Source organism: Triticum aestivum, chromosome 7A (genome assembly GCF_018294505.1).
Source record: "Triticum aestivum cultivar Chinese Spring chromosome 7A, IWGSC CS RefSeq v2.1, whole genome shotgun sequence".
NCBI classification, from domain to species: Eukaryota; Viridiplantae; Streptophyta; class Magnoliopsida; order Poales; family Poaceae; genus Triticum; species Triticum aestivum.
Window position 1 is genome coordinate 194,047,870 of NC_057812.1, and position 72,089 is coordinate 194,119,958.

Genomic DNA, 72,089 nt, shown 5'->3' on the forward strand with positions numbered 1-72,089 from the left:
TGAAGCTAGGTGGTATGAATTTAGCAACAATGTAATTAGCATAATCAGCATACCAAGGAGTACTATGAGAAGTACTTATGACATTTAATTGTTCATCAGGAAAGCTATCATCAATAGGTAGTGGGTCATCAAGAACATCCTCTAACCTAGATAAGTTGTCTGCAACGGGGTTCTCAGCTCCTTTTCTATCAAAAATATGAAAATCAAATTCTTGTAGCAAGAGAACCCATCTAATAAGTCTAGGCTTAGCATCTTTCTTCTCCATAAGATATTTAATAGCAGCATGATCAGTGTGGATAGTTACTTTAGAATCAACAATATAAGATCTGAACTTATCACAAGCAAATACAACTACTAAAAGTTCTTTTTCAGTAGTAGCATAATTTCTTTGAGAATTGTCTAGAGTCTTACTAGCATAATGGATAACATTTAATTTCTTATCAACTCTTTGCCCTAGAACAGCGCCTACAGCATAATCGCTAGCATCACACATAATTTCAAAGGATAAATTCCAATCAGGAGGCTGAACAACAGGTGCAGAGACTAATGCTTTCTTAAGTATTTCAAATGCTTCTACACAATCATCATCAAAGACAAATGGTATATCTTTTTGTAATAAATTAGTTAGGGGCCGAGAAATTTTTGAGAAGTACTTAATGAACCTCCTATAAAATCCGGCGTGACCAAGGAAACTTCTTATACCTTTAATGTCCTTGGGACATGGCATCTTTTCAATAGCATCAACCTTGGCTTTATCAACTTCAATACCTCTTTCAGAAACTTTATGCCCCAAGACAATACCTTCATTAACCATAAAAGTGGCACTTTTCCCAATTCAAGACAAGATTAGTTTCTTCACATCTCTGCAAAACTCGATCAAGATTTCTCAAGCAATCATCAAAAGAAGATCCGTAGACGGAAAAGTCGTCCATGAAAACGTCACAAATCTTTTCACAAAAGTCAGAGAATATAGCCATCATGCATCTTTGAAAGGTAGCAGGTGTATTACATTAACCAAAAGGCATATGTCTATAAGCAAAAGTACCAAAAGGGCATGTAAAAGTAGTCTTTGATTGATCTTTAGCCGACACATGTATTTGAGAGAAACCAGAATAACCATCTAGAAAGCAATAATGTGTATGTTTGCATAATCTTTCTAGCATTTGATCGATAAAAGGTAAAGGGTAATGATCTTTCTTAGTAGCCTTATTTAATTTGCAGAAATCGATTACCATCCTATAACCTGTAATAATTCTTTGTGGATTCAATTCATCTTTATCATTAGGAATAACAGTAATACCTCCCTTCTTAGGGACACAATGAACAGGACTTACCCACTGACTATCAGCAATGGGATAAATTATACCTGCCTCCAGAAGCTTTAGTATTTCTTTTCTTACCACTTCTTTCATTTTAGGATTCAGACGTCGTTGAGGATCATGAACTGGTTTGGCATCTGCTTCCAAATTTATTTTATCTTGACATAGAGTGGGACTAATGCCCTTAAGATCATCAAGAGTATATCCAATAGCATCATGGTGCTTCTTCAGAGTTTTCAATAATCTTTCTTCTTCATGCTCTGAAAGGTTAGCACTAATAATAACAGGATATATCCTTTTTTTCATCAAGATAAGCATATTTAAGATTATCAGGCAATGGTTTAAGCTCAAACACGGGATCACCCTTAGGCGGAGGGGGATCCCCTAGGATTTCAACAAGCAAATTGTGTTTCAGAATAGGTTCTTGTTTAAAGAATACTTCATATATTTCCCTTCTTTCATTCATAAACATATCATTCTCATGGTCTAGTAAATATTGTTCTAAAGGATCACTAGGAGGTACAACAATAGAAGCAAGACCAATAATTTCATCCTTACTAGGCAATTCTTCTTCACGGTGTTGTTTACTAAATTTAGAGAAATTAAACTCATGAGTCATATCATCTAAGACGACAGTAACAACATCCCTTGTGCAATCTATGGTAGCACTAACAGTATTCAAGAAGGGTCTACCAAATATAATGGGACAACAGCTATCTTGTGGGGAACCAAGAACAAGAAAATCAGCAGGATATTTAGTTTTCCCACACAATACTTCAATATCTCTAACAATTCCCATTGGTGATATAGTATCTCTATTAGCAAGTTTAATAGTGACATCAATTTCTTCTAACTCAACAGGTGCAATGTCATGCATAATTTCTTTGTATAAGTCAATAGGTATTGCACTAGCACTAGCACCCATATCACATAAGCCATGATAACAATGGTCTCCTATTTTAACAGAAATAATAGGCATGCCTACCATAGGTCTAGGTTTATCTGTATCACGGGGTTTAGCAATTCTAGCAGTTTCATTACAGAAGTAAATAACATGCCCATCTATATTATCGGACAAGAGATCTTTAACAATAGCAATATTAGGTTCAACTTTAACTTGATCAGGAGGTGTATATGTTTTAATATTGCTTTTATGAACCACACTTGAAGCTTTAGCATGATCCTTTATCCTAACAGGGAAAGGTGGTTTCTCAACATAACAAGTAGGAACAATAGGATCATTATAAGTGACAATCTTTTCTTCAACTTTAATAGGTGCAGCTACTTTTACTTCTATGGGAGGATGATATTTAAACCACTTCTCCTTAGGGAGATCAACATAAGTAGCGAGGGATTCACAGAAAGAGGTTACTATCTCAAAATCAAGTCCATATTTAGTGCTAAACTTACGGAAAATATCGGTATCCATAAAAGATTTAACACAATCAAAACTAGGTGTCATACCTGACTCCTTACCATTGTCGAGGTCCCAATCTTCAGAGTTGCGTTTAATTCTTTCCAATAAATCCCATTTGAATTCAATAGTCTTCATCATAAAAGAGCCAGCACAAGAAGTATCAAGCATGGTGCGATTATTACCAAAAAGCCGAGCATAAATTTTTTGAATAATCATTTCTCTTGAGAGCTCATGATTGGGGCATGAATATAACATTGACTTAAGCCTCCCCCAAGCTTGAGCGATTCTTTCTCCTTCGCGAGGCCAAAAATTATATATATAATTGTGATCACGATGAACAAGATGCATAGGATAAAACTTCGGATGAAATTCCAATTTCAATCGTTTGTAATTCCAAGACCTCATATCATCACATAGCCTATACCATGTCGATGCATCTCCCCTCAAAGATAAGGGGAAGACCTTCTTCTTAACAACATCTCCGGATACACCTGCAAGCTTAAATAAGCCACAAACTTCATCCACATATATTAGATGTTCATCAGGATGTTTTGTTCCATCTCCTAAAAAAGGATTAGCTAGCAGTCTTTCTATTATACCCGAAGGAACTTCAAAGCAAGTATTTTCATTTTCATTTTCATTTCCAGTAGGTTCAGTAGGTTGAGGAGCAACTCTTTGCTCTACTGGTTGGGGTGAAGATACCCCGAACAAGTCCCTCAAAGGATTACTTTCCATAGTAACAAGTGACAGTAAATTTCAGCACACTATATAAATTTTTCCTTACCAAATTCCACCTACCAAAGGCGCTTCACTCCCTGGCAACGGTGCTAGAAAAGAGTCTTGATGACCCACAAGTATAGGGGATCTATCGTAGTCCTTTCGATAAGTAAGAGTGTCGAACCCAACGAGGAGCAAAAGGAAATGATAAGCGGTTTTCAACAAGGTATTCTCTGCAAGTACTGAAATAAGAGGTAACAGATAGTTTTGTGATAAGATAATTTGTAACAAGCAACAAGTAGCAAAAGTAAATAAAGTGCAGCAAGGTGGCCCAATCCTTTTTGTAGCAAAGGACAAGCCTGGACAAACTCTTATATAAGGAAAAGCGCTCCCGAGGACACATGGGAATATCGTCAAGCTAGTTTTCATCACGTTCATATGATTCGCGTTCGGTACTTTGATAATTTGATATGTGAGTGGACCGGTGCTTGGGTGTTGTTCTTACTTGAACAAGCATCCCACTTATGATTAATCTCTATTGCAAGCATCCACAACTACAACAAAAGTATTAAGGTAAACCTAACCATAGCATGAAACATATGGATCCAAATCAGCCCCTTACGAAGCAACGCATAAACTAGGGTTTAAGCTTCTGTCACTCTAGCAACCCATCATCTACTTATTACTTCCCAATGCCTTCCTCTAGGCCCAAATAATGGTGAAGTGTTATGTAGTCGACGTTCACATAACACCACTAGAGGCTAGGCAACATACATCTCATCAAAATATCGAACGAATACCAAATTCACATGACTACTAATAGCAAGACTTCTCCCTTGTCCTCAGGAACAAACGTAACTACTCACAAAGCATAAACATGTTCATAATCAGAGGGGTATTAATATGCATATAGGATCTGAACATATGATCTTCCACCAAATAAACTAACTAGCATCAACTACAAGGAGTAATCAACACTACTAGCAACCTACTAGCACCAATCCCGGACTTGGAGACAAGAATTGGATACAAGAGATGAACTAGGGTTTGGAGATGAGATGGTGCTGGTGAAGATGTTGATGGAGATTACCCTCTCCCGATGAGAGGAGCGTTGGTGATGACGATGGCGATGATTTCCCCCTCCGGGAGGGAAGTTTCCCAGGCAGAACAGCTCTGTCGGAGCTCTAAATTGGATCCGCCAAGGTTCCGCCTCGTGGCGGCGGAGTTTCGTCCCAAAAGGTTGCTTCCTTTTTTTCTCGATGAAAGACTTCATATAGGAGAAGATGGTCATCGGAGAGCCACCAGGGGGCCCACGAGGTAGGGGGCGCGCCCCCCACCCTCGTGAGCAGGGTGTGGGCCCCCTGGTCTTCATCTTTGGCGAGGATTTTTCATTATTTATTATAAGGTGTTCCGTAGAGTTTCAGGACTTTTAGAGTTGTGCAGAATAGGTCTCTAATATTTGCTCCTTTTCTAGCCCAGAATTCTAGCTGCCGGCATTCTCCCTCCTTATGTAAACCTTGTAAAATAAGAGAGAATAGCCATAAGTATTGTGACATAATGTGAAATAACAACCCATAATGCAATAAATATCGATATAAAAGCATGATGCAAAATGGACGTATCAACCGGCGAGAGAGGCCCTGCCGAGAAACCCGAAGGGCCCGCCGAAGGAGGAGGCGGGCGCGGCGCGACGAGGGAAGCGCAAGGGATCCTTGAGGCCACCGGGTGGGAGCGTCCGAGGACGGGGCTGCCTTCGGCGAAACCTGCTGAAAGGGAAAAATAACTTCTTCAAAGTAAACATGCCGCGAGGCGAGCACACGACGAGAGACCGGGTCGAAGCAGCGAAAGCCTTTGGTGTTGGGTTGATATCCAAGAAAGACACACACGAGAGAGCGTGGTGCAAGTTTGTGTGGCGCTGTAGCGGTGATATTGGGATAACACAAGTAACCAAAGACGTGAAGATCGTCATAGGATGGAGGAGACCCGAACAGAAGATGATGAGGGGTATAGTTCCAGCGTGGTATGCAAGGCCAGATGTTGAGAAGGAGAGTGGCGGTGGCGAGAGCATCGGGCCAAAAGCGAGGCGGCATGTGTGCATGAAAGAGCAAAGCACAGACACTCTCATTGAGGGTGCAAAGAACACGTTCGGCACATCCGTTTTGTTGTGATGTGTATGGACAGGTTAAGCGAAATATGGTGCCATGAGTGGAAAGAAGATGTCGAATGGCGAGGTTATCAAATTCTTTTCTGTTATCGGTTTGAAGATGAGCAATAGTGCGATGAAAGTGGGTGTTGGCATAGGCATAAAAGGAGTGGAGAGTGGAGGCGACGTCGGATTTTTGGCGTAACGGAAAAGTCCAAGTGAAGTGAGAAAAATCATCTAAAATCACAAGGTAATATGATAAATCCGAATTGCTAGGCACCGGAGATGTCCAAACATCACAATGAATAATATCAAAGGGAAAAGTAGCAATTGATGAAGAGGAAGAAAACGGTAGATGAACGTGTTTTCCTATGCGGCAAGCATGACAAGTGTGAGCCGCTGATTTATTACATGAAAAGGGAAAAGTGCTCAAAATTTCATGAAGAGCATCGGCGCCGGTATGACCGAGACGAGCATGCCAAAGCGAAACATCGGCATGAAGTGCAACCGGGCCACCGAGTGTAGAAGGACCGCATGAGTAGAGATCATCGGGAGAGTCACATCGGTGCAGAACCCTCCGTGAGCGAGCATCCTTAACAAAAAACCGAGAGCGTCAAACTCAACAGTGACAGGATTTTCATGAGTAAGAGTACGAACAGAACAGAGGTTTTTAATTAAGGATGGTGAAATGAGCACATTATCGAGAGTTAAAGAAGAAGAGGGTAACGGAAGGGAGGATGAACCATGATGAGTGATGGGAAGAGAGCTCCCATCACCAACCATGATGCGTGAGGAGAAGGGATAGGGCGAGGCACGAGATAAGATACCAGGGTTAGAGGCCATGTGAGCAGCAGCTCCAGTGTCCATGTACCAATCGCCGCCTCTGTTGTAGGTGCTCGGTGAGGGTGCATCATGGAGAGCGGGGAGGAGCGCCGGGTCGTAGACCGGAGGAGCGCCACCATATGCACCATAGCCTAGAGGGCCGCCATATGCCGAGGGACCACCGTAGGCCGATGGGCCACCATAGGTCGCAGCAGTGCCGTACGCGGCGGGAACCGGCATGGTCAGCACCGCTTGAGGAGGAGTCGACCGTGGTCCGAGAATACCCGGAGCCGGTGGGCGGGGAACGGGCATAGAGTAGGCATGCACGACACCCATCCATGGGTTATACCCCGAGAGCCAAGGCGGGGGAGGAACAGCCGCCGCGGGTGCGGGAGGGCGTGGCGTCGTGTTGGAGTTGCGGCCCCGGCCTCCGTGACCCTTCTTCTTGCGGCCGCCGGAGGGCGCAGGCGCGAGTGGCGGGGCAGGAGCGAACGCGCGCAGCCATGGCTGAGTTGGGGAAGCACCATGGCCGGCGACGAGGCCAACATGAAGAGCAGCGTGGGTGGCCTGCCGGGCGGAGTGGCGGAGGCGCTTCTCCTCCATACGAAGGTACGTGACCGCCTTCGCGTACGTCGGCGTGACGAGGGAGAGGTTGGCGGCGGACTGGCCGAGGTCGGGGTGGTGGCCCCAAAGAAGGTTGGTGAGGAGGACGGAGTCGTCGATGTTCATGCCGACGTCGCGCAGCTCGTCAGCGAGAACCTTCAGCCGCGTGCAGTACTCATCGATCGAAAGATCATTTTGCTGCATAGTGAAGAATTCACCTTGGAGGAAGACACGGTGTTGGAGCTGATTGTCGAGTAAGAGATCGCACAGCCGTGTCCACATGGCGTACGCCGAGGGGTCACGAGAGTTCACCATGTTGAAGAGGCCTGGAGAGATGGTGAGCAAGAGCCACTTGACGATGCAGGCGTCCACGGCAAGCCACTCGTCGTCGTCCTTCATGTCATGGAAGTCGACGCTCCCATCAACATGCTCAATGAGACGGAGGGAGTGGAACAAAAGCGCGAAGTAGGTGCGCCATGCGTTGTAGGACGGCGAGTCGAGGTCGAGATGACAGGCACATGATCCTTGATGTGGAGCTCATTGTGATGATCCAAGATGAACATGGCACCGGCAAAGGAGCCGGCGTCAGAGGGGTCGGCCTTGGAGCGAGACATGGTGGGGTTAGGATTTTGGGAGGTGGTGGAGGGAAAAGATGGCAGCGGCGGAAGGCAGTGGTTGCGTGGGAGGGGAAGGGAGGGTGGCGGCTGCGAGGAGAGGCAGCGGCGGGTTTAGGGTTTGGGAGGGGAAGGGAGGGTGACGGCTGCGAGGAGAGGCAGCGGCGAGTTTAGGGTTTGCAAGGGGTGCGGTGGCTGCTACGGGAGAGAAGCGGTGGCGGCGGGGTTGGGTGAGTTGCGGTGGCGGCGGCTGCGGGAGATTGCTACCTCTTGAGCACTGCGTTGGTTTTCCCTTGAAGAGGAAAGGGTGATGCAGTAAAGTAGCGTAAGTATTTCCCTCAGTTTTTGAGAACCAAGGTATCAATCCAGTAGGAGATCACGCTCAAGTCCCACGCACCTACACAAACAAATAAGAACCTCGCAACCAACGCGATAAAAGGGTTGTCAATCCCTTCACGGTCACTTACGAGAGTGAGATCTGATAGATATGATAAGATAAATTTTTTGGTATTTTTATGATAAAGATAAATAAAGATGCAAAGTAAAATAAACGGCAATAGAAATAACTAAGTATTGGAAGATTAATATGATAAAAGATAGACCCGGGGGCCATAGGTTTCACTAGTGGCTTCTGTCAAGAGCATAAGTATTACGGTGGGTGAACGAATTACTGTCGAGCAATTGATAGAATTGAGCATAGTTATGAGAATATCTAGGTATGATCATGTATATAGGCATCACGTCCGAGACAAGTAGACCGAAACGATTCTGCATCTACTACTATTACTCCACACACCGACCGCTATCCAACATGCATCTAGAGTATTAAGTTCATAAGAACAGAGTAATGCTTTAAGTAAGATGACATGATGTAGAGAGATAAACTCATGTAATATGATACAAACCTAATCTTTCTATCCTTGATGGCAACAATAGAATACGTGTCGGTTCCCTTTCTGTCACTGGGATCCAGCACCGCAAGATTGAACCCAAAGCTAAGCACTTCTCCCATTGCAAGAAAGATCAATCTAGTAGGCCAAACCAAACTGATAATTCGAAGAGACTTGCAAAGATAAACCAATCATACATAAAAGAATTCAGAGGAGAATCAAATATTGTTCATAGATAATCTGGATCATAAACCCACAATTCATCAGATCTCGACAAACACACCGCAAAAGAAGATTACATCGAATAGATCTCCAAGAAGATCGAGGAGAACTTTGTATTGAGATCCAAAGAGAGAGAAGAATCCATCTAGCTAATAACTATGGACCCGTAGGTCTGAAATAAACTACTCACACATCACCGGAGAGGCCATGGAGTTGATGTAGAGGCCCTCCATGACCGATGCCCCTCCGGCGGAGCTCCGGAAAAGGCCCCAAGATGGGATCTCTCGGGTACAGAAGGTTGCGGTGGTGGAATTAGGTTTTCGTGGTGCTCCTGGATGTTTGGGGGTACGTGGATATATATAGGAGGAAGAAGTACGTCGGTGGAGCAACGGAGGGCCCACGAGGGTGGAGGGTATGCCCAGGAGGGTAGGCGCGCCCCCTGCCTCGTGGCTTCCTCCGTTGTTTCTTGATGCACACTCCAAGTCTCCTGGATCACATTCGTTGAGAAAATCACATTCCCGAAGGTTTCGTTCCGTTTGGACTCCATTTGATATTCCTTTTCTTCGAAACCCTAAAATAGGCAAAAAAAACAGCAATTTGGGCTGGGCCTCCGATTAGTAGGTTAGTCCCAAAAATGATATAAAAGTGTACAATAAAGCCCATTGACATCCAAAATAGATAATATAATAGCATGGAGTAATCAAAAATTATAGATACGTTGGAGACGTATCAAGCATCCCCAAGCTTAATTCCTACTCGTCCTCGAGTAGGTAAATGATAAAAAAGAATTTTTGATGTGGAATGCTTCCTAACATATTTCTCAATGTAATTTTTCTTTAATGTGGCATGAATGTTCAGATCTGAAAGATTCAAGATAAAAGTTTAATATTGACATAAAAATAACAATACTTCAAGCATACTAACTAAGCAATTATGTCTTTTTAAAATAACATGGCCAAAGAAAGTTATCCCTACAAAATCATATAGTCTGGCTATGCTCTATCTTCACCACACAAAATATTTAAATCATGCACAACCCCGATGACAAGCCAAGCAATTGTTTCATACTTTTGATGTTCTCAAACTTTTTCAATCTTCACGCAATATATGAGCGTGAGCCATGGATATAGCACTATATGGTGGAATAGAATGGTGGTTGTGGAGAAGACAAAAAAGGAGAAGATAATCTCACATCAACTAGGCGTATCAACGGGCTATGGAGATGCCCATCAATATACATCGATGTGAGTGAGTAGGGATTGCCATGCAACGGATGCACTAGAGCCATAAGTATATGAAAGCTCAACAAAAGAAACTAAGTGAGTGTGCATCCAACTTGCTTGCTCATGAAGACCTAGGGCAATTTGAGGAAGCCCATCACTGGAATATACAAGCCAAGTTCTATAATGAAAAATTCCCACTAGTATATGAAAGTGATATCATAGGAGACTCTCTATCATGAAGATCATGATGCTACTTTGAAGCACAAGTGTGGAAAAATGATAGTAGCATTGTCCCTTCTCTCTCTTTCTCTCATTTTATTATTTTTCTTCTTTGGGCCTTCTTTCTTCTTTTTTGGCCTCTTTTCTCTTTTTTTTTCTTCGTCCGGAGTCTCATCCCGACTTGTGGGGGAATCATAGTCTCCATCATCCTTTCCTCACTGGAACAATTGTGACGCCCAAATAATTAAGCTACGCTAATCACCCACTAATGATGACATGTCATCGTAATTAATTTGCTAAACGTCACTTTGATCCTAACCGAGTTCAAATTCAAAATTTAAAGACAAGTCAAGTTATTATTTTCCTCAAACTATAAAACTAAAATGTTCGGATTTTGATATAAATCCCCCTGACCGATTGTCATGTTGAAACCAACATCATTTGACTCACCGGGTAATCCCTAGTAAAATATAAAGTTGTCCAACAGCAAATAAAATAGCCATTTCATTTTCCACAAATAATTATACAATACCAATTGAGTTGAACTTTGTTGGGCCTCTTCAAAAAAAATTCTTGATTTATGTGACCAGTTTTGTTTTCAACAAAACTCAATTGGTATTTATTAAAAAAACATGGGGAAAATACAAGTCAGAGAATAAATAAAAAGAAAATTAAAATTAGAATTAAAACAAGGGGGACACCGGCCACTGTGCAGTGGGCCAAGTGCACAGTTCCTGGCCCAATTAGTCCAGCCCACCACCACCACTGTTGTCTCCCTCCTCTGTTCACAGAGGGGAGGTGGACGCCGAGCAGCCGCCCGTGGCCGTGATGGCCACGTGCCGGCCATCCGCCGCGTCCCCGACGTCTACTTGGTCGCTCTCGAGGCCCTCGATGAAACCCTAGCTCCCCAATTCCCCCTCATCGCCTCAATCTCTTCTTCCTCGCGCAAGCCGAACGAGTCCCTCGCCATGGCTCCGCCGCCTGCGTAGCCACCGAGCCCTCCTCGCCTCGCTGATATGCCCGGGAGATCCGCCGTCTTCTGCTTCGTCTTCCTCGCCCACGAGCTCAAGCCCGGAGCCACCACATCGTCCGGATCGACACCATCTTCTTCCTCGGTCGTCGTCGCTGTTCTTCATCGATCCGTCGCCTCTGCAGCTCCTAAGCCACCAACGGGCCTCCGTGTGCCTCCGCGGTGAGCTCCTCGTCCGATTCCCCCTCTTCTCTGGCTCGATCCGTTTCGTTTGTGGCCATCCCGTGAGCTTTGTCCACCATGGCAAAAGTTCAGTGTCCGCGTACGTGCACGCTGTTGTTCCTCTGTTGCTGATGCGTGCTGCTGCTACTTTCTACCTACTCCTGCTTGCCGCAGCCCGCGTCCAGTCCACGCTCCTAGTGTGCCCTGCGCCCGCCCGTGCGTGCGGCCTCCGCGCCCACTGTCCTCGCCGATGCTCCTTGCCGCCTCCGTCCCGTCCATGGCCGTGTCGTGATACGCGTGCCCTGCTCGGCTACTGCTTTGTCGCTGATGTTGCTTTGCCGTGCTGCTGCTAGTTACTCCCACCACTGCCTGCTGATGCTGCTACTGCACCACTACTGCTGCTACGACTTCGTCTGCTGTTGCTCGCCTCGCATGCGCGCCTTAGACCGCTGCTGCCGCGCACGCACGCTTCGCCGTGGCCTTGCCACCGCCACTGGACAGCGCCCTGGCCGCCTAGTGCGCGCCCTGGGTTTACGCCTCGCCCCGCGCTCGAAGCCCTCGTCGCCACGCAGCGCTGCTGCTACTGCCGTTTTGCTGCTGCCGCTGCTACAGTGAACTGAACTTCACTGTAGCGCTGGCTAGCTTTGCTGCTATAACGCTGTTCAGCCTTCTGTTTAGCTGCAAAACAACAGCAAAACAAATTTTATTATGAGAAATGTTTATATGGGCGCGTAGTACACTTGAAAAGCTCCAAGTTACCCCATTTGACCAAATTCAAATAAGGCATGAATTAAATCCTACAAAAATCACAAAATGCTATTTTGTGTTAAAAGGAATAGATTTACTCCCTAGCATTGTGTGTGTTCTGTAGGTGCGTGTGATGTGTGTACAGCGTGTGTGTGTGTCCGTGTGTGGGGCTGCCCCAAATTAGTTTAGGTCTAATTTAATTAGATAGATTAGTTTTAGGATTACTTTTGTTGTTTAGCTAATACTAGTATTTAATTAGTGCTAAGTTACTTTAGTAGTAGATGGCATGTGGGTCCTCTTTTAGATAAGTTAGGTTTATTTATTTGTTTAGGAAAATAGTCTATGACATGTGGGCCACACATGCCCTTTTGACTAGTCAAATTGACTTGGTCAATTCGGATTAAACTAAATATAATAAATCCAGAAATTTCAGAAAATACTTAAAACTTTGAAAAATCATAGAAAATTAACCATAACTCCGATGAAAAGACTTTGTACATGAAAGTTGCTCAGAACGACAAGACGGATCCGAATACGCAACCCGTTCATCCGCCACACATCCCTACCATAGAGAACATGCAACTTTTCCCCTCCGGTTCCTCTGTCCGAAAACGCCAAACACCGGGATACTTTCCCGAATGTTTCCTCCCTTCGCCGGTATCACCTACTACTACGTTAGGTCACCTCTAGCACCGAGTAATGCCATGTTACACTTTGTGATGCTATGATTACTCTGTTATTTATTGTGTTCCCCCTCCATTACTTCTTTCCAGTAGACACCCCGAGACTGCCGGCGACCCCAGTTCGACTACGGTGTTGACGACCCCTCTCTCTTGCCAGAGCAACCAGACAAGCCCCCCCTTGATCACCAGATATCGCCTACTCTCTTTCTACTGCTTGCATTAGAGTAGCGTAGCATGTTACTGCTTTCCGTTAATCCTATTCTGATGCATAGCCTGTCCTTGCTACTACTGTTGTTACCTTTACCTACTATCCTACTGCTTAGTATAGGATGCTAGTGTTCCATCAGTGGACCTACACTCTTGTTTGTCTGCCATGCTATACTACTGGGTCGTGATCACTTCGGGAGGTGATCACGGGCATATTCTATATACTTTACACTGTTACATTACCTGTGGTTCTGTTTGGAGTTGGGGGCTGAAGGGGCAGGTGGCTCCATCCCGGTAGAGGTGGGCTTGGGTCCCCGACGGCCCTCGATTGTTACTTTGTGGCGGAGCGACAGGGCAGGTTGAGACCACCTAGGAGAGAGGTGGGCCTGGCCCTGGTCGGCGTTCGCGGATACTTAACACGCTTAACGAGATCTTGGTATTTGATCTGAGTCTGGCTACTGGCCTATACGCACTAACCATCTACGTGGGGACAGTTATGGGCACTCGACGTCGTGGTATCAGCCGAAGCCTTCGTGACGTCAGCGACTGAGTGGCGTGCGCCGGGTTTGGACCACGTAATGCAACTTCCTTTGCAATGGAGGTTGCTAGGTCTGCTCACCGGCCGCGTACGCAACGTGCAGGTGTGCAATGGGCGATGGGCCCAGACCCCTGCGCCATAGGATTTAGACCGACGTGCTGACCTCTCTATTGTGCCTAGGTAGGGCTGCGACGTGTTGATCTTCCGAGGCCGGGCATGACCCAGGAAAGTGTGTCCGGCCAAATGGGATCGAGCGTGTTGGGTTATGTGGTGCACCCCTGCAGGGAAGTTAATCTATTCGAATAGCCGTGATCTTCGGTAACAGGACGACTTGGAGTTGTACCTTGACCTTATGACAACTAGAACCAGATACTTAATAAAACACACCCTTCCAAGTGCCAGATACAACCGGTGATCGCTCTCTCACAGGGCGACGAGGGGAGGATCATCGGTTAGGATTATGCTATGTGATGATACTTGGAGGACTTCAGTCTACTCTCTTCTACATGCTGCAAGACGGAGGCTGCCAGAAGCGTAGTCTTCGAAAGGACTAGCTATCCCCCCTTATCCCGGCTTTCTGCAGTTCAGTCCACGTATAATAGCCTTATTCCAGTTGATACCAATGCATACATATGTAGTATAGCTCCTTGCTTGCGAGTACTTTGGATGAGTACTCATGGTTGCTTTCTCCCTCTTTTCCCCCTATCCCTTCTACCTGGTTGTCGCAACCAAATGTTGGAGCCCCGGAGCCAGACGCCACCTTCGACGACGACTCCTACTACACCGGAGGTGCCTACTACTACGTGATGCCCGCTGACGACGACCAGGAGTAGTTTAAGAGGATCCCAGGCAGGAGGCATGCGCCTCTTTCGATCTGTATCCCCGTTTGTGCTAGCCTTCTTAAAGCAAACTTGTTTAACTTATGTCTGTACTCAGATATTGTTGCTTCCGCTGACTCTTGTGCCTTCGAGCATTTGTATTCGAGCCTTCGAGGCCCTTGGCTTGTAATATAAAGCTTGTATTATTTTAATTTGTGTCTAGAGTTGTGTTGTGATATCTTCCCGTGAGTTCCTGATCTTGGTCGTACACATTTGCGTGCATGATTAGTGTACGGTCAAATCGGGGGCGTCACAAGTTGGTATCAGAGCCGACTGCCTGTAGGAATCCCCCTTCCGCACTCCTTGGCCGAAGTTGAGTCTAGACATTACAAAACTTTTACTAACATGGTTGTGTGTCTTACGGGCCCACGTCGCCATTTGGGCGGTATTAGGATCTCTTACTCCTCGTCTATACTCTGGGACTCTGATATCTCTTCTATTCGGGTTAAATTATTTTTACTAACTCTGACTCTAGGTTCTCGTAACTACTTCCTCTCGGAGAGCCCCTCACTTTAGATGGTTGCTTAGTGCCCCAGAAGATTCCGAAGATACTCTTCGATGTTCTCTCGAGGGCTTGTGCCCATCACTTTTGCAATTCACTTCCATCGATTAACTTCTATGGATAACCACGTGCACGTGCCATTCATACAATCATTCCCCAGTGATCTTGTTATTACCCGATACCCCAAAATTCTCTCTATTGTACCGAGAATACCATGTGGCTACTACCTTACAGTTCTTTGCCACATGATACCCCTACGGATAATTCCTCGCACTTATCGAGTATCCGCTCATTCCCAGTTGTTCATATGTTTCACAAAAGTCTTCGAAAATACCATTCGATCTTCTGTAAATCCTAAGCAACCTATTGCTTTTGAAATTCTTGTTTGCTTGCATTATGGTTAATCTCATAAGTCTCGTAATCTTATTGGCATCCCTTGCCACTATCATTTTGAGCCCATTGATTCAATGAGTGCGAATGCTCGCAATCCTCAATCAGATCCTAGAATTCATCCTTTCGGCTCAGTCGTCATTTTAAACATAAGCTGGTCCTCGACTAATCAAATTGCCGTCGATTGTACCCCTAAGCCTACTCAACTTATCCATCTTTGATCAGCGTGTTTGCTTCTGATCCCTTGACTTGGAATTCATAATTCCTTTGCAATTAAGCTTTGAATTAGTGAGTTGTTTCTATCATCTGATCTCCTTGCATTCTTCTTCTTCTGGTTGAGTACCGATGCTCACACCAGACCCCTTGTGGACCACCAGATCCTTTGTTGGATTTTATCCGACATCGTCCTTCATATTCTATAAGCTTGTGAGCCTTTCCTCGGATACATAATGCCTTTGGTAAATTGTATCCTCTGCTTTCTCCAGCATGCTCTACTATCGAGCTTGTGTTATTTATTCCTGAAATTGTGGTATATGCTCCTAAGATGCCTCGATGGGTTGAACCTATGCCTTCCATATTATGTGTGAACTCGAAAGTTTTCACAAGTCATACTCGTCTGGTATTTTGCCAAGATAATTCAACACCACAACTTCTTCGAAAAAGAGAAGTGAATGAAAGGATATGCATTGGAGAAGTGGGAGTCGACCTTGAGCCCTGTGTTCATGCCCATGGACACGATGTATACCTTATCATGGAAGCTTCTTTTAAAATAATTATTCCCTTGTTATAAGTTCATCTTGTATCCGTGGACGTGGTTTCGACCATGTTCTCCTTTAAATACCATTACTCATGCAAGTTTAAGCATTTGTCTTCTGCAGAGCAATACCCCAGTCCAACCTCCACTTTGGTCCGTCGTCGAGTATTACCCCATGGTATCTCGAGATATCATGGGACATCATAACTTCTTATGGGTTCTTCATCAACTATTATTACTCACCGGATCCAATTGTTCCTAGGTTTTGGGTTGTCTTCAACCGAGAACACCGGATAGTGAATCGAGTCCGCACCCCAATTCAATAACCCTAAATAATTTCCGTTGCTTACGAGTTTAAATAATCCTTCAAATCATTCCTAGCTTGATCGGCTATATCATTATCGCGCTGCTCTTAACTTTGCTAACTGGTCCTTCTTCCTGGAGCACAATTTTTGATGATGAGCTGAGCTTACGTCGATTTTCCTCATCATATCATTTCTCCTTAAACCACAAGCTTGGTTTCGAATTTGTGTTGTACCTGTGGTTCCAATTACCTTTCGCTTCATCATCCTTTTGACTTGATGTCATCGTCGATGGATTACATCTTTATGAAATCTCTCAACAATTGTGACGTGATCATCATCAATCTTATGAGCTCTTCTAGGATATCAATCGAAGTCATGATGAGAAATACCATCCTTGCCCCTCGATGAATTGTGTTATCATCGACAACTTTATTGCCTTCCCTCCAACACAAACTTGTTCGTGTTCTGTGTTATACCTTGAGTTCCTTGCTATCCAACATTTGTTCTTCTTTACCTTGGAGTATTACCATCTTTCATATCCAGGATGTCGTGCTTAGCACACCCGGCTGGAGGCCATATGGTTATAGATTCCTTTTCAGCAAGGTTATCCGTTCTTTCATGAGGAAATTGTAAGACTTATTCTACAAGTTATTCCTGATGGATCCTTTGTGTTTCCAAATTCCGACCTTTGCTTGAAGACCGTGCCAATTCTATCTCGGAGCTTGTCTGTGGTACTCCGATCTTCGATAAGAACATTTAAAACACAATGCTAAAATTTCTTTACCAATTATCCAACACCGTCGTATGGGTAATGTCATGAAATTTCTCTCCCTTACCAAAAGGGTTTGCTACTTTATATCCTGTCATGGATATTAATGCTCTGCTTGCCCTTGGGAAGGATATACCCCTGAAATATGTGTTTAAACACATTTTCCTTTCCATTGTTCTGTTTAAACCTGATAATCACTTTTCCTTTTCATTGGTTTGTTTAAACCTTCTCGTGATCTATATGATCTAAGCAGTAATATTCTCCTGCTTATGTAAACACCTCGGTGTACAACTCTGTCAGAAAGACCCTGTTACTATTGTTAATGACATTCCGGTAACCACCGATGGACAAGAACCTTGCCTATTGGTCCGCCTCATTTAACGAGCAGGAAAATGGTTCTCTTCGTCCCTCGCCCTTGGCATCGACATTGTTGCCGACATAACTGATAGGCTATCCTCTGACATGCCTTGCTTACATGATCGTGCAAGACGTCATCGCCCTTCCTACTTTTAACCCACATAGTGGGCCCATAACCCACAGTTCCACATGATCGAAACCTGACTCTCCTGTACACCCTGTTGCCAAAGATATTCCTCGCGCTTGACTTGATATGGAATTCACGGGCCACCTGCCTAGTAATCTATCCTGGTATCAGACACAATACTTATTCCCATCGCTCTGAACCCCTTTCTCATTCTGGTTCAGACTTACGGCAACTATCTATCCACTTGGAACCTCTCATTGTACCTTTGTACCTTACTTTTGATGTATTTTATATGCTCAACTCGAGAGATACTCTTATGCTCATTCATGGGTTAACCCCAGATTATTTTCCTCATAAGCTTTCTGTCGTAGCCGATGCTGCCTCTTACCTATTCGTAAGTACGTTGGAGTTCCTGAAGAAAAGGACGAATTCACCATGATGACCTGAAGCAGAGAAATGAAGACGTCAATGTACTGGATCGACTTCTTCGCGAAGAGCAAGCCAGGATGCGAAGACCCGCTAGATTCGTAACCAAAACCTTTCCCCCTTTCACTACCTCTTAAATCTCGGGACGAGATTTCTTGTAGTGAAGGAGAATTGTGATGCCCGGATAATTAAGCTATGCTAATCACCCACTAATGATGACATGTCATCGTAATTAATTTGCTACGTCACTTTGATCCTAACCGAGTTCAAATTCAAAATTTAAAGACAAGTCAAGTTATTATTTTCCTCAAACTATAAAACTAAAATGTTCGGATTTTGATATAAATCCCCCTGATCGATTGTCATGTTGAAACCAACATCATTTGACTCACCGGGTAATCCCTAGTAAAATATAAAGTTGTCCAACAGCAAATAAAATAGCCATTTCATTTTCCACAAATAATTATACAATACCAATTGAGTTGAACTTTGTTGGGCCTCTTCAAAAAAAATTCTTGATTTATGTGACCAGTTTTGTTTTTAACAAAACTCAATTGGTATTTATTAAAAAAACATGGGGAAAATACAAGTCAGAGAATAAATAAAAAGAAAATTAGAATTAGAATTAAAACAAGGGGGACACCGGCCACTGTGCAGTGGGCCAAGTGCATAGTTCCTGGCCCAATTAGTCCAGCCCACCACCACCACTGTTGTCTCCCTCCTCTGTTCACAGAGGGGAGGTGGACGCCGAGCAGCCGCCCGTGGCCGTGATGGCCACGTGCCAGCCATCCGCCTCGTCCCCGACGTCTACTTGGTCGCTCTCGAGGCCCTCGATGAAACCCTAGCTCCCCAATTCCCCCTCATCGACTCGATCTCTTCTTCCTCGCGCAAACCGAACGAGTCCCTCGCCATGGCTCCGCCGCCTGCATAGCCACCGAGCCCTCCTCGCCTCGCTGATATGCCCGGGAGATACGCCGTCTTCTGCTTCGTCTTTCTCGCCCATGAGCTCAAGCCCGGAGCCACCACATCGTCTGGATCGACACCATCTTCTTCCTCGGTCGTCGTCGATGTTCTTCATCGATCCGTCGCCTCTGCAGCTCCTAAGCCACCAACGGGCCTCCGTGTGCCTCCGCGGTGAGCTCCTCGTCCGATTCCCCCTCTTCTCTGGCTCGATCCGTTTCGTTTGTGGCCATCCCGTGAGCTTTGTCCACCATGGCAAAAGTTCAGTGTCCGCGTACGTGCACGCTGTTGTTCCTCTGTTGCTGATGCGTGTTGCTGCTACTTTCTACTTACTCCTGCTTGCCGCAGCCCGCGTCCAGTCCACGCCCCTAGTGTGCCCTGCGCCCGCCCGTGCGTGCGGCCTCCGCGCCCATGCCGCACCCGCGAGCGCCCCCTATCCTCGCCGATGCTCCTTGCCGCCTCCGTCCCGTCCATGGTCGTGTCGTGATACGCGTGCCCTGCTCGGCTACTGCTTTGTCGCTGATGTTGCTTTGCCGTGCTGCTGCTAGTTACTCCCGCCACTGCCTGCTGATGCTGCTACTGCACCACTACTGCTGCTACAACTTCGTCTGCTGTTGCTCGCCTCGCATGCGCGCCTTAGACCGCTGCTGCTGCACACACACGCCCCGCCGTGGCCTTGCTATCGCCACTGGACAGCGCCCTGGCTGCCTAGTGCGCGCCCTGGGTTTACGCATCGCCCCGCGCTCGAAGCCCTCATCGCCGCGCAGCGCTGCTGCTACTGCCGTTTTGCTGCTGCCGCTGCTGCTGCCGCTGCTGCTACTGCCGTTTTGCTGCTGCCGCTGCTGCTACTGCCGTTTTGCTGCTGCCGCTGCTACAGTGAACTGAACTTCACTGTAGCGCTGGCTAGCTTTGCTGCTATAACGCTGTTCAGCCTTCTGTTTAGCTGCAAAACAACAGCAAAACAAATTTTATTATGAGAAATGTTTATATGAGCGCGCAGTACACTTGAAAAGCTCCAAGTTACCCCATTTGACCAAATTCAAATAAGGCATGAATTAAATCCTACAAAAATCACAAAATGCTATTTTGTGTTAAAAGGAATAGATTTACTCCCTAGCATTGTGTGTGTTCTGTAGGTGCGTGTGATGTGTGTACAGCGTTTGTGTGGCCGTGTGTGGGGCTGCCCCAAATTAGTTTAGGTCTAATTTAATTAGATAGATTAGTTTTAGGATTACTTTTGCTGTTTAGCTAGTACTAGTATTTAATTAGTGCTAAGTTACTTTAGTAGTAGATGACATGTGGGTCCTCTTTTAGATAAGTTAGGTTTATTTATTTGTTTAGGAAAATAGTCTATGACATGTGGGCCACACATGCCCTTTTGACTAGTCAAATTGACTTGGTCAATTCGAATTAAACTAAATATAATAAATCCAAACATTTCAGAAAATACTTAAAACTTTGGAAAATCATAGAAAATTAACCATAACTCCGATGAAAAGACTTTGTACATGAAAGTTGCTCAGAACGACGAGACGGATCCGAATACGCAGCCCGTTCACCCGCCACACATCCCTACCATAGCGAACACGCAACTTTTTCCCTCCGGTTCCTCTGTCCGAAAACGCCAAACACCGGGATACTTTTCCGAATGTTTCCCCCCTTCGCCGGTATCACCTACTACTACGTTAGGTCACCTCTAGCACCGAGTAATGCCATGTTACACTTTGTGATGCTATGATTACTCTGTTATTTATTTGTGTTCCCCCTCCATTACTTCTTTCCGGTAGACACCCCGAGACTGCCGGCGACCCCCAGTTCGACTACGGTGTTGACGACCCCTCTCTCTTGCCAGAGCAACCAGGCAAGCCCCCCCTTGATCACCAGATATCGCCTACTCTCTTTCTACTGCTTGCGTTAGAGTAAAGTAGCATGTTACTGCTTTCCGTTAATCCTATTCTGATGCATAGCCTGTCCTTGCTACTACTGTTGTTACCTTTACCTACTATCCTACTGCTTAGCATAGGATGCTAGTGTTCCATCAGTGGCCCTACACTCTTGTATGTCTGCCATGCTATACTACTAGGCCGTGATCACTTCGGGAGGTGATCACGGGCATATTCTATATACTTTACACTGTTACATTACCTGTGGTTCTGTTCGGAGTTGGCGGCTGAAGGGGCAGGTGGCTCCATCCCGGTAGAGGTGGGCCTGGGTCCCCGACGGCCCTCGACTGTTACTTTGTGGCGGAGCAACAGGGCAGGTTGAGACCACCTAGGAGAGAGGTGGGCCTGGCCCTGGTCGTCGTTCGCGGATACTTAACACGCTTAACGAGATCTTGGTATTTGATCTGAGTCTGGCTACTGGCCTATACGCATTAACCATCTACGCGGGGACAGTTATGGGCACTAGACGCCGTGGTATCAGCCGAAGCCTTCGTGACGTCAGCGACTGAGTGGCGCACGCAGGGTTGGACCGCGTAACGCAACTTCCTTTGTAATGGAGGTTGCTAGGTCTGCTCACCGGCCGCGTACGCAACATGCAGGTGTACAATGGGCGATGGGCCCAGACCCCTGCGCCATAGAATTTAGACCGGCGTGTTGACCTCTCTGTTGTGCCTAGGTAGGGCTGCGACGTGTTGATCTTCCGAGGCCGGGCATGACCCAGGAAAGTGTGTCCGGCCAAATGGAATTGAGCGTGTTGGGTTATGTGGTGCACCCCTGCAGGGAAGTTAATATATTTGAATAGCCGTGATCTTCGGTAACAGGACGACTTGGAGTTGTACCTTGACCTTATGACAACTAGAATCGGATACTTAATAAAACACACACTTCCAAGTGCCAGATACAACCGGTGATCGCTCTCTCACAGGGCGACGAGGGGAGGATCATCGGTTAGGATTATGCTATATGATGATACTTGGAGGACTTCAGTCTATTCTCTTCTACATGCTGCAAGACGGAGGCTGCCAGAAGCGTAGTCTTCGAAAGGACTAGCTATCTCCCCTTATTCCGGCTTTGTGCAGTCCAGTCCACGTATAATAGCCTTATTCCAGTTGATACCAATGCATACATATGTAGTATAGCTCCTTGCTTGCGAGTACTTTGGATGAGTACTCAAGGTTGCTTTCTCCCTCTTCTCCCCCTATCCCTTCTACCTGGTTGTCGCAACCAGATGTTGGAGCCCTGGAGCGAGACGCCACCTTCGACGACAACTCCTACTACACCGGAGGTGCCTACTACTACGTGCTGCCCACTGACGACGACCATGAGTAGTTTAGGAGGATCCCAGGCAGGAGGCCTGCGCCTCTTTCGATCTGTATCCCCGTTTGTGCTAGCCTTCTTAAGGCAAACTTGTTTAACTTATGTCTGTACTCAGATATTGTTGCTTCTGCTGACTCTTGTGCCTTCGAGCATTTGTATTCGAGCCTTCGAGGCCCCTGGCTTGTAATATAAAGCTTGTATTATTTTAATTTGTGTCTAGAGTTGTGTTGTGATATCTTCCCGTGAGTTCCTAATCTTGGTCGTACACATTTGCGTGCATGATTAGTGTACGGTCAAATCGGGGGCGTCACAATAATGCTCTAATAATGATGATCATCACACTTTATTTACTTACAACTCAAAAATTACAACTCGATACTTAGAACAAAATATGACTCTATGTGAATGCCTTCGACGGTGTACCGGGATGTGCAATGATGCATGAGTGACATGTATGAAAATTATGAACGGTGGCTTTGCCACAAATACGATGTCAACTACATGATCATGCAAGCAATATGACAATGATGAAGCGTGTCATAATAACGGAATGATGAAAAGTTGCATGGCAATATATCTCGGAATGGCTATGGAAATGCCATAATAGGTAGGTATGGTGGCTGTTTTGAGGAAGGTATATGGTGAGTTTATGGTACCGGTGAAAGTTGCGCGATACTAGAGAGGCTAGCAATGGTGGAAGGGTGAGAGTGCGTATAATCCATGGACTCAATATTAGTCATAAAGAACTCACATACTTATTGCAAAAATCTATTAGTTATCGAAACAAAGTATTACGCGCATGCTCCTAGGGGGATAGATTGGTAGGAAAAGACCATCGCTCGTCCCCGACCGCCACTCATAAGGAAGACAATCAATAAATAAATCATGCTCCGATTTCATCATATAACGGTTCACCATACGTGCATGCTACAGGAATCACAAACTTTAACACAAGTATTTCTCAAATTCACAACTACTCAACTAGCATGACTCTAATATCACTATCTCCATATCTTAAAATAATTATCAAGTATCAAACTTCTCTTAGTACTCGATGCACTTGTATGAAAGTTTTTATTATTGCCATGTTATTCTAAAGGACTCTCAAAATAATATAAGTGAAGCATGAGAGAACAATTATTTCTATAAAATAAAACCACCACCGTGCTCTAAAAGGTATAAGTGAAGCACTAGAGCAAAAACTATATGGCTCAAAAGATATAAGTGAAGCACATAGAGTATTCTAATAAATTTTAAATCATGTGAGTCTCTTCCAAAAGGTGTGTACAGAAAAAATGATTGTGGTAAACTAAAAATCAAAGACTCAAATCATACAAGACGCTCCAAGCAAAACACATCACATGAATAAAAATATAGCTCCAAGTAAAGTTACCAATGGACGAAGATGAAAGAGGGGATGCCTTCCGGGGCATCCCCAAGCTTAGACTTTTTGGTGTCCTTGAATTTTACCTTGGGGTGCCATGGGAATCCCCAAGCTTAGACTCTTGCCACTCCTTACTCCATAATCCATCAAATCTTTACCCAAAACTTGAAAACTTCACAACACAAAACTCAAAATAGAAAATCTCGTAAGCTCCGTTAGCGAAAGAAAACAAAACACCACTTCAAGGTACTGTAATGAACTCATTCTTGATTTATATTGGTGTTAAACCTACTGTATTCCAACTTCTCTATGGTTTATAAACTCTTTTACTAGCCATAGATTCATCAAAATAAGCAAACAACACATGAAAAAATAAATCTGTCAAAAACAGAACAGTCTGTAGTAATCTGTAGCTAACGCAAACTTCTGGAACCCCAAAAATTCTAAAATAAATTGCTGGACGTGAGGAATTTATCTATTAATCATCTTCAAAAAGAATTAACTAAATAGAACTTTCCAAATAAAAATGGCTGCAATTATCGTGAGCGCTAAAGTTTCTGTTTTTTACAGCAAGATCAAAAAGACTTTTCCCAAGTCTTCCCAACGGTTCTACTTGGCACAAACACTAATCAAACACAAAAAACACAACTAAAACAGATTCTAGATAAATTATTTATTGAATAACATCAAGGAAAAATATTGGGTTATCTCCCAACAAGCGCTTTTCTTTAAAGCCTTATAGCTAGGCATAAGATTTCAACGATGCTCACATGAAAGAAGAATTGAAGCACAAGGAGAGCATCATAAAACATGTGACAAACACATCTAAGTCTAACATACTTCCTATGCATAGGCATCTTATAGGCAAATAAATTATCAAGGTAAGCAAAAACTAGCATATGCAAGGAAGCAGAAAGAAACAATAGCAATCTCAACATAACGAGAGGTAATTTAGTAACATGAAAATTTCTACCACCATATTTTCCTCTCTCATAATAATTACATGTAGGATCATAAGCAAATTCAACAAAATAGTATGACACAAAATATTTTCAACACGATCCACATGCATGCAAAGTTGACACTCTTCCAAAATAATGGGACTAACATTAACTAAAGTCATGACCTCTCCAAACCCATATTTATCAAAAAATTCATAAGATTGAACATTCTCCAAATATGTGGGATCTAAAGTTGACACTCTTCCAAACCCACTTTCAATAATATTGCAAACACTATTATCAATCTCATATTCATCATGGGGCTTAAATAAATTTTCAAGATCATAATAAGAATCACCCCAATCATGATCATTGCAACAAGTAGTAGACATAGCAAAACTAGAATCCCCAAGCTTAGGGTTTTGCATATTATAAGCACAATTGACATTAATAGAATTTATACTATCATCATTGCAATCATGCTTTCTATTCAAAGATCCATCGTGAATCACTCCATAAAGTACTTTATCACAATTTTCAGATTCACGAATTTCAAGCAAAACTTCATAAAGATAATCTAGTGCACACAACTCACTAGCAATTGGTTCATCATAATTGGATCTCTTAAAAAGATTAGCAAGCGGATGAGGATCCATAGATCTTAGGTTCTCTGTTTAGCAATAAATAAACAACTATTCCAACCAAACGAGCAAACGAGCCAAGTAGGACATGAAAGCAAATGGAAAGACGAACATAAGAAAGGCGGATAAAACAGTAAGGGTGAAGTGGGGGAGAGGACGAGAGGCAAATGGCAAAGAATATAATGCGAGGGATAAGAGTTTGTGATGGGTACTTGGTATGTCTTGACTTGTGCGTAGACTCCCTGGCAACGGCACCAGAAATGTCTCATTGTCGGGAGTCAAATCTTGACTTGACTTGGCGCGAATCTCCCCGGCAACGGCGCCAGAAATCCTTCTTGCTACCTCTTGAGCACCGCGTTGGTTTTCCCTTGAAGAGGAAAGGGTGATGTAGTAAAGTAGTGTAAGTATTTCCCTCGGTTTTTGAGAACCAAGGTATCAATCCAGTAGGAGATCACGCTCAAGTCCCACGCACCTACACAAACAAATAAGAACCTCGCAACCAACGCGATAAAGGGTTGTTAATCCCTTCACGGTCACTTACGAGAGTGAGATCTGATAGATATGATAAGATAATTATTTGGTATTTTTATGATAAAGATAAATAAAGATGCAAAGTAAAATAAACGGCAATAGAAATAACTAAGTATTGGAAGATTAATATGATAAAAGATAGACCCGGGGGGCATAGGTTTTACTAGTGGCTTCTCTCAAGAGCATAAGTATTACGGTGGGTGAACGAATTACTGTCGAGCAATTGGTAGAATTGAGCATAGTTATGAGAATATCTAGGTATGATCATGTATATAGGCATCATGTCCGAGGCAAGTAAACCGAAACGATTCTGCATCTACTACTATTACTCCACACATCGACCGCTATCCAGCATGCATCTAGAGTATTAAGTTCATAAGAACAGAGTAATGCTTTAAGTAAGATGACATGATGTAGAGGGATAAACTCATGCAATATGATATAAACCCCATCTTTTTATCCTCGATGGCAACAATAGAATACGTGTCGGTTCCCTTTCTGTCACTAGGACTGGGATCGAGCACCGCAAGATTGAACCCAAAGCTAAGCACTTCTCCCATTGCAAGAAATATCAATCTAGTAGGCAAAACCAAACCGATAATTCGGAGAGACTTGCAAAGATAAACCAATCATATATAAAAGAATTCAGAGGAGAATCAAATATTGTTCATAGATAATCTGGATCATAAACCCACAATTCATCGGATCTTGACAAACACACCGCAAAAGAAGATTACATCGAATAGATCTCCAAGAAAATCGAGGAGAACTTTGTATTGAGATCCAAAGAGAGAGAAGATTCAATCTAGCTAATAACTATGGACCCGTAGGTCTGAAATAAACTACTCACACATCACCGGAGAGGCCATGTAGTTGATGTAGAGGCCCTCCGTGATCGATGCCCCCTCCGGCGGAGCTCCGGAAAAGGCCCCAAGATGGGGATCTCTCGGGTACATAAGGTTGCGGCGGTGGAATTAGGTTTTTGTGGTGCTCCTGGATGTTTGGAGGGTACGTGGATATATATAAGAGGAAGAAGTACGTCGGTGGAGCAATAGAGGGCCCACGAGGGTGGAGGGCGCGCCCAGGGGGTCGTCGCACCCCCTGCCTCGTGGCTTCCTCCGTTGTTTCTTGACGCACACTCCAAGTATCCTAGATCACATTCGTTGAGAAAATCATGTTCCCAAAGGTTTCATTCCGTTTGGACTCCGTTTGATATTCCTTTTCTTCGAAACCCTAAAATAGGCAAAAAAACAACAATTTGGGTTGGGCCTCCGATTAGTATGTTAGTCCCAAAAATGATATAAAAGTGTAAAATAAAGCTCATTGACATCCAAAATAGATAATATAATAGCATGGAGCAATCAAAAAATTATAGATACATTGAAGACGTATCAGAGATGCGGCGGCGGCCTAGGGTGGAGGTGGCGCGGCGGCGGCTACATGAAGATGCGGCAGCAGCGCCGGCGCAGGGCGGAAGCGATGATAATCGTAGGGTAAACTGATACCATGTAGAGATGCAACTCATTGTATTCCATGGAGTAGGTTACAATATATACACATGATGTCTTGCGTGACAAGGAAACTATTCCTATCATATTTCTAGAAGTCAGTTATACAAGACTAGAGAAGATAGGATAGCAATACAAGATATGTCACGTTCAACAGCAAATAAGAAAACATACACACAAGTCTTAATATTTGCAACATTCTGGGGTGATGCAACAACCAGGGACAACACTCGAAACCAAGTTGTCACTTCTTGATCTAGGTAGGACTATTTTCTTGATTAATGGGCGTCATATGTCACATTGTACAACCTTCATTTATGGGTGGTAATCGTGATTCTACGCAATTTTAGAAACAAACTAGAAATGTGAATTAAAATTATATTTCTTTTTGGAAAATAATCTATTATCTAGGGTCAGTGATTCTACACTTTGGAAACGAAATAAAAAAATGTGAACTCAAACATATATTTCATTTTGAAAATTAATATGTTATCTCGGATGGGTTTATTTAGGAGAAAGTCAAATATTTGCCACTTTGAATTTGTGGCTTCTCAAAATTGTCACTTCAAATATGGATTAGCTAAATTGCCACCCAACCCATTTGCCCCTTTATTACCGGGTTGTTTTTCAGAGGTATTTGAAAAAGACCAATTTTAGATATCTAAGATTGTCCGGCTACAAAAATGCTAAACTTACAAAAAATACGAATCTTTTTGTCACTACCCCTTCCCTTCACATTTTTTTCATCGTCTTCAGTAAATGTTTGTGCTGCCCACCCGGTTGTTGACTGCTCGCACCACTCGACTGTTGCCTGCTCGCTCTGCCTAACCGTCATTGCCACTTGCCCCACATATCCACGCGCCAGTGCCACTCAATGTGCCCCTTGGGCACGCACACACGCATGTCCCTGACCGCCATTGCCACTTGCCCAACTTACCCGCGCGCCAACGCCATGCAAAACCGCCCCTTGGGCACGCATACACGTGTACTTGACTGCCATCACCAATTGCCCCACCTACCCACGCGCCGGCGCCACCCAACCCATCCCTTGGGCACGCACACACGCGTGTATCTGACCCCGTCGCCATTTGTCCTACCTACCCCATGCTCAAGCGCCACTCAACCCGCCCCTTGGGCGCACACACACGCACGTACCCGACCCCCATCACCCCCATAGCCAGTTGTCCTACCTACCCCACACTCCAGCGCCACTCAACCCGCCTCTTGGGCGCGCACATACACACGTGCATACCTAACCGCCATCGTCATTTGCCACACCTACCCACGCGCCAGCGCCACTCAACCCGCCCCTTTGGGCACGCGCATATACGCGCGTATTGATTAAGTCCATCTATTCTCAAATGTCGATCCTACAAAGAGTGTAAAAGGAGATCAGAAGACAAACCACCATCGCCGGCCACCGCAAGGCTATGCCGATGACTTCCTAATGCCATCTACAGATCTACTTCTCAGATGGTTGCAGTGATCCTTCACCATGTCTGCTCTCCTCCAAGCAGGCAAGGTTTGTCACCTTCGTCTCCGATGACCAGGGCAATCAGATCTACTTCGCGAATGATTGCAGCGGTCTTTCACCATGTCTACTCCAAGCAGGCAAGGGTCGTCACGTTCGTCTCCAATCACCAAGGCAATCAAGGTATTCTTACGTTTCAGCCAATTACCTAGATGTTCTAGCAGATGATTAGGATGTTGTAGCGGTTATTAAGCCCTAAACTTCAGATTTTTCATTTTGACGAGCCTTGATTTAAGGAATTCATGCAACTCTTAAGCCCCGTTCGAGAATTCACCAGCTCCTAGAATCTACGAAGCGGCGGTTTGCTCGCTCTCAGATTTCGTACTACAGCTCCCTCAGCTCCCGGAGTGGAGCGTGGAGCGGATTATTCCCTAACGGGGCCTTAACGTTGGCAATTTTGAGAAGCCAAATATTCAAAGTGGGAAATACTTGATTTTCTCCTTTAGCCACATGCCGCTAATTTACTCTGCTACATTAATTGGGCAAATATAGAGGTTCTTCCCTTGGGAGCGTCTGCCCGTCCCTAGTGACCGAAGATTGAACCCCTCAAAAACGAAAAAAGAAATTAAAAAGAAAAACAAGACCGAAGATGCCACGTCTTTTCTACACGTGGATGCGGCCCATTGGCCAGCGACACGCCACCGCCGTGCTGGCACGACGACGCATGTCCACCGGCGCACCTCCCTCGCAGCCGGCGTGCAGACCCCCCTTCTCTCCGAGCGAACCCGCCCCCTCTTCCTCCCCACACCCAATTCAATTCACTCACATGGTCCTCGCAGGTGGAATACCTTGATGCTATCTCCCCTCCCACAGCCTAGAGTTTCTCCTAATCCAACCAATCACAAGGGTACGAAATCCGGATAGGGGCGCCGCCGCATCCCGGGACGAGATTCCACTCCGGCACCGCCCCCCAGCCTCGCATCGGTAAGCCACCACGAGCACACTACTGCACTCCGACGCAGCCTGCTCGCCTAGGGCATGGATTCGCGCCCCGCGTCTCTTCGATCCACCTCCCAATCTGCGCAAAATTCGAGAGGAAACTTTTGCGGATCGGGCCTCTGATGTTCGCTTTCTGCTCCAGGTGATCCGCTGGTGGCGCGCGTAGGGTTTCCGGCGGAATTCGCGAGGGGATTCGCCGAGGGCGGCGGCCGAGATGATCCGGTTGCAGACGTACGCGGTGTTCAGCCTGCTGGCGACGATAACGTCGGTGTACTATGCGTTCAGCAGCAGGGAGCAGTTCTACCCGGCCATGGTCTACCTCTCCACGTCCAAGATATGCTTCGTGCTGCTCCTCAACACGGGCCTCGTCGCCATGTGCGTCGCCTGGCAGCTCGTGAAGCGCGTCTTCCTGGGGACGCTCCGGGAGGCCGAGGTCGAGCGGCTCAACGAGCAGTCGTGGCGTGAGGTCGTGGAGATCCTCTTCGCGGTCACCATCTTCCGCCAGGATTTCTCCGTCTCTTTCCTCGCCATGGTCGCCGCCCTGCTCCTCGTCAAGGCTCTGCACTGGCTTGCGCAGAAGAGGGTCGAGTACATTGAGACCACACCCTCCGTGCCAATGCTGTCGCACATAAGGATCGTGTCCTTCATGCTATTCCTTCTTGTCGTCGACTGCCTCTTCCTGGCGAACTCGCTGGGCTCACTGATACAGAAGCGGGAGGCATCTGTGGCCATCTTCTTTTCTTTTGAGTAAGTTTTCGTAAATCATCCTTTACTTGCTTGCAATATAGTAGCATCCTTATTATGCCACACGACCTTTCAAATAGTATCTGTCTGACCAAATTGAAAAAAAAAGCATCAACTGTTTGATCTCAAATATGGAGGGCATGCTTTGGTTATATACCTAAGGGTGGAAGTTTGTGAAAAATGCGAACTGTTCCTGGAAAGCCCCTCTTTCATGATATGACAGATTAATGTACAGTTCTGCTAAAGCACATCTAGATGTGCCATAAGTATTACACATCTAAGTCATATGTCATTGATCTTACATTGAGATTCGTGTGAATATTTTTTTTCTCTTTTTTCTTTTTCTCTTTATGCTTGATTCACTCACTTAGATGTGCAATAACTAGAGCACATCTAGATGTGCCCTAGACACACCCATTAATGTAACGTGTGTGAATGTGAAGTGGATATTTTTCAATAAACATGCAGCACATCACATATAAACATCAGAATTTCTTGTTATATATATGCTTGAAGACGCACTAGTAGGATGACATGTTACTTGTTACTCATTCTTAAGTAATGTTTGCCATCGATTTTATCTAGCAACTTCTGCATCAGGGCTAACGCTATTGTACTCAACAGTTAATCATTTCATTTGGCGCATCTACTAGACCATGAATAGTTTTTCTTGTATGTTATGATTGTCATTTGTCAAAATCCAAGTCCAGGAACTTGTTGAATTATTCTTCTAAGTTTAAGCAATACATTTAAGTGAAAGCAGTGCAAATCATTTGATCAGTTGTCTAAACTGCGGTGAATCTCACCAGTTATGGAATTTTTTTGTTGATTATTGCTTTTTAAAGCACGGGACATGCCTTTCAGGCAAGGTAACTACCATATTGAGTTATACCCCGAGAAAGCTCCTAGATTGAGCTGATGATTAGTCTTGCGTTATTTACTTCAGGTTATAATTCTATTATTCTTGATCTCTGCAGATGATTACTGATGTATTATTTCTAGATATTGAGATTCATAGTAGCTCACACATGTGCGACTCATGTTTTAGGTATATGATACTGGCAACATCGACAGTGTCGACATTCGTGAAGTATGTATTCTATGTCAGCGACATGCTAGCGGAAGGTCAATGGGAGAATAAAGCAGTGTATACATTTTATTTGGAGCTTATCAGTGACCTTGTGCACTTGTCTTTATATATGCTATTCTTCATAGCGATCTTCCTGTAAGTTCTTTTATAAAATGTTCTTTTCCCCTTAGGATATTGTAGTTTGAACTTCTAAGGCTGATCTGTTATTTTGATATCAGGAACTATGGTGTCCCATTGCACTTGATTCGTGAGCTGTATGAGACCTTCCGCAACTTCAGAATTCGCATTTCAGATTATATACGCTACAGAAAGGTGACTTCCAACATGAATGAACGCTTTCCAGATGCCACACCAGATGAGCTTGATGCGTGAGTACATTTAGTTTCATTGGTACTGTTTTGGTTGATTGACTGATTCAACAATTGAACTTGTTTATGATTTAGATTCTTTATATATTCAGGGGTGATGTCACATGTATTATTTGCCGTGAAGAGATGACCACAGCAAAGAAGCTGCTTTGTGGGCACTTGTTCCATGTACATTGTTTGAGGTCATGGCTACAGCGCCAACATACTTGCCCAACATGTAGAGCTCCAATTATCCCCCCAGATAATGGACGTGCAGCATCAGCACAGCAGCATGGAGCTCAACCTGGAGTTCAGCCTGGTGAGATTCTCTTCATTGGTCTGAGTTTTTGAATCGTACTTTACCATCTAGCCATTTTTATCAGTCAGTAGTACATTATGCAACCAGTTTTGCATGTCAATCCTAATTCAATGTAAGGAAAATCGGTGCAGGCACCGGTACTCCAAGTTCAGGAGGAGCACCAACTGAGAACGTGAACATGCGTCAAGCAAAACTTGAGGCTGCTGCTTCAGCTGCTTCTTTATATGGGAGATCATTTGCTTATCCTCCAGTGAACACTTTGAATAGGTATGTTTTTCTGGAATAGGTTACACTTTAAACGCTCTTTATGATTATGCTAGCGATCCATTAAGTTATGATAATAAATGATGGCTCTTTTTTCCCCATAGATTACATTTGCAACTTCCATAGTTCTTAGATCTCTCAGTTGCAAGCTATGACACTTTTGACTTGGAATATATCTGCAAACTTTGCCAGTTTAGTTAATAATTTTTTAATTTGCCTGTGCCATGTTGATGGTGGTTTAATATAGTGGATAACAATTGGTAGAACTTGTTCTTTTTTTCCGTGATAAGTATACGCACTTTGGAGCAATTTTCTTTTTGCCACTAATCCTTTGCATTTGGTTGTGCCATTTTTATGTTTCTGCACTGTGGTCGTCTCATTGAAGTGGTTGACCCAAAGAGTGCACAACAGCAAAAAATGAGATGAATGCATGGCGTGGGAAAACACTAACATTGCCTTCTAAGTGGGAACACATTATAACTTAATTGTTATTGCATTAGATTAAAGTTAACATGCTTTTATTCAGTTCTGGCCTTCTGGGTTTTGACCTTTTGTACAGCAAGTTAGTACTGCATGTGATCAACTTTCTTCATACTTAGCTACCTGAGATTGGGTTAGTCACTGTCTATGTCAGTTTCACTATTGCACTGATGGACTATTGAAACAACGGTATTTACTTTGTCAAATACTCCGTATGTACTAAGTCCACGACACTTATTTTGGGACGGAGGGAGTACTTTTTCATGCCGATGAATTGAAGTGCCCTTTATCAATCATCAGGAACTCAGGACCTCTGCACGCTACACCAAGTACTTCACAACCAGGAGAAGCAAGTACTTCCACCAGCCATCCATTAGAACCTCAGCCTTCTTATTCACGTGGTCCAGTTAGTTCAACAACTGGTAGCGGGGACCCTGGAAATTCACTACAGAAGGCATATGAAAAGGCTATAAGGAGCCAGATAGAGGTAAGACCTTTCTTCCTAATGCAATCTGCTTAACCATGGTATTTGTAGATTACTGGCGATTGTGTATGAAAAGGCTGTAATAACCAGATAGATAACTTTCTGAATAACACATATACTATTTTTTTTAATGAGGGATGACATCTACGATTAACTAATGAATCTAGACCATGCAACTAGCATCCAACTACTCATGCGAGAGTTTGCATGATTTCACACATAAGTGAATTTATTGCACTCTATATGCCCCTGACATTGTTTTTTTTTTGTGTGTGTGTGGAGAAAACCTCCTTGTATTGAGGTTCAAATGTTCCTCAAATATATTTAACACTCAAATGAAGGTGAAAAAAGTTAGTTTTGTGACGGTACACTATATCGAGTATTGTACCCCTCAAAATTTCCAGAAAAAACTCCACATTAGCTAAGAAAGACATAAAGGAGATTTTTTTACTTTTCTTTTGTTATTTTTCCATTTTCTTTTAGAACCTCAATACAAACTGAATTGAATTTGAAATTTTACATGTTACTCCCTACGTAAACAAATATAAGAGCGTTTGGATCACTACTTTAGCAATCAAAACACTCTTATATATTTCTTTAGAGAGGGGGTATATTACATTAATACACAACCTTGACATTTGTTTGGTGACTTCTAATATGATTTAATATTGAAGCCAAAGTGGTTTGCACGATTGCATCTAATTGATGATGTGCACCGGATATAATCCCGATCTTATGTTTATTGCTCACTTACACATTTATATAGGTCACTAGCAGTTGTAACTTGTAACTGTGCGTACAATGTTGTGAGAGTTGACAGCCATGCCAATAAGTTCGTTTCTCCTGCTATTTTAGTTACTCCCTCCGTTCACTTTTGTAAGTCGTTTCAGACAACTCAAAATAGGCTGTTTTGCATATTGTCTGAAATGTCTTCAAGGTCTTATAAAAGTGAACAGAGGGAGTACTCAGTTTCATTACTATCTTGACAAACACTTGATTCTTAAAGAACAGTATGCAGCATTCAAGTATATATGTCATAACATTCTGGATGGGAAACTAGAATGATCGTAGACAGTAAACATAGTTCATCAGCTTCCAAGGATAGTCTTTTTCATGGCTGCCATTGCTCAAGATATAAATGTTTGTCTGGTAACTAGCAGCGACCAATGAGATGAAGTAACTGATGATTTGGCATGATTGCCGGGAATAAGATGATGCCGTGTGATAGTTATTTTCTCGTTAAGGCCGTCTATTGTCACGTAATGCATATGCCACTTGTTCCAGGTGTTGCAAATCCAATTGCAAATGATGCAGCAAGGGGCCACCGCATCGCCAACTAGCAATGAGAACGCTGAGCAAGCCGGAAAATAAGTTAAGTAGTTGAATAGTCGAAGATGGGGTCTGGATAAACATATGTTACACATGGAGGTTGTGCAATACTTAGCATAAACAAACGACATAGATGGAGATTGTGCAATATATGAGGCGGAACTCTGACGTGATGCTTGTTGATGTTGGTAGGCTCGGTTATGAACATCAGATGATCGTTTGTTTTGTCTGGTAATTTGCTTGGTTTATACTCCCCCGCCCCAAAATATCAGTCGGAATGATATTTTGGCAAAAATGTCCTTGCAAAAACGTCATTGACTCTTTTTGTATTCAACCTGCACTCCACTACTCCTAGCCACGCAGCTGCACTCTCACTCTCTGCACTCCCTCCACCCTGCTGACACGCTTCCTTCCACCTTACCTCGGCTTGTGGCGCTCCCCTTCACAAAAAAAGTTCTGTTTTTCTGGCTCCTAGTCGGCGGTGAGTCACCGGATCCAGTGTCGGCGAGTCTGGATCCAGTGGCTGTTATTCCGGACGCGTAGGATCCGGTGGCCGTGAGGCTAGACACAAGGAGGCTGCACCTGGAGGTGGCTGTGATGGTGGCCCTCGGTGCTGCAGCTTCTTCCTCGCCGTGTAGGGACAACGGCGAGAGGCTGTGCTACTGCCTTGGCTACAACCTCCTAGGTGAGCTCCTCCTAGTATCTGTGGTGCCTCTGGTGGATCTGGTGCTATACTTTGTTCAGTGGCGCGATCTACTTACCGTGTTGCTCGTAGGTTTAGAAATGACTCATTGTTGCTCCTGTTGATCTAATTCATGTGTTTGGACTAGCTAATGTGCTATTGGGAACCGGTTATAGTCTGTGCAATTGTGGTCGTACTCCTAATTTGGGATCTCCCTCAAATTTCTAGGGTTCTGGCTATTGCTTAGGTTCATATACTATATCCAGCACTAAAATCCATCTACATATATCTATTTGAGTGATAGTTATTTTTGGACAAGGGAATACATCTATGTTTTGGATGAAGCGAGAAGATACTTCAATGTGCCATTATAGAATAGAATTGTGTCTTTGCCTTTTTTATATGTTGCTCAAAATAAAACATGAGCCTCCTTATCTGCGAAAGTTGTTGTGGCTGCGACGACAACTTATACCTTTGGTACCAGGACCCGTGCCTTCCCTCCGTGAGGGACTATCTCCTTAGTCTCTGTCTATGTCTCGTCCCTGGCATCAATGGTTCGTTGGCTCCAATGGTGATAGGTTGCATACAACCACCCCCACCATTAGATCGTAAGGTAGGGTGTATGAGCAATTTTGTCATTATTTACCGTAACATAATTTTCACTAGGATGAACGCATGGCTGGTAATTTAGGCAATAACACAACTTCGATTCAGGCATGGGTCATGTAGGTCCACAATAGAGCGGTTCATTGTGATAAAAAAAACATGTGATCCTTATGGTCCAGTGTTAGCCCTGGACATGGAGAGGATGTCCAGTCAACAACAACAATGATGTAAAGGTTGTGAACATGCTTCTAATGGGAAGAGCACCTTGCTTATGGCCACGTTTAGGGAGGGGAATTGTTACAAGATAGCATCCACACCTTCGTGAAAGTGCAAGTAGCATTGTTCCTTCCCGTAGTGGGTCATAACTAGAGGTTCAAACTATTTCACAACAATTTCAGGATATCAGTAGACAACTTTTAGATATTTTAAGCAAGTCTGATACGCGATTGGAGAGCTCAGAGGAGCAATGATCAAGGCACCAACTAGGCAAACTCCTTTCAAGATTCTCACGAGCCATAGATGATATGCATATTTCAAGGTGAGCAGTCATTACATGACATGCTTGTATTGTTTTGAGCGAGGCATAAATGTTTTTTCATGCCATCACATGATTGTATTGACGCAATAGATGATACTCATGTGACTGCTAGAGTGTCGAGGTCACATGCTGCAGTATACATGGGTGGAAAGCACTACACAAGCCAAAATGTGCTCGCAGGTGTCGATTTCGATCTGAAGTTCACATATGTGTTAACCGGATAGGAAGGATCAACCTACAATGCTAACATTCTTGCTGGCAACATGTCCTGACCTGATGGGATAAGTATCTCTGATGGTAAGTTTTACCTAGGTGATGCTGATGCATGTTGGTTTTGTGTTCTTCCACCCTTCAGGAAAAATCAAATACCATCTGAGCGAGTTCTCTTCTCGAAACTATTCTAGTACTGCCGTCGAATTGTTCAACCTCAGATACTCGAACCTTAAGAGTTACAATTAAGAGGGCACATGATGTTTTGAATAATAGATTTAAGATCCTGGATCAGAAGACATTTCACCCTTTCTCCATCCAAGTTAGACTTGTTATTGCATGTTGCATTCACTATATCTGGATCTTAGAATGGGGTTATGATGAGTTTGTGCCGGAGGAGAAAAATATGACGATCGATGATGTTGATGACTCCGATCATGGCGTGGAGGCCCATGACAATGAGCTCGGAAGAGCAAAAATTTAAGTGGACTGAGATAACGTGGGCCAACAAAGGTAACATAAGGATCTGAAGAAGAAGAAGAAGAAGAAAAAGCAGTGCCAGAAGAAGAAGCAACAACGGTAGAACAAGACAAGGTCGAAGAATTTCTACCTGGTTCGTCATTGATGAACTTTCCCTATTGGGCCTTATGAATATTAATTTGTATCGCCTTTGTTAGCAATTAAGACAAACTGTCATTTTTTTAGTATTCAGGACTAAAACAATGTTAATTTGATACTATCCCTGAACTGTAATGTACGACAAGGTCAACACTGGTGAGAAGGAGTGGCCCTGATATTAGGCCATACATGCCATGTTTGCACCTTCACAACCGTAATCCCCAACTGTTGTCAGCCAAACGACATAGATCAAATGACCCGATGATGCAATGCAAGCAACAAAATCATACACATAAGACTAGCCACAATGGGTAGTAACATAGACTAGTAACATGCACATGTTACTAGTCTATGTTACTACCTCTATAGTGAGGAGTAACATATGTGCGGTAACATACAACATTTCATTTATTAGGCTATAGACTCATTTTGCCTTGATATGTGTGATATTACTCATACTACTAGTAAGTAGCCATGTTACCAATTTCCTCCATTTCTTCATTTATTGCTTGCCACATCATCTATTTATCTAGATATGTATGAGTAACATACACTAGTAACATACATATATCCCTAGATTATGTTACTACCTTCATAGTGGGTAGTAAGGCCCCTCCCAATGCTCCACCTTGGACAGGTGCTAAGGTTGCCAACTAAGCAAAAAGTCTGACGTGGCATGCTAGTTAAGAGGAGAAAGAATAGTATGGTGACCCCAGAAGGAAACAGTGCTAAGCACGTGTACCTAGGTGGAAGAACAATTTTGAGTCTATAACTAATTAAATGCATGAAGCTTAGCACCTTTGCATTGGGGACTTGAGTTGCTAAGGCATTTAATATACTTAGCACCTCATCTAAGCACCTTTGCATTGGAGGAGGTCTAACATAGGTGTGGTGTCATGCAAAGCTCCATTTATTGAGATCTCCCATTTATTAGGTTATAGACTCATACTGCATTGGGACATGTGATGTTACAGTAACTAGCTAAATTACTAGAACTACCTCTCTCTTCGTTAACTCATTGCCACATAAACAAATTTGTTGAGTTGGACTTGAAGTTACTCCCATTGTGATTAGTATTACTCTCACTGTGGGTAGTCTAACATGGTTTATAGTTTGTATTTACTCAGCCAGGCTGAACTGAGCCACAAATGCAAGTAGCCCAAAAAATTATGAAAGAGCCCTAAGCTCCCAACCATAAAGACTAATTGATTGCAGTTTAAGGAGTTAACATTTGTAAGCTTTAAGCTTTTAAAGTAGTACTTCCTTCATTTCAAAATAGATGATCCAAGTTTACACTAACTTTAGTAATCTATTTTGAAACGGAGGGAGTAGTCTTGATGACATTAATTTTCTCTTCTTATCCATATGCATCTGCATGCAATTTTAAACCTTTGCTATTTTTGCTTGCGAGGGAACAACATATACAGAAGTATATGTTGAGGTTTGTTCCGGTTGCACAAAGGTTGTTACGATCTCGAACATAATTAACACGAATTAATACAGCCAGGTCGGCCAGCTTACGCCGATGAGAGAGAAATGCTCGCCCCAGATTAAACATGTGCCTTTCCACCAAGAAGCCGACAGACGAAGAAGGCCGGCCAATCTATCTCGACGGCCATGGCGGTCTTGTAGTCACGGAGGCCACGGAGGTGGTCCGTCACCTCCTCCATGGCGCCACTTTCGAGATGTAAAATGTACATGCACCGGCACCGGTCAGTGATCAACACCGTGCCGCTCCTGTCCCCGGTGCACATGCACCGTGGCCTGTCGACGATCTGATTCTGCTCGGGTGTCATCTCGACCACCCTATCGCGGCTCCAGTCTCCGCCGCAGCCCTCGTTGCTCCCTTTGCCGCCGTCCCGCCGCGTCCAGATCTCCACCTGGGGGTCTTGGCTCGACAGGCAAAGCGACGACAGAGTCGCCGCCTTGTTTGGCGCGACGCTCAGATGCGGCGACTCGTACAGGGGGAGGTCGCCTGCCGGCGGCGGGGTCTGTAGCTCCTGCAAGGAGGCGTGGCGAGTGGCGGCGTTCACGTCGAGGACGTGGAACTTCACCAGGTCCCAGAGGACCCAGTGCGCCGTCCCGTGGCTCACGACGGCGCTGCGCCGCTTGAACGGCCCGAAGATGCCGCGCTCTACCGGGTCGAAGCACTCGCTGGGCGCGCTCCAGCTCGGCTCACCGGAGGAGAACGTGCGGAGAACGTAGTGCCGCCGGTCGTCGCTGACGCCGACGACCAGCACCTTGAAGGAAGCCGGGTCCGGGGATTGCCGCTGGCCTTCGTCGGGGCAACAGTCCGCGCCGGTGAGGACGGCGTGGGCGCTCGTGCCAAAGTAGTCGAAGAACCAGTCGCAGCGCAGCGGGGGGAGCACGTGGCACGCGCCCGAGAGCAGGTTGCACACGGCGAGGCGGTCGACGCCGAGCTCTGGCTCCGCTTCCGTCTCCGTCTCGGCGCCGGCGCCGAAGCGCACGAGGAGCACGCCGCGGTGCGAGGCGAGCGGCACGACGCGGTCGTCGAGGAGTCCGGTGGCGCCCGGGACGAAGGAGCCGAGCAGGGGACGGCCGGGGCCGAGCACCGACCCCGGCGCGCGGACGAAGCTGGAGCCCGGCGGCCCTGCCCCGCCGCGGCACCGCTCCCGGCCGAGGAAGCCGACGAGGGAGGAGCAGTGGCACGCGCCCTCCGGCCAGCGGCGTCGCAGGAAGGACGGCTCGGTGACGAGGTCGCGCCAGCGCTTGCGCGCGGCCGCGCAGCGGAAGAGGTCGTCGACGCCGGGCACGCGCGCGAGGATCTCCAGCACGACGTGCTCCGGCAGCCTCACCAGCGAGGGCGCTTCCGGATCCCTCATCTCGATCTCTCCCCGCGACAGGATGGCCACAGCCCCATTATTGTTGTACTACTAGTACTACAAAGTTTGCGTACATGCGCCGCGCCCGGACATTCCGCCGAGGGAAAAGGCGAAGTATTTTATTAGAGGGTGGGGCTAGATCTCGTGAGACTTAACAAAAATAACATAGTAAAAAAGAAAAAGAATATTTGAAAAAAAAAATTAACGGATGTCCACGCAAGATCGCACAAATATAACATCGATGAGACTCCGTTAAGTCTCAGTTAACTGAGGTTTAGAAATCTCGTCTATTAGAACACCTACAACCGGACTTTCCAAATTGATCACTGACCCAATCGAACTCCTCAAAGCTTTTCTATATGTTTCGGCTGTCCAGCACTCCTCACATTTAAGTCATACATGAGGCAATATATCCCGAAAAAATGAGGCAACATGAGAAGTGCTCGGATGTGTCCGATCAATTGCCACATAGAATTTGGCCCATTGCGGACTATAATCACATGCATATGATCAGACAATATAAAAAATATATTAAAAGACATAGCTGCGTGCATGAATAAATAGGGACACAAAATAGACACATACTCATGTCGGTGAATGCTTGAGGGGCTAACTTTACGAGTCCGGCTAGACGGTAGACAGAGGGGCGGCCATGTTCCCGCAAAGATGCTGTTGCCACTTGCCAGCCACGGCGCATCATTGCTTACGCCAGCGCGCCAAGATGGTGCATATTTTACGATTTTAAAGCTTAAGCTCGAACATCTTAGAGCTTCCGAACAGAACAGAGTAGGTACTCTCGGAAGAGGCAGCGGAATTCATGCTGGGACTTGCGGAGTAAGATCTCGGAAAGAATGGTGGCAGAGCCGAAACCAGAAATGAAGTCGACACATGAACGTGGCTAGCAATGGAGCGCTGTGGCATCAGAGAGTCCGTCGGTGTGACAGGGCCGTAACACCATTGTTTGCTCACTTGGAATGTATACAACCTTGTAGGGTAGTGATATGGCTGTCGATCTGAAGGATAAAATATCTCACGCCACTCCCACTTGCTCGGTCTGCTTTGTCCAATAGGGTAAAAGAGAGTACGGCTGCACGTTCTAGAAAAAGGAATATCACAGAAGCACCTACCCGAGTTAGCGCCGGAGCAGCTGCGCAGTGCACTGGACTTGGAGCGCGTCCTCGCCCGGCTCGTACCAGTCCGGCCTTTCGATGGTTCTAGCAGCCGAGAGAAATGAACAGCTTTCGGCGCCACAGTAGCACGAGCCAACTGCAATGAGACGACCAATTTCGTCCGTCCGCGTTCGTTTGGGTCGACGCAGACAAAAGTAGCGGCCCAATGCGTCGACCCAAACTTAAATCGTGTCCGTCTGGCGTTCGCGCCGATCCATTTCTAGCCCAAAATTGCGCCTGAAATACGTCGGCACGGACGCGAAGCAAACGAGCCGCGCGTCTCCTTGCCGTCCGCCGCGTCCCCACCTGGCGGCCACCCAACCGTCACCGGTCGTCTTATTTATGACGACAACCGACAACGGGCCCAACCGTCAGCAAGTGGAAGCGTCTTTTTTTAACCACGCGTGCGGCAGGGTCGGCCTCATCCACTTCTCCCGTCCACATCTGCCCCTACCACTCCCTTTGCTTCCTCGCCAGCGACCGCAAACCTTAACGATGGGCCTATTCGGCAGCAGCAACGGCAAGGGCAAGGGCACCCCCGACGCCTCGTCCTCCCGTGCTCCCCTTCCCCCTCCTCCTCCTCCGGCGGCGGCGCGTTTCCACCCTGGTCGCCGGCGCCTGCACATCCCGGTGCACCAAACGCGGTGGCACTAGGAGTACAGGCAGCCATTGTCGTACCCCGATGTCACGCTGCCGCACCGTTGGCATCTGGATCCGCAGCGGATCCCGGTGCCGGCGGTTCCTCGTACCCAGCGGACGCACGACGACGAGGTGCGCAGGTGCCGCGCGCAGCTCATGCCGGAGCAGTGTCGGCTGCCAGAGTACGCCGCCAACTCCCTCAACTGGGAGCGCGTGGTTCGCCCTCGAACACGAGGAGCAACGGCGCTCGGGTGTTAACGCCATCCCGCCGCCGTTCCCACCGCCGCCCCCGCAGGTAGAGCCGGAGGACATGGAGGCGGAGGCGGAGTACCAAGCCGCCCTCGAGGAAGCCCTGCAGCGTGCGCTGGAGGCTAGGCACCTCGAGGAGGACGCTCACTGGGATGGGTTGGAGCAAGCCCTTGCCCTGTCGGCAGCGGGGGACTCTGTCCACACCCCGCTCTTCGTGCCGCCACCACCACCGTCGCCGCCCGTCCAGCCCAAGCCGGAGCCGGAGCTGACGCGTAAGCGCTCCCCGCCTCCACCCACTTGGCCGGAGGAGGCCTACTCGTGGATGGGTCAGTACCGCGAGTGGGTGAGCGCGCCTCTCACCCACTTCGCCGCGATGTCGGAGGAGGAGGTGGCCCACCTCGAGCGATGAAAGGAGCACTGACTCCGCCAGGAGCAGGACGACGGCGAGGAGCAGATGTGCTACGATGCCATGCTCCAACGCGACGCGGAGGTGCTCCGGCTCGAGGAGGAGGAGGAGCGCGCGCGGCTTGCCGTAATGCCACCGCCCCAGCAGACGTCGGAGGAGGCTGCCCTGGCAGCGTACCAGGCGGCGTTTGGGTGGGCTGGCCCTGCTCCGGTCTTCATCGACCTCATCAACGACGGCGGCGTCGACGACAAGGGCAAGAGTAAGGCCGACGACGTCTAGGGCAGTGTGCCGGGTGCTACCTCTTGAGCACTGCGTTGGATTTTCCCGAAGAGGAAGGGATGATGCAGCAAAGTAGCGTAAGTATTTCCCTCAGTTTTTGAGAACCAATGTATCAATCCAGTAGGAGGCTACGCTCGAGTCCCTCGTACCTACACAAAAACAATAGCTCAACGCAACCAACGCGCTTAGGGGTTGTCAATCCCTTCACGGTCACTTACGAAAGTTAGATCTAATAGAGATGATAAAGAATATTTTTTGGTATTTTTGGTATAGAGATGCAAAGTAAATAAAGTAAAAGCAAAGTAAAAGCAAAGCAATAATAAAGTGATGGAGATTGATATGATGAGAAAGAGACCCGGGGGCCATAGGTTTCACTAGTGGCTTCTCTCAAGAGCATAAGTATTCTATGGTGGGTGAACAAATTACTGTTGAGCAATTGACAGAATTTAGCATAGTTATGAGAATATCTAGGTATGATTATGTATATAGACATCAAGTCTGAGACAAGTAGACCGAAATGATTCTGCATCTACTACTATTACTCCACTCATCAACCGCTATCCAGCATGCATCTAGAGTATTAAGTTAAAAACAGAGTAACGCCTTAAGCAAGATGACATGATGTAGATGGATAGTTTCATGCAATATGATAAAAACCCCATCTTGTTATCCTCGATGGCAACGATACAATACGTGCCTTGCTGCCCCTTCTGTCACTGGAAAAGGACACCGCAAGATCGAACCCAAAGCTAAGCACTTCTCCCATGGCAAGAACAACCAATCTAGTAGGGCAAACCAAACTGATAATTCGAAGAGACTTGCAAAGATAACCAATCATACATAAAAGAATTCAAAGAAGATTCAAATATTATTCATAGATAGACTTGATCATAAACCCACAATTCATCGGTCTCAACAAACACACCGCATAAAGAAGATTACATCGAATAGATCTCCACAAAAGAGGGGGAGAACATTGTATTGAGATCCAAAAAGAGAGAAGAAGCCATCTAGCTACTAGCTATGGACCCGTAGGTCTGAAGTAAACTACTCACACTTCATCGGAGGGGCTTGGATGATGATGTAGAAGCCCTCCATGATCGATGCCCCCTCCGGCGGAGCTCCGGAACAGGCCCCAAGATGGGATCTCGTGGATACAGAAAGTTGCGACGGTGGAATTAGGTTTTTGGCTCCGTCCCTGATCGTTTGGGGGTACGTGGATATATATAGGAGGAAGAAGTACGTCGGTGGAGCTTCAAGGGGCCCACGAGGCAGGGGGCGCGCCCCTACCCTCGTGACCACCTCGTGGCTTTCTTGACGGAGGGTCCAAGTCTCATGGATCTTATCTAATGAGATGTAACGCCCCGAGACCGATGTGTCAGGTGTCGTTCAGTTATTTGTTGGTGTTGCCTTGTCATTGCTTGCGTGTCATGCATTGCATATCATGTCATCATGTGCATTTCATTTGCATATGTGTTCGTCTCATGCATCCGAGCGTTTTCCCCGTTGTCCGTTTTGCAATCCGGCGTTCCGTTCTCCTCCGGTGGCCATTTCTACCTTTCTTTCTTGTGTGGGGGTTAAACATTTCCAGATTGGACCGAGTCTTGCCAAGCGGCCTTGGTTTACCACCGATAGACCGCCTGTCAAGTTTCGTATCATTTGGACTTCGTGTGATACTCCAATGGTTAACCGAGGGACCGAAAAGGCCTCGTGCGTGTTGCAGCCCAACCCCCCTCCAATTTGGCCCAAAACCCACCTAACTCTGCTCCATCATCTCGGTCGTTCGATCACGATCGCGTGGCCGAAAACCGCATCTCATTTGGACTCTCCTAGCTCCCTCTACCTATAAAAGAGCACCCCTCCCCAAAATTTCGGATCAATTCGCGGATGAAACCCTAGATCCAACTCCCTCCGCGCCGCCGGACGTTTCTTCCTGCGCCGGACATGTCCACCGCCGCCGCCACCTCACTTCGACGAATCGGAGCTCGCCACATCACCCTGCTGCCGCCGCTATCCAATCCGGAGCCGCCGCCTCGCCCTCTCTCTCTCCTCCCGCGCGGCCGGGCCCGAGGAGCCCGTGGCCGGCCCGCCCGAGCCGCCCCCGGGCCAGATCCGCACCACCGCCGCCTGAGTCTTCCTCCGCCGCCGCCTCCTCGCTTCTGCCGCACCGGAGCCTCGCCGCCGACGAGCACCTCGACCCCAGGCCGGAGTTCCCCGCCGCCACCTCGTTCCTCGCCGGATCTCGCATCCCTAGCACCGTCGTCTCGTCATGGCCAGATCCGGCCCCGGGGAGCCGAGCCCCGCCGTATCCGGTGCTCCTTTGCCTCCCTGCCTCGCCGGAGGTCTTCCAACTGCCTCGCCGGAGCTCCTTCACGCCGCCGCCGCCGGACGGGATCGGGAGAGCCCCGATCCGCTTCGCCGTTGACTCCGCCCGAGCCTGCTGCCTCGTTTGGGCGGCCCAGCGCAGCGTCGCGTCAGGCCCAGCCAGCGCCCCCGCCTCGGCCTGCCTCCTCCTCCAACCTGGGCCGAAGCCCATGGTGAGCCCCCCCCCAGCGCCTCTTGTTTTTTTTACTGTTGGGTCTGCTCCAGTTAGTTTCGGCCCGCATCGTTTTTTTTCCAGTTCTGGCGATTTGTCTAATATTCCAGAGATTGCCAGTTTTGCAGAATAGTCCCCCGGGTTAATGCATTTAATAACTCACTAACCGTGCATCGGATTAAAATGATTTATATATGAAACTTGCTCAGAATTTTGTGTAGATTAATAATATCCGACTTTCATCTATGTTTGAAATGTTAAAAATGTTGTTTGCATTAATTTGCTCCTATGCCATGTTAAAATGATTTAATTCATAACTAAATAACCGTAACTCGGAATTTATTAAACTTTATATGTAAATGGGGTAGAAAAATGCCTAGTTTAACATGATGGCCTTACTTTGCATGTTTAACAACTCTAAAATATTGTTTAGGGCAGAACAGTACCAAACCTTAAACTATGCATATGAGGATTTTCCGGAATTGTTGTTCATTGTTTCCGGCCTCATTTAAACTTGCCTAGATAGGTAGTTTTGTTGTGCTTCACCTCTTGCCATGTTAGTCAACATTTAATATTGTTGGGGTACATAAACGAGAGAGAACTAAATAATTGATGTGGTGTTTTGTCAATATGCATCCCGATGCATATTGTGCTCCACTTAAATTTGTAGGTTTATTTGTGCACTTTGCCATGCCTTGCTTCATTAAACCGGTCATGCATCATACTTGTTGTGCATCATGCCATGATCGTGTGATGGTTGTTTACCATGATTGTTTGCTTCTTTCCGGTGTTGCTTCTTCGGGTTGGTTCCGTTAACGTCGAGTTTGCGAGGACCCGTTCGTCTACGTCCGTTTGTCTTCTTCATGGACTCGTTCTTCTTCCTTGCGGGATTTCAGGCAAGATGATCTTACCCTCGAAATCACTACTATCTTTGCTATGCTAGATGCTCGCTCTTTTGCTATGCCAATGCTACGATGCCTACCACTTGCTTGTCAGCCTCCCAAATTGCCATGTCAAACCTCTAACCCACCATGTCCTAGCAAACCGTTGATTGGCTATGTTACCGCTTTGCTCAGCCCCTCTTATAGCATTGTTAGTTGCAGGTGAAGATTGAAGTTTGTTCCTTGTTGGAACATGGTGATGTTGTTCCTTGTTGGAACATGTTTTCTTGTTGGGATATCACAATATATCTTATTTAATTAATGCATCTATATACTTGGTAAAGGGTGGAAGGCTCGGCCTTATGCCTGGTGTTTTGTTCCACTCTTGCCGCCCTAGTTTCCGTCATATCGGTGTTATGTTCCCGAATTTTGCGTCCCTTACACGGTTGGGCTATAATGGGAACCCCTTGACAGTTCGCCTTAAGTAAAGCTTTTCCAGCAATGCCCAACATTGGTTTTACCATTCGCCACCTAGCCTCTTTTTCCCTTGGGTTTCGCGGACTCAAGGGTCATCATTATTTTAACCCCCCCCGGGCCAGTGCTCCTCTGAGTGTTGGTCCAACTATCAGCTACCGGTGACCACCAGGGGCAACTCTGGGCTGGCCTACCCGTACCTAGGACAATCTGAGTGTGCCCTGAGAAAGAGATATGTGCAGCTCCTATCGGGATTTGTCGGCACATTCGGGCGGTGTTGCTGGTTTAGTTTTACCTTGTCGAAATGTCTTGTTGTACCGGGATACCGAGTCTGATCGGAACATCTCGGGAGGAGGTCTATTCCTTCGTTGACCGTGAGAGCTTGTCATGGGCTAAGTTGGGACACCCCTGCAGGGATTTGAACTTTCGAAAGCCGTGCCCGCGGTTATGGGCAGATGGGAATTTGTTGACGTCCGGTTGTAGAAAATCTGAAGTTCGACCTTAATTAAAATGAATCAACCACGTGTGTAACCGTGATGGTCTCTTTCGGGCGGGGTCCGGGAAGTGAACACGGTTGTTGGAGTTATGCTTGACGTAGGTTGTTATAGGATCACTTCTTGATCATACTTTTATCGACCGTGCTTTGCCTTCTCTTCTCGCTCTCCTTTGCGTAGGTTAGCCACCATATATGCTAGTCGCTTGCTGCAGCTCCACCTCATACCTTTACTTTACCCATAAGCTTAAATAGTCTTGATTGCGAGGGTGCGAGATTGCTGAGTCCCCGTGGCTCACAGATACTTCCAAAACCAGCTTGCAGGTGCCGATGAGACCGTGCAGATGATGCAACCAAGCTCAGGAGAAGCTCAATGAAGATCTTGTCCTTTGTGTTGTTTCGTTCTAGTTGATCAGTAATGGAGCCCAGTTGGGGTCGATCGGGGACCTTTGTCGCTTTTGGGGTTCTTCTTTTATTTTGGTTCCGTAGTCGGACCTTGATTGTATTTGGTTGATGTAATGCTTTATTCATGTAATTGTGTGAAGTGGCGATTGTAAGCCAACTATGTATCTCTTTCCCTTATGTATTACATGGGTTGTGTGAAGATTACCTCACTTGCGACATATGCCTTCAATGCGATTATGTCTCTAAGTCGTGCCTCGACACGTGGGAGCTATAGTCGCATCGAGGGTGTTACATGAGAAAATCACGTTTCTGAAGGTTTCATTCCTTTTGGACTTCGTTTGATATTCCTTTTCTTCGAAACCCTAAAACAGGCAAAAAACAGCAATTCTGGGCTTGGCCTCCGGTTAATAGGTTAGTCCCAAAAATAATATAGAAGTGGATAATAAAGCCCAATAATGTCTAAAACAGTAGATAATATAGCATGGAGCAATCAAAAATTATAGATACGTTGGAGACGTATCAAGCATCCCCAAGCTTAATTCCTGCTCGTCCTCGAGTAGGTAAATGATAAAAACAGATTTTTTGATGCGGAGTGCTACTTGGCATAATTTCAATGTAAATCTTCTTAATTGTGGTATGAATATTCAGATTCAAAAGATTCAAGACAAAAGTTCATATTGATATAAAAATAATAATACTTCAAGCATACTAACAAAGCAATTTTGTCTTCTCAAAATAGCATGGCCAAAGAAAGCTATCCCTACAAAATCATATAGTCTTGCTATGCTCTATCTTCACCACACAAAGTATTTAAATCATGCACAACCCCGATGACAAGCCAAGCAATTGTCTCATACTTTTGACATTTTCAAAACTTTTTCGATCTTCACGCAATACATGAGCGTGAGCCATGGATATAGCACTATAGGTGGAATAGAATGATGGTTGTGGAGAAGACAAAAAGGGAGAAGATATTCTCACATCAACTAGGTGTATTAACGGGCTATGGAGATGCCCATCAATAGATATCAATGTGAGTGAGTAGGGATGCAATGGATGCACTGGAGTTATAAGTATATGAAAGCTCAAAAGAAACTAAGTGGCTGTGCATCCAACTCGCTTGCTCACGAAGACCTAGGGCATTTTGAGGAAGCCCATCATTGGAATATACAAGCCAAGTTCTATAATGAAAAATTCCCACTAGTATATGAAAGTGACATAATGAGAGACTCTCTATCATGAAGATCATGGTGCTACTTTGAAGCACAAGTGTGGTAAAAGGATAGTAACATTGTCCCTTCTATCTTTTTCTCTCATTTTTTATTCGGACCTTTCTCTTTTTTTTTGTCCGGAGTCTCATCCCGACTTGTGGGGGAATCATAGTCTCCATCATCCTTTCCTCACTGGGACAATGCTCTAATAATGATGATCATCACACTTTTATTTACTTATAACTCATGAATTACAACTCGATTCTTAGAACAAAATATGACTCTATATGAATGCCTCCGGCAGTGTACCGAGATATGCAATGAATCAAGAGTGACATGTATGAAAGAATTATGAATGGTGGCTTCGCCACAAATACGATGTCAACTACATGATCATGCTAGCAATATGACAATGATGGAGCGTGTCATGATGAACGGAACGGTGGAAAGTTGCATGGCAATATATCTCGGAATGGCTATGGAAATGCCATGATAGGTAGGTATGGTGGCTGTTTTGAGGAAGGTATTTGGTGGGTGTATTGATACCGGCGAAAAGTGCACGGTATTAGAGAGGCTTGCAATGGTGGAAGGAAGGAAAGTGCGTATAATCCATGGACTCAACATTAGTCATAAAGAACTCATATACTTATTGCAAAAATCTAGAAGTTATCAAAGCAAAGTATTACGCGCATGCTCCTAGGGGGATAGATTGGTAGGAAAAGACCATCGCTCGTCCCCGACCGCCACTCATAAGGAAGACAAGCAATAAATAAATCATGCTCCGACTTCATCACATAACGGTTCACCATACGTGCATGCTACGGGAATCACAAACTTTAACACAAGCATTTCTCAAATTCACAACTAATCAACTAGCATGACTCTAATATCACCATCCTCATATCTCAAAACAATTATCAAGCATTAATTTCTTCTTAGTATTCAACACACTCATACGAAAGTTTTATTATTAATCTTGCATACCAATGTAACGCCCTCGATGCGGCTATATCTCCCACGTGTCGAAGCACGACTTAGAGGCATAACCGCATTGAAATCAATGTCGCAAGTGAGGTAATCTTCACACAACCCATGTAATACATAAGGGAAAGAGATACATAGTTGGCTTACAATCGCCACTTCACAAAATTACATGAATAAAGCATTACATCAACCAGATACAAACAAGGTCCGACTACGGAACCCAAAATAAAAGAAGACTACCCCAAATGCTACACAGATCCCCGATCGTCCCAACTGGGCTCCACTACTGATCAACAAGAAACGGAAACAACATAACGAACACGATCTTCATCGAGCTCCTCCTTGAACTCGGTTGCGTCACCTGCACGGTAACATTGGCACCTGCAAACTGGTTTTGGAAGTATCTGTGAGTCACGGGGACTCAGCAATCTCACACCCTCGCTATCAAGACTATTTAAGCTTATAGGAAGGGTACAGGGTATGAGGTGGAGCTGCAGCAAGCGACTAGCATATATGGTGGCTAACATACGCAAATGAGAGCGAGAAGAGAAGGCAAAAGCACGGTCGAGAATCTATGATCAAGAAGTGATCCTAGAACAACCTACGTCAAGCATAACTCCAACACCGTGTTCACTTCCCGGACTCCGCCGAGAAGAGACCATCACGGCGACACACGCGGTTGTTGTGTTTTTAAGTTAAGTTTCAGGTTATCTACAATCGGACATTAACAAATTCCCATCTGCCCATAACCGCGGGCACGACTTTCGAAAGATCAAATCCCTGCAGGGGTGTCCCAACTTAGCCCATCACAAGCTCTCACGGTCAACGAAGGATATTCCCTCTCCCAAGACAATCCGATCAGACTCGGCATCCCGATTACAAGACATCCTCGACAATGGTAAAACAAGTCCAGCAACACCGCCCTAATGTGCTGACAAATCCCGATAGGAGCTGCACATATCTCGTTCTCAGGGCACACTCAGATGAGCGCTCCATACAACTAAAACCAAACCTCGAGTTTCCCCGAGGGGGCGCTGCACAGGGCTCTAGTTTGGACCAACACTCAGAGGAGCACTAGCCCGGGGAGGTTTAATAAAGATGACCCTTAAGTCCGCGGAACCCAAGGGAAAGAAAAGGCTAGGTGGCGAATGGTAAAACCAATGTTGGGCATTGCTGGAGGAGTTTTATTCAAGACGAACTGTCAAGGGGTTCCCATTATAACCCAACCGTGTAAGGAACGCAAAATCCGGGAACATAACACCGATATGACGGAAACTAGGGCGGCAAGAGTGGAACAAAACACCAGGCATAAGGCCGAGCCTTCCACCCTTTACCAAGTATATAGATGCATTAATATAATAAGAGATATTGTGATATCCCAACAAAATAACCATGTACCAAACATGGAACAAGCTCCAATCTTCACCTGCAACTAACAACGCTATAAGAGGGGCTGAGCAAAGCGGTAACATAGCCAAACAACGGTTTGCTAGGACAAGGTGGGTTAGAGGTTTGACATGGCAATATGGGAGGCATGATAAAGCAAGTGGTAGGTATCGCAACATAGGCATAGCAAAAGAGCGAGCAACTAGCAAGCAAAGATAGAAGTGATTTCGAGGGTATGGTCATCTTGCCTGAGATCCCGCAAGGAAGAAGAACGAGTCCATGAAGAAGACAAACAGACGTAGTCGGACGGATCCTCACAAACGCGACGTTAACGAAACTAACCCGAAGAAGCAACACCAGAAAGAAGCAAACAACGTAAAAAAACAAACATCACATAAGCATGGAACGATGCGCAAACAAGTATGATGCATGTCCGGTTTAATGAAGCATGGCATGGCAAAGTGCACAAGCAATCCTACAAATTAAGTGGAGCTCAATATGCATCGGGATGCATATTGACAAAACACCACATCAATTATTTAGTTCTCTCCCGTTTAAGTACTCAACAATATTAAATGTTGGTTAACATGGCAAGAGGTGAAGCATAACAAAACTATACCCTTTAAACAGTTTAAATGGAGCCGGATATAACAAACAACAAATCGGTAAATCCCCATATGCATTAGTAATTTATTGCAACAACAATTTAAACATTTTAATTGTCGTTATCATGATGTGGATGACATGAACAAGTTTATGCAATTTTTATTAAAAGTTGACAAGAGCATTATAAAGCATTTGTCACTGTTGTGGAAGGAAAAGGGGTGCCACGACAACGATAACGAAAATGGTGCCACGGCAACGTTCCGGTTCCGATAACTCGATTGAGATACCGATGCAAAGGAGAAGTGTGCGGATGCGTGCACAAGATGGTGGGGCGCTCCCGGATTCCGGGTGTCCCACGTGTTAGTGGCATGGAAAACGAGTGACAATACGGACACGGTGCAGACAAAGGGTGCATCTCATCCAACATGCATTCATTCGTTCACGGGCGTCATCTCGGGGTTATACCTTCGAGGTGAGACTTTTTGGAACGGATCAAGTTCTTAGTGGAAGTAGACGGTCTCACCACGTTCGTAGAGGTAGTAGTTGTACTCATGCCGTAGTGGAAGTAGTCGTGCTATCGTTCATCTGTGATCACCGGGACGGTAGTAGAAATAGAGGCACACGGCGTCTTGTCGAAATCATGGCAGCGGTAGTTGTACACATGTGGTAGTCGAACTTGATGGAACCAATGTCCTCGAGGGTAGTCGTGGTACTCTTCGCGTTCCAAAACCGAAGTGGTACTTGGCAATATCCGGGACGGTCTTGACGTTTCGGTGCGGTGTAGTGGTACATGTCAACGATCATCGTGGTACTTTGTTCCGGTCTTGTAGTCGTTCTAGGCATCGGTGGACCTTCAAGGGACTTGCGTATCTGAAGGGGTACTTGGCGATCAACGGACATCATGGTACTTGATGGTCCGGGTCTTGGTGTATCCAAAACGGTCATCGGTGATGGAACTTGGCGAAACCCAGGGACGCTCAGGTCTGTGCGGGACTTGGTCTTCCGGTTCGGAAGCCGGTACAAAGATCTACGGTTCATGGTGCTGGTCATGGAGGTTGGGGCGGTACTACGGTAGCCTGCACTGCAGCAGCAGCAGAAGAAGAAGGAGGCGCGGTAGAGGCGAGGGCACATGCAGCGGTGGCTGGATGGGCTTGGTGCAGTAGAGGATTCCCGCGGTTTACAGAGCGGCGGCTTGACGGGTCACGGCGAGGGACTCGGCGATGGGGACTGTCAGAACTGCTACTGGTGGTGATCGACGTCCCTGGCGAAGCGGCGACCTAGGAGGTATTGTGCTCCGGCGAGGTCGAGGAACTTGGCGACGCAGACTTGGGGGCGCCGAGGGACTTGGCGAGGAGGGTTTCGCGCGGGAACGACGGAGTCAATGAGCACCGACGAGCGGGACTTAGCGCTGGGGTCGTCCTCTTGGCTCCCCTGCTCGACGCAGGAGCAGGCGTTGACGGGACTTGGCGCTGGAGACGGGCGTCGGCAATAGCAGGTGAGGCCGGCGACGCAGGAGGTCTGGGGCGACACACCAGCAGGTGAGGCTAGTGACGCAGGAGGTCCGAGGCGAGGCACCAGCAGGTGAGGCCGGCGACGCAGGAGGTCCGGCTGGAGCTCGGCGCAGGTGACGCAGGCGGGCGGTTCCATGGCCGGTCCAAGAAGAAGCAGGCGCCGAGGAGGAGGAACCAAGATCGAGAGGAGGGAGGAGCGAGAGGAAGAGGGCAGTTGGCGGCGCTGGTGGAAGAAGGAGGCGGGGCATCGAGGGAGAGATGCGGGAACAAGCAGGGAGATGGGGATCAAGCATGGGGCTTCTGGCGGCGCTAGAGGAGACGAGGGAGAGTGGGGGTTGGGCTAGGGTTAGAGCAGTTAGGTGGGCCGGATGGATGGGCCTAAGTGGCCGGCTAGGCTGGGCCTCTCTCTTCCCTCTCCAACTCTCTTTCCTTCATAATTTTTATAGAATAGGAAAAAAACTTAGAAGAAAAGAATGGAAGGGTAGGAGTGGAATACCCACACGTGACATATTTTTTCTCGAGACAGAAAAATATAGAGAATTAATGAAAAAAGGTCGGAGAGAGTTTAGAATATACAAATTCAAATAAGTTTGAATAACCCTCAAACTATTTGAATTTGGAAGCAATTTAAATGGAGACCAAAAGAGATGAGATAACAAAGGCATTGGGAATTTATGTTGCATGTGTGTTAAAGGTAATTCCAAATTATTGGAATATTTTATTATAGCTCCCTAATATTGGGAGGATATGTTATAAAGAGAATCACCACGTGAATTCCCTCGGTTTAAATGGATCGAAGATCCATATGGTTTATTTAGTTGAGATGCAAAAGACTTATGGCATGCTGACATGATGCAATGCACATGATGCAAAGATGAAAGCAAAGAAACAAACAACTCACACGACGAAAACCCGGAAACCATGGAAGGCATCTGAAGCTCCGATCTTGGGGCGTCACAACCAAGCATATTAGGATTTTAAGCAAATTACCATGCTATTAAGACTCTCAAAATAATCTAAGTGAAGCATGAGAGATCAATAGTTTCTATAAAACAAATCCACCACCGTGCTCTAAAAGATATAAGTGAAGCACTAGAGCAAAATTATATAACTCAAAAGATATAAGTGAAGCACATAGAGTATTCTATCAAATTCCAAATTATGTATGGCTCTCTCAAAAGGTGTGTACAGCAAGGATGATTGTGGTAAACTAATAAGCAAAGACTCAAATCATAAAAGACGCTCCAAGCAAAACACATATCATGTGGTGAATAAAAATATAGCTCCAAGTAAAGTTACCGATAGAAGTAGACGAAAGAGGGGATGCCTTCCGGGGCATCCCCAAGCTTTGGCTTTTAGGTGTCCTTAGATTATCTTGGGGGTGCCATGGGCATCCCCAATCTTAGGCTCTTGCCACTCCTTGTTCCATAATCCATCAAATCTTTAACCAAAACTTGAAAACTTCACAACACAAAACTTAAAGTAGAAAACTGGTGAGCTCCGTTAGCGAAAGAAAACAAAAGACCACTTCAAGGTACTGTAATGAACTTATTATTTATTTATATGGGTGTTAAACCTACTGTATTCCAACTTCTCTATGGATTATAAACTATTCTACTAGCCATAGATTCATTAGAATAAGCAAACAACACACGAAAAACAGAATCTGTCAAAAACAGAACAATCTGTAGTAATCTATAGCTAGCGCGAGATCTGGAACCCCCAAAATTCTAAAATAAATTGCTGGACGTGAGGAATTTATCTATTAATCATCTGAAAAAATAATTAACTAAATAGCACTTTCCAAATAAAAATAACAGCAGTTCTCATGAGCGCTAAAGTTTCTGTTTTTTACAGCAAGTTCAACAAGACTTTCCCCAAGTCTTCCCAATGGTTCTACTTGGCACAAACATTAATTAAACACAAAAAGCACAACCAAAACAGAGGCTAGATAATTTATTTATTACTAAATAGGAGCAAAAAGCAAGGAATAAAAATAAAATTGGGTTGCCTCCCAACAAGCGCTATCGTTTAACGCCCCTAGCTAGGCATAACAAGCAAGAATAGATATAGGTATTGCCATCTTTGGTAGGCAATCCATAAGTGGCTCTCATGATAGATTAATATGGTAATTTTATTTTCTTTCTAGGGAAGTGTTCCATGCCCTTTTTAATTGGAAATTGAAATCTAATATTCCCTTCCTTCATATCAATAATTGCACCAACCGTTCTAAGGAAAGGTCTACCGAGAATAATAGGGGAAGAAGGATTGCAATCTATATCAAGAACGATAAAATCTACGGGCACATAATTACTATTAGCAACAATAAGAACATCATTAATTCTTCCCGTAGGTTTCTTATTAGTGGAATCCACAAGATGCAAGTTTAGAGAGCAATCATCAAAATCACGGAAATCTAGTAAATCACACAAAGTTTTGGGAATAGTAGAGACACTAGCACCCAAATCACACAAAGCATAAAACTCATAATTTCTAATTTTAATTTTAATATTTGGTTCCCACTCATCACAAAGTTTTCTAGGGATAGAAACTTCCAATTCAAGTTTTTCCTCATAAGATTGCATCAAGGCATCAACGATATGTTTAGTAAATGCTTTATTTTTACTATAAGCGTGAGGAGATTTTAGCACGGATTGCTACAAGGAAATACAATCAATCAAAGAGCAATTTTCATAGTTAAATTCCTTGGAATCCATAATAGTGGGTTTAGCAACATCTAGGGTTTTAATTTCTTCAACCCCACTTTTATCAAATTTAGCATCAAGATAAACAAATTCCAAATTCTTAGAACGCCTTCTAGTTAAAGGTGGATCATATTCAGTCCCATCATTATCAAGATTCATATTGCAAAACAAAGATTTAATAGGGGACACATCAATAACTTTTAGATCTTCATCATTATTTTCATAGGAACTAGAAGAACACGCTTTTATAAAGGCATCTTTCTTAGCATGCATCCTAGCGGTTCTTTCTTTGCACTCGTCAATGGAAATTCTCATGGCTTTGAGAGAATCATTGATATCATGCTTAGGTGGAATAGATCTAAGTTTCAAAGAATCAACATCAAGAGCAATTCTATCAACATTCCTAGCCAAATCATCAATCTTAAGCAATTTTTCTTCAATCATAGCATTAAAATTCTTTTGCAAAGAAATAAATTCTTTAATATTAGATTAAAAATCAGAGGGCATCTTATTATAATTTCCATAAGAATTGTTGTAGGAATTACCATAATTATTAGAGGGATTACTAGGATAAGGCCTAGGATTGAAATTTCCTCTATATGCGTTGTTACCAAAATTGTTCCTACCAACAAAATTCACATCCATAGATTCATTATTATTCTCAATCAAAGTAGACAAGGGCACATCATTAGGATCAGAAGAAACACTCTTATTAGCAAATAATTTCATAAGTTCATCCATCTTTCCACTCAAAACATTAATTTCTTCTATCGCATGCACCTTTTTAGTAGATCTTTCAGTATGCCATTGAGAATAATTAACCATAATATTATCTAGGAGTTTAGTAGCTTCTCCTAAAGTGACTTCCATAAAAGTGCCTCCCGCGGCCGAAGCTAAAAGATTTCTAGAAGCAAAATTCAATCCGGCATAAAAAATTTGTATAATCATCCACAAATTCAAACCATGAGTAGGGCAATTACGTATCATTAATTTCATTCTCTCCCAAGCTTGTGCAACATGTTCATGATCAAGTTGTTTAAAATTCATAATATCGTTTCTAAGAGAGATGATCTTAGCGGGAGGAAAATACTTAGAGATAAAAGCATCTTTGCACTTGTTCCATGAATCAATACTATTTTTAGGCAAAGACGAAAACCAAGCTTTAGCACGATCTCTAAGCAAAAAAGGAAATAGCTTCAATTTAACAATATCATTATCGACATCTTTTTTCTTTTGCATGTCACACAAATCAATGAAGCTATTAAGATGTGTAGCGGCATCTTCACTAGGAAGGCCGGAGAACTGATCTTTCATGACAAGATTCAACAAGGAAGTATTAATTTCACAAGATTCAGCATCGGTAAGAGGAGCAATCGGAGTGCTAAGGAAATCATTATTATTGGTATTGGTGAAGTCACACAATTTAGTATTATCTTGAGCCATCGTGACAAACAAGCAATCCAACACACGAGCAAACAAAGAGCAAACAGCAAAAGAGGCAAATAGAGAGAGGGAGAGGGAGGAAGAGAGAGGGCGAATAAAACGGCAAGGGTGAAGTGGGGGAGAGGAAAACGAGAGGAAAATGGCGAATAATGTAATGCGGGAGATAGGAATTGTGATGGGTACTTGGTATGTTGCTTTTGCGCAGACTCCCCGGCAACGGCGCCAGAAATTCTTCTTGCTACCTCTTGAGCACCGCGTTGGATTTCCCCGAAGAGGAAGGGATGATGCAGCAAAGTAGCGTAAGTATTTCCCTCAGTTTTTGAGAACCAAGGTATCAATCCAGTAGGAGGCTACGCTCGAGTCCCTCGTACCTACACAAAAACAATAGCTCAACGCAACCAATGTGCTTAGGGGTTGTCAATCCCTTCACGGTCACTTACGAAAGTGAGATCTAATAGAGATGATAAAGAATATTTTTTTGGTATTTTTGGTATAGAGATGCAAAGTAAATAAAGTAAAAGCAAAGTAAAAGCAAAGCAATAATAAAGTGATGGAGATTGATATGATGAGAAAGATACCTGGGGGCCATAGGTTTCACTTGTGGCTTCTCTCAAGAGCATAAGTATTCTACGGCGGGTGAACAAATTACTGTTGAGCAATTGACAGAATTTAGCATAGTTATGAGAATATCTAGGTATGATCATGTATATAGGCATCACGTTCGAGACAAGTGGACCGAAACAATTCTGCATCTAATACTGTTACTCCACTCATCGACCGCTATCCAGCATGCATCTAGAGTATTAAGTTAAAAACATAGTAACGCCTTAAGCAAGATGACATGATGTAGAGGGATAGTTTCATGCAATATGATAAAAACCCCATCTTGTTATCCTCGATGGCAACGATACAATACATGCCTTGCTGCCCCTTCTGTCACTGGGAAAGGACACCGCAAGATCGAACCCAAAGCTAAGCACTTCTCCCATGGCAAGAACAACCAATCTAGTAGGCCAAACCAAACTGATAATTCGAAGAGACTTGCAAAGATAACCAATCATACATAAAAGAATTCAGAGAAGATTCAAATATTATTCATAGATAGACTTGATCATAAACCCACAATTCACCGGCCTCAACAAACACACCGCAAAAAGAAGATTACATCTAATAGATCTCCACAAGAGAGGGGGAGAACATTGTATTGAGATCCAAAAAGAGAGAAGAAGCCATCTAGCTACTAGCTATGGACCCGTAGGTCTGAAGTAAACTACTCACACTTCATCGGAGGGGCTTGGATGATGATGTAGAAGCCCTCCGTGATCGATGCCCCCTCCGGCGGAGCTCCGGAACAAGCCCCAAGATGGGATCTCGTGGATACAGAAAGTTGCGGCGGTGGAATTATGTTTTTGGCTCCGTCCCCGATCGTTTGGGGGTACGTGGATATATATAGGAGGAAGAAGTACGTCGGTGGAGCTTCGAGGGGCCCACGAGGCAGGGGCGCGCCTTAGGGGGGCCACCCCCTACCCTCGTGACCACCTCGTGGCTTTCTTGATGGAGGGTCCAAGTCTCCTGGATCTTATCTGATGAGAAAATCATGTTTCCGAAGGTTTCATTCCGTTTGGACTCCGTTTGATATTCCTTTTCTTCGAAACCCTAAAACAGGCAAAAAACAACAATTCTGGGCTGGGCCTCCGGTTAATAGGTTAGTCCCAAAAATAATATAAAAGTGGATAATAAAGGCCAATAATGTCTAAAACAGTAGATAATATAGCATGTAGCAATCAAAAATTATAGATACGTTGGAGACGTATCACCGGGCGGCAGCAGACGGGCGCAGACTTTTTTTAATGTTTATTAGATTTAGGTGGACTTTGGCTGGCGTTTGACTGGCCACTTTATGTTTAATTATGTTTCTTTCGTGCAACTTATTTTTTTTCCACGGCGGCACATTTGGGCCGGCCTCCCCGTTGGGCGGTCAAGCCGACCCATTTTAAAATGCAGACGCGCACGTCCGCCTGGCCGACCAAAATGGATAAAAAGCGGATAAAGCACGCGTCCATTTGGGTTGCCCCGTTGGAGTTGGTAGCAGCAATTTCAACGCGCCGTCCCCATCTCGCTTTTATCCGTTTGGATCAGCCCGGCGGACGCCCGCGTCTGCTTCCACGTTTGGGTTGGCGCATGCGCCCAACGCTGGTCTGGTCATTTTGACGGTGCGCGAAAACACACACAAATGTCTTGAAAGTAAAAACAAACATTAATTAAACATTAAAGCTGGGAGAGTCCACACATCCATATTTAAATTAATTAAACATTAAAAAGGTAAACTATGAGGCGGCGCGCTGCCCTAAGCGTCCTCATCATCGACGTCGGGCCCGGTGAGGTCGATCAGCGTCGGCACAGGCTTGCCCAAGGAACGTCGTGTTCCAGGCGGCAGCGATGTCGGCCGATGCGGGCTGGGGCGCCCCGCTCTGCACCGCCGCGCCCTGGGCCTAGCGTGCCTCCTCCTCTGCCTCACGCTCCTCCTCTTTGGCATTGCGCTCGAGTTGCTTGAGGTATTCGCCGTTGCGACGCTCCTCGGCCAGCCATCGCTGGCGCCATTGCTCGAGGTAGGCCGCCTCCTGCGCCTCCGTCGCCCTCATCCAGATCGGCGGAGTGCTCACCCACTCGCGCACTACTCCAGTCCAGGAGTAGCTCGATGGGGATCGGATCCGGCTCGGCCTTGGTTGGGGACGGTGGTGCTAGCGGCTGCACGACGCACTCGCCGACCGCGGACAGCACCATGGCCTCCGCCATGTGCGCCTCATACGTCTCCTCCTCCGCCGCCTTCCTGTGCCGCTCCTCCTCCTCCTCGCTCTCCCGGAGGATAACCACCATGGCCGCCTGGTAGGCGGCCTCCGCTTCCCGGTCCTCGTTGAGAACGACGATGGGTGGCGTGGGGGAGCTACGGGAGGCTTCGCGGACGTCGCGCCGCCTCGCCTCCTCGTGCTCGAAGACGAACCAACACGCCCAATAGGGCGAGTCGACGTCGTAGGCGGAGTCGCATCGCTGCTCCGGTGTTAGTAGCGCCCGCCGACGCCGCACCTTCTCCGTGTGTGCCCTTGCCGACCGCGGCGCTGCCAGCACTAGGATCCTCTCTGGATCCAAGTGTCGGTCGTGCGTCAGGGTGACGTCGAGGTAGGAGAGAGGGACGCGGTGCTGCCAGTGCCACTCTGCCTGGTGCACTAGCACATTCGCGCGCTACCTCGACCGATTGGAAGACGCTGGTGGAGGCGGGGGAGGGGGAGAAGGGTGGCTGGGACCTTGCCCTTGCCTTTGTCGTTGCCGAAGAAGAAGCCCATCGTGCGGTGGCTAGATAGCTAGGGTTGCCACCGACGGGGGAGCAGGCGGTGGCGAGATGGGGACAGGGGGTTTCTGGAAGCGGATGAGGACGATGTCGGTGTCAAAACCGGTGGATCTCGGGTAGGGGGTCCCGAACTGTGTGTCTAAGGCGGATGGTAATAGGAGGCAGGGGACACGATGTTTACCCAAGTTTGGGCCCTCTCGATGGAGGTAATACCCTACGTCCTGCTTGATTGATCTTGATGATATGAGTATTACAAGAGTTGATCTACCACGAGATCGTAGAGGGTAAACCCTAGAAGCTAGCCTATGGTATGATTGTTGTTGTTATACGGACTAAACCCTCCGGTTTATATAGACACCAGAGGGAGCTAGGGTTACACAGAGTCGGTTACAAGGGAGGAGATCTACATATCCGTATTACCAAGCTTGCCTTCCACGCTAAGGAGAGTCCCATCCGGACATGGGACGAAGTCTTCAATCTTGTATCTTCATAGTCCAATAGTCTGGCCAAAGGATATAGTCCGGCTGTCCGGAGACACCCTAATCAAGGACTCCCTCAGTAGCCCCTGAACCAGGCTTCAATGACGATGAGTCCGACGCGCAGATTTGTCTTCGGCATTGCAAGGCGGGTTCTTCCTCCGAATACTCCATGGAAGATTTTGAACACAAGGATAGTGTCCGGCTCTGCAAAACAAACTCCACATACCACCATAGAGAGAATAATATTTCCACAAATCTAATCTGCTGACAGGTTTTGCAACATGACATCATGCCATGGCCCGGTTATTATTCGAACCTTTTTTCTCGACCAGCACTGCACATATCGCGAGGCAGTTTTCTTGACACGTCTTGTCGAAGCAGAGATCGTGTCCCCTTATCACGGGATTCTGATCAATACGGGTATGGGTAACCCAACCGTGCCATCAATTACAGCGTTCGCGGAATAAGCAATTTTACCAGGTAAGTGGGGAGGCGCATCGCCTCCTCCGCCCTTATAAAGGGATAAAGATTCACCCTTTTTACCCACGCCTTATTCCTCCTTGCTTATCCATTCTCGCGCACTCGAGCTCCAGCGCCCAAGTTCGCGTCTTTCTTCTCAAACCACTCCAAGCATGTCCGGAGCGGGAGGCAAGTGGATGGTCTCCTCCATCACGGAGGAGCACATCGCAAAGCTACGAGAAGCCGGATATTTGGCCGCGGACATCGTGCACCGGCTGCCGGATGCGGGGCAGGTCATCCCTACGCCCGCACCCCATGAGAGGGTAGTTTTCCTTACCCACTTTGTCCGCGGACTGGGATTTCCCCTTCACCCATTTGTCCGCGGGGTCATGTTCTACTACGGGCTGGATTTTCATGATCTGGCCCCCAATTTCATCCTCAACATCTCGGCGTTTATCGTCGTGTGCGAGGCTTTCCTCCGCATCAGGCCCCACTTCGGCCTATGGCTGAAGACCTTCAATGTTAAACCGAAGGTGGTGGTCGGCCAGCAAGCGGAGTGCGGAGGCGCCATGGTGGGCAAAATACCTAATGTCACCTCGCTCGAAGGCTCCTATGTGGAGACCATAAAGGGGTGGCAATCAGGGTGGTTCTACATCACCGAGCCGCGCGACACCAACTGGGTGGCGGCCCCCAAATTTCGATCCGGAATCCCCACGCGGCCACTTCCTGGAAAGAGAAGGGCCTGTCCTGTGGTTCCCCGGTAGAGCTGACCGGACTCCAGACCTGCATTAGGAACATGATGAGCAAGAAAATCAAGCTCGTCAACGTGGTCTAGGTCATGCTCTTCCGCCGGATTCTCCCGTGTCAATGACAGGCATTCAATTTGTGGGAGTTCGACCCAGCCAAGCACCAGACGTTGTGAGAGCTCTTCGACATGACGCACAAGGACGTCTGGAGGTTGCTGTTCAAGGGCGCCGGGGTACCTCCTCCCCTTACCGAGGACCGCGGACTCAGTGCAAAGCGCCATGCCAATCCGGTAAGTTTTTATATCTCACAGGATATTTATTTGCCCCAGTTTAATCATGTGCGGGATCTAAGCTCCCATGCCATTAACAGGACTGGGTAGAGACAACGGAGCAGATCGATTGCCCAGCCCCCCTGCCTGAAGATCCTGCAGATGTTCTCCTAACAGAGATGCTGGTTTCGGCGCCTTATGAGGTGCCGGTGAAGAAGGCCACGGGGACCCGAAAGGGTCTCCGGCGCCAGGTTATATCGGACTCATCGTCCGATAACATCGAAGCGCACTCCTCCCACGAAAGCGAGGAGGAGGAACAAGAAAGTTCTCCCCCCAGCTGGTGGAGACAAGAAATGGAAGGCCGGCCCAACCGGGGAGGCCGAAGGGTCCAAGAAGGGAAGGACCCTCCTTCCGGACTGCTCCACGACGGCCGCCTACAGCGGCGACGAGTGGTTACCCAGGGAGAAGCCCCTGGCGAAGTCGTACGTATCCGGATACCATAGTAACTCATGGTATGTTTTATTGCACTACTTCTCATTACGCCGAATATGATTATGCAGTCCGTCCCGAGCCCGTCTTGACGTATCTTCGTCGGACGGTTCATTGGACTCGTCGGATATGAATAGCGATTCACTTCCGACCGCCTCCACCCCTTGCCCTACGGACAACGTCGAGGTGTTGTCCCAAAAGGCACTGAGCCGAGGGGAGGTAGTCCTGGGGGCGCCTTGAGGCGACCTTCCGGACCCTAGGCGCAAAGGGAGCAAGACTCCCACGGGCTCCAAGTTCGGCCCCCAGCCGAACACTGCCTCGGAACCTTCAGTGGTTCCGGACTCCGGCAGGCGATCCCCCGTTAAGGGGGGCAAGCCACCCGTGCCGGTGGCCTCTGTCCATCCGGAGGCGCCGAACAACTTACTGGAAGCGCTTCGCGGCGCTTCCATCGACGAAGAGCACCGCACTATCATGAGTGCGGTGATCGAGAAAGTTCAGTCCGCCAAGAATGGACTGACCGAAGCTTGTGCCAGCCTCTTAACAGGCTTTCAGGTAAGCAATCAAAATATAGGAAAATATTACTACATAGACAGTAGCCCCTGATTCTCTGTTTGGCATTCGCGAAGAAAGGCCGAATAGAGGATCAAATAATGACTCAGGAGTCTAATCAGAATATGTCTGTGTGCATGTGCAGGCTTCGCTGCTGGCCACTACCGCACGTACTGTGGAGGTTGCTGCACTGAAGCAGGACCTGGAGCGGCCCAAGGACGAGCTCGGCCTTACCAAGTGGCAGCTCGAGGAGAGCAAAGGTAAGCAATACCTTGTCTATACATTAAAAAAGAAGCTCAGTCTGTAAAGTAATAGGATCGTCATGAATTTGCCAGGGGCCACGACCGAGGTGGCGACTCTAAAGAAGGCGCTGTCCGAGGCCGAAGACAAAGTGGCCAAGGAGCGCATTGAGCGGGAAAAGCAAGAAGCCCGTGTAGGCGAGGTGCAACAAGAGCTCGAGGCTCTTGCCAAAAAACACAAGTCCTTGGAGCTTGACTCTAAGACGCGAGAGTCCGAGCTTGCGAAGGCGCTCGAAAGCGCACGAAGCACCAAGGCTGAAGCCCACAAGGCCCTCCAGGAGATTGATGCGGTGAACAAGATAGCAGCGGGTAAGGCATTCATTATGCAAAGCAATCATGTGAAGGAAACTTTCCTTTTACTTACCCGAGTTCAGATCTCTCCAGGAGCGTTCGCAGATCTTCCCCGCAGTGTCCTGGATGCCATGGAGTTTTACCGAGCTGAGGAGGGGAGCTCGATGGAAAAGTTGTTCTGGTCTCAGTATACTGGGACCGAACATCCCGTGGCCATGAGCGACCAGCTAAAGCAACTGGTCGAGCTTCACAAGGCGGCCGAACAGGCCATGAAGGGTCTTATAGTCCGGATGTGGCCTGGCGATCCCCTGCCTAGCAGCTACTTCAGTCTGGTGAGGCGGCTTGTGGATGCCTGCCCACGGCTTGAAGTTGTAAAGCGGTCCGTCTGCATCGAGGGTGCGCGCAGGGCCTTTACCCGGGCGAAGGTGCACTGGGCAAAGCTGGACGCCGTGAAGCTAGTGAAGGAGGGGCCACCGGAGGGCAAGGAGCATCACTGCCCCAAAATGTATGATGACAGTGTCTTGAAGGGTTCCCGCCTTGTGGCGGATGAAAGTGCTAGGGATGTAGTTTTTGAATGAACATGCTCATGTGATCCTGTAATGTGAAACGAGTTCATTTGCGCTATGCAACGCTTTTTGAATTTAAAATATTACCTTATGTGCGGCTATTTATAAAATCTGAGAGTTGGCCAGTCGTCGGCTTCTGCCCCCATGTCACTAGTACTGGGGTGTTCGGGATAAACCTGAGCACTCTTTTTCCCAATTTTGGGTCCTTCGAGGGAGGTGTTCAGCACAACGAACCATGCAATCGGACTATAAGGCTTTATCACTCTCACTTAGCCATAGAAGTCTACAATTTTAAATTTTGGCGAAGCCCCTAGAATTCGGAAGGCCGAATTTGGGGCACTATATATGCCTAAGTTGGGCAAGGCTGACTCCTCGCCCAAAGCAGAAAAAGTCTTTAAGGACTTGAGACCTCTCGAATAGCGACCAACTCTTGCCTTACCATGACAGTCAGTTTTCGGCTTTCTCTACTGAGGTGCTCGTCCAGAAGAACCGGGACACAATCGCAGTAGTTCTCCCAACGCTACCTTAGCCGATATAGCGGAACGTAAGGTACCAAACCATGGGAGCCGGGCAAACCCAACTATTGACCCAAGACATGATTCAGAGCTGATGCATATAATGCTATAAGTTCGGGGTGCCGCACTATCGAAAGTGTTCGGACTTCTCATGCCGTATTATGGGGTAAACGAAAGCCCTTGGCGTACGGACCGTACCAGAATGTATGGGTGCAAGTTGTTGTAAATGAACATATAAGAAAAAAGGGATGGATAATGCAATAATAGACTAATGCTATACATTGTTATTTAAATAATACGTTGAATCATACTGATACAAGTAGTGCAATAAGAAAAAAAATAGGACTATTTGACATGTCCTATCCAAGGGCAACCTGCGTAAGGATAGTAAAAAGCAGGTATATCAATTATTATTAGAGACCACCTGGGGGTTCCCTTGTACGTCTTAGTTTCTTGCCTCCTTGGTTGTACCTTCCCGTAATGTTTACGGAAATCCTACTGCCGGAAAGGGATTCTAGAGAGTAAGGTCCTGAAAGAGAAAAAATGATAAAGGTATGCAGCCCCTAGGGCGGTTAAGCCGCATTGCGGGACGTGCCCTGATCGTGCCCCCGCCTATGCCCATGGTATTTTCAGTGCGTAATTATGTACGCGCGACATGGATTTCGTCGCTTGAATGGGACTAGGACAGGGGCCGAATTGCTAGGCGAGCTCTGAACGTGCCAGGAGATCGTGTTGCAGGTTACTCCGGACTCGCTTGACGGTGTCCGGGGGCTGTACCACCGAATTGGCGGTTTGCCTTAGAAGGCTGCTTTGTGCTTCTGCTGCGAGGGCCGTAGTGTGCTCTTCCGTGCGGAGTGAGTGTTCTGTATTTCCATTGACTGTTGTGGCCCCCTAGGTCCTGGCATCTTGAGCTTGAGGTATGCGTAATGTGGTACCGCATTGAATTTTGCAAATGCGGTTCACCCGAGCAGTGCGTGATAGCCACTGCGGAACAGGACGATATCAAAGATTAACTCCTCGCTTCGGATGCTGTCCGGAGATCCGAAGACCACTTCCAGTATAGCCCGTGCAACGGGCCTCTACACCTGGGATGACGCCCTTAAAGGTGGTTTTGGTGGGTTTGATCCTCGAGGGATCTAATACCCATTTTGCGCACTGTATCCTGATAGAGCAGGTTCAGGCTGCCGCCGCCGTCCATAAGGACTCGAGTGAGGTGAAATCCGTCGATGATGGGGTCTATGACCAATGCGGCGGATCCACCATTACGGATACTAGTGGGGTGGTCCCTGCGATCGAAAGTGATCGGACAAGAGGACCATGGGTTGAATTTTGGGGCAACGGGCTCTATCGCATAGACGTCCCTTAGTGCACGCTTCCGTTCCCTCTTGGGAATGTGGGTTGCGTATATCATGTTCACCGTCTTCACTTGTGGGGGGAACCTCTTCTGTCCTCCAGTGTTCGGTGGCTGGGGCTCCTCCTCGTCATCACTATGCAGCCCCTTGTCCTTGTTTTCGGCATTCAACTTGCCGGCCTGCTTGAACACCTAGCATTCTCTGTTGGTGTGATTGGCTGGCTTATCGGGGGTGCCGTGGATTTGACACGAGCGATCGAGTATGCAGTCCAAACTGGACGGGCCCGGAGTACTTCTTTTGAATGGCTTTTTCCGCTGACCGGATCTAGAGCCTCTGAATCCGGCATTGACTGCCGTATCATCGGTGTTATCGCCGTTGTTGCGGCGCTTTTGTCTATTACGACGTGGTCTGCCGTTGGCATCTTTGGTATCCGAAGTGCCCGGATTCCTTGATGTGTTGTTGCTGTGAGCCAGCCAGCTATCCTCGCCCGCGCAAAGGCGGGTCATGAGTGTCGTGAGGGTTGCCATAGACTTCGGCTTCTCCTGGACGAGGTGCCGGGTGAGCCACTCGTCATAGATGTTATGCTTGAATGCCGCTAAGGCCTCTGCATCCGGACAATCGACAATTTGGTTTTCTTAGTTAGGAACCGTGTCCAGAATTGCCTGGCCGATTCCCCTAGCTGCTGAGTTATATGGCTCAAGTCATTAGCATCCGGTGGTCGCACATAAGTGCCCTGGAAGTTGTCAAGGAATACGTCTTCCAAATCCTCCCAACTGTCGACGGAGTCTGCTGGCAAGCTATTCAGCCAATGCCGAGCTGGTCCTTTGAGTTTTAGTGGGAGGTATTTGATGGCATGCAGATCATCACTGCGAGCCATGTGGATGTGAAGGAGGAAATCCTCAATCCATATGGTGGGATCTGTTGTACCATCATACGATTCGATGTTTACGGGTTTAAAACCCTCCGGGAATTCGTGATCCATAACTTCATTAGTGAAGCATAGGGGATGTGTGGCGCCTCTATGCCAGGCTATATCACGACGCAGTTCATATGAGTCTTGTGTGCTGTATTCGGCCCGGCCGGATTTACTTTTAGTGTATCCGGTGCGACGGTCATCGTCCCGCGTTGGCGCGTGCCCCCGTGACCCGTATATCGACCTTGCATGTTTTGCCCTGATGTCCAATACGTCTCGCAGGTCCCGTGTGTTGCCTCGGGCCTTGGTATTTTTGTTTGAGTGGCGGCGGGGTGCAGGATGAACTTCGAGCTGAAACGCCTCTCTAGCTCGGCCACGAGGTGGCCGGTCAGCCGCATCATACACTGGTGATGTAGGTTTCAATGCTTCCTCCTCGAGGTGAGGTAGCAACCTGCGCTTTGGGTAACTCTTGGAGGGGCGCTCGAGTTCGTATTCCTCGGCCGCAAGGACTTCGGTCCATCTATCTGCTAGCAGATCTTGATCAGCTTGAAGCTGTTGTTGCTTTTTCTTCAAGATATTTGCTGTGGCCATAAGCCGACGCTTGAAGCGCTCCTGCTCGACGGGATCCTCAGGCACGATAAATTCTTCATTGCCGAGGCTCACCTCATCTTCGAAGAGAGGCATGTAATTGTCCTCCTCCGATTCTCCAACTGCTGCCCGCTCTGGAGGGCTAGCTTGTTCACCCTCCCGCTCTAAATCGTGCTGGAGGGGATTGTTGTCGTCTTTGGCACTTTCTGAAGTGTTATTGTCTCTTGTGCCGGTATCACTACTTTTGCTATGGCGGGACTTAGAGCGCCGCCACTGACATCGGCGCTTGGGTTGCTTCTCAGAGGGGTCATCCTCTGTTGTCCCGTTGCCATTGCCTTCTTTGGGGGTGTCCACCATGTATATATCATATGATGAGGTGGCGATCCAGCGCCCTGTGGGCGGTGGTTCCTGTTCTTCCCCTGCATCGTCGTCCATACCATCGATGTCTTCGGAGTCGAAGTCGAGCATGTCGGTTAAATCGTCGATAGTGGCTACTAAGTGGGTGGTGGCTTGGTAGCAAATTTCTTCGTCGTCCGCATCCCTTTCTAGCCGGACATAGTTCGGCCAAGGTTCTCCTAACAAGGAGAGAGACCTTAACGAACTTAGCACGTCTCCGAAAGGTGAGTGCTGAAAGATATCCGCCAAGGTGAACTCCATGATCGGTGCCCAATCAGATTCGATAGGCACGGACGCTTGCGGATCGGAGTCCGTGGCCGGGGACGAATCTAGTGGTTCGGCAATACGGCTCTCGCAAGGGGTGAAGTTAGTATCCGGCTCCATCGCCACTGAGAGTGCGGCCTCCATGGCGGGGTCTATCCCCCCGTCCTCGGATGGCGCAATTTGCTCCGGATTGAGGGCCGGAGTAGTTGCAGGTGTGATCTCCCGAACACTATCCGATGGCAGAGTTACGTCATGCTCGTCATGATTGTGCGGCGCATCTGACGTGGGCTCAAATCTGTCGAAGATCAAGTCTCCACGGATGTCTGCAGTGTAGTTTAAATTTCCGAACCTGACCTGATGGCCAGGGGCGTAGCTCTCGATCTGCTCCAGACGGCCAAGCGAGTTGGCCCGTAGTGCGAAGCCTCCGAATACGAAGATCTGTCCAGGAGGAAATCCTCACCCTGGACCGCATTGTTACCGATGATCGAAGGAGCCATCAAGCCTTTACGGTGATGGCACAGTGGGACTCTCAATGAAAGCACCAATGTCGGTGTCAAAATCGGCGGATCTCGGGTAGGGGGTCTCGAACTGTGCGTCTAAGGCGGATGGTAACAGGAGGCAGGGGACACGATGTTTACCCAGGTTCGAGCCCTCTCGATGGAGGTAATACCCTATGTCCTGCTTGATTGATCTTTATGATATGAGTATTACAAGAGTTGACCTACCACGAGATCGTAGAGGCTAAACCCTAGAAGCTAGCCTATGGTATGATTGTTGTTGTTCTATGGACTAAACCCTCTGGTTTATATAGACACCGGAGGGAGCTAGGGTTACACAGAGTCGGTTACAAGGGAGGAGATCTACATATCCGTATTGCCAAGCTTGCCTTCCACGCCAAGGAGAGTCCCATCCGGACACGGGACGAAGTCTTCAATCTTGTATCTTCATAGTCCAATAGTCCGGCCAAAGGATATAGTCCAGCTGTCCGGAGACCCCCTAATCCAGGACTCCCTCAGATGGCCCCCGTACGTTTGGCTTAAAAAAGTCCGATCGCGGTCGCTGACGTGTGGGTGTGAGGTCATAAATTAAGCTGACCAAGCTGACCGCAAGTAGTTGGATGGCCGCTAGGTGGGACGCGGCGAACACCGAGAAGGCGCGTGAGGCGTCCGCTTCGTGTCCACGCCGACGCATTTGCGGCCCAAACCAGATGCGAAGCGGACATGCTTTGGGTTTGGGTCGGCGCGTTGGGCCTCTAGTTTTGTCCGCCCCGACCTAAACGGACGCAGGCAGACGATTTAGGCCGCTACCTTGGAGTTGCTCTTGTTGGGGAACGCAGTAATTTCAAAAAAATTCCTACGCACACATAGGATCATGGTGATGCATAGCAACGAGAGGGGAGAGTATTGTCTACGTACCCTCGTAGACCATAAGCGGAAGCGTTATGACAACACGGTTGATGTAGTCGTACGTCTTCATGACCAACCGATCCTAGTACCGAAAGTACGACACCTCCATGATCTACACACGTTCCGCTCGGTGACGTCCCACGAACTCACGATCCAGCAGAGTGTCGAGGGAGAGCTTCGTCAGCACGACGGCATGATGACGGTGATGATGATGCTACCAGAACAGGGCTTCGCCTAAGCACCACTACAATATGACCGAGGTGGATTATGGTGGAGGGGGCATCTCACACGGCTAAGAGATCAATGATCAACTTGTATGTCTATGGGGTGCCCCCTGGCCACGTATATAAAGGATGGAGGGAGGAGGAGGCTGGCCCTCATAGGGCGCGCCCAAAGTGTGGAGTCCTACTAGGACTCCCTAGTCCTAGTAGGATTCCACCTCCCACATGGAATAGGAAAAAGGGAAGGGAGAAGGAGAAGGAAGGAAGGGGGCGCCCCCTTTCCCTAGTCCAATTTGGAATAGTCCATGGGGAAGGGGCGCGGCCACCCTTGATGCCTTTCTCTCCTTTCCCGTATGGCCCATTAAGGCCCAATACGAATTCCCGTAACTCTCCAGTACCCCGAAAAATACCCAATCACTCGGAACATTTTCGATGTCCGAATATAGCCTTCCAATATATCGATCTTTACGTCTCAACCATTTCGAGACTCCTCGTCATGTCCCCGATCTCATGCGGGACTCCGAACAAACTTCGGTCATCAAATCACATAACTCATAATACAAATCATCACAGAGCGTTAAGCATGCGGACCCTACGGGTTCGAGAACTATGTAGACATGACCGAGACTCATCTCCGGTCAATAACCAATAGCGGAACCTGGATGCTCATATTGGTTCCTACATATTCTACAAAGATCTTTATCGGTCAAACCGCATAACAACATACGTTGTTCCCTTTGTCATCGGTATGTTACTTGCCCGAGATTCGATCGTCGGCATCATCATACCTAGTTCAATCTCGTTACTGGCAAGTCTCTTTACTCGTTCTGTAATGCATCATCCCGCAACTAACTCATTAGTAACATTGCTTGCAAGGCTCACAGTGATGTACATTACTGAGAGGGCCCAGAGATACCTCTCCAATAGACAGAGTGACAAATCCTAATCTCGATCTATGCCAACTCAAAAAACACCATCGGAGACACCTGTAGAGCATCTTTATAATCATCCAGTTATGTTGTGACGTTTGATAGCACACAAGGTGTTCCTCCGGTATTCAGGAGTTGCATAATCTCATAGTCAGAGGAACACGTATAAGTCATGAAGAAAGCAGTAGCAATAAAACTGAACGATCATTATGCTAAGATAACAGATGGGTCTTGTCCATCACATCATTCTCTAATGATGTGATTACATTCATAAAATGACAACACGTGTCCATGGCTAGGAAACTTAACCATCTTTGATTAA

General features: G+C 46.6%; 2 protein-coding genes across 2 annotated transcripts; one reads left to right on the top strand and one right to left on the bottom strand.

The window, feature by feature from the left end:
* Positions 1-29,448: 29,448 nt before the first annotated feature.
* LOC123150421 (ERAD-associated E3 ubiquitin-protein ligase HRD1) lies at positions 29,449-35,051 on the top strand. Its single transcript, XM_044570275.1, has 8 exons — positions 29,449-29,744; positions 29,902-30,506; positions 31,552-31,728; positions 31,812-31,961; positions 32,054-32,259; positions 32,391-32,526; positions 33,304-33,490; positions 34,772-35,051. The coding sequence occupies exons 2-8, from the start codon at positions 29,974-29,976 to the stop codon at positions 34,856-34,858; spliced, it is 1,476 nt and encodes a 491-aa protein (XP_044426210.1). The 5' UTR covers positions 29,449-29,744; positions 29,902-29,973; the 3' UTR covers positions 34,859-35,051.
* A 3,748-nt stretch (positions 35,052-38,799) lies between these two features.
* Positions 38,800-40,610, bottom strand: LOC123150422 (uncharacterized). The gene has a single exon (XM_044570276.1). The coding sequence runs from the start codon at positions 40,311-40,313 to the stop codon at positions 39,021-39,023; it is 1,293 nt and encodes a 430-aa protein (XP_044426211.1). The 5' UTR covers positions 40,314-40,610; the 3' UTR covers positions 38,800-39,020.
* Between the last annotated feature and the right edge of the window lie 31,479 nt (positions 40,611-72,089).

Coding starts and splice junctions, on each gene's coding strand:
- LOC123150421 (XM_044570275.1), top strand. CDS start 29,974: ATGATCCGGTTGCAGACGTACGCGGTGTTCAGCCTGCTGGCGACGATA. Junction 30,507..31,551: donor GCCATCTTCTTTTCTTTTGA/GTAAGTTTTCGT, acceptor CTCATGTTTTAG/GTATATGATACTGGCAACAT. Junction 32,260..32,390: donor TCAACCTGGAGTTCAGCCTG/GTGAGATTCTCT, acceptor AAATCGGTGCAG/GCACCGGTACTCCAAGTTCA.
- LOC123150422 (XM_044570276.1), bottom strand. CDS start 40,313: ATGAGGGATCCGGAAGCGCCCTCGCTGGTGAGGCTGCCGGAGCACGTC.